Raw genomic sequence first — 72089 nt, 5'->3', positions numbered from 1 at the left:
CCTCTTTGTTCTACCGCAAAAGGCACAGGGAAGCCATTCAAAGGAGCTCTGCCTCAGAGGAGAAGCTGGTTTCCCTGAAGTATCTCTGCTCTGGGGCTTCGGAGTATGACAAAACTGGCCACAAGTCACCTGCTGCCACCCACCTCCATATTCTCCATCCATTCCCAGAATCCCCCTTGCTATCAAATCGAAGGGCAAGGCCTGCAGGCTTGGCCAAGTCAGTTAAGTAGGGGAAAAAATTATTTCTCAGTTTCTTCACCAAACTGAGATAATAAAATGTCCTTGATGTGATGGAAGTCCTCTCAAGTAGTATAATTAAATGTCAGTCTTCGGGATTGTTCTAGAATACTCTGGAGAAACAAATGAATCAGAGCTCCGTGTGTCAAGTGTATCACTTGATCCTTTCCAAGGATGTTCCCAGGGAAACACAGCAGGCTTGCTGTCTAAGAATCCTGAATCCAGGATGGGATCTGAGTTACTCCCTCTTCCTTTCTTTGCTTCTCTCTTCTCACTTCCACCAAAATGGTCTGCCAACATCCTTCCCTTCTGCTCAGTCACATGTACCTCTCTGTGTGTACACACGTGTGCAAATGTAGGCAGTTCTGTTGTGGATGAGCCTCGTGCTGTGTGTCTTTTGATGCTAATTCTGCTCTCCTGGGAGGGGTTACGGACAAGGAGTGAGTCACATGTACTCAGGTGACTTCTTATGAACCCATCCCCTAACGAACAAAGGAGCCAATCACTGGGTGAGTAGGAGGGACTTCCGGGTTAGACGGGGAGGAAGAGAGGAAGCAGGAGAGAGTTAGGTCCTTTTAGATGGGGATAGCGTGAGGACAAGATAGCGTAATTACCAGTGTTTCCTGGTTTCAATGGCGGATCCATCAGGATTCACCTCCGGAGGATTTAGATTTAATAAGGCTTGCAAGATTAGGATTCTAGCTGTTGCAGACAGAGATTGAGCTACCATTGTTTTTTAAATAAATAAATAATAACAGGTTGGCCATTGCCTGCCAGTGCATGGCTAGCCAGGTCACTGGGGCAGAGGTGCAAGGGCAGGAATGTGCCAGTTTTAATATTTTAAACTTTAATATTAATATTTTAATATTTCCCGCAACACAGTACTTCTTAGGACATTCCATTATCCTGTTACCATCCCACTTTGAGACTAGACAAGCTAGTGTGCTCGTCGGCTTTTTCTACTTTCCTCCACATGTCTTCCTTTGCACCTTCCTCCAGAAGGGCCCTAGCAGATCTGAGCATGGCAAACAAATCACCCACCTGTGTGTGTGTGTGTGTGTGTGTGTGTGTGTGTGTGTGTGTGTGTGTGTGTTTGTATGTGTGTGCCTTTTACCTTCCTCTCCCATTCCCAGAGGTAATTCCTTACTAAATAGGAATTCCATTCCTAAAGCTAGCCACCAAGGTCTAGTCCCTTATTTGGCCCCTTCCTCCCCCTGAGGCTGACCACCAAGGTCCAGCTATCAAAGTATTGATGTCTAGCTATCAAAATCTCCCTTTTGGAGCTACCCTAATTAACACACCAATAAAAATTAACCAACTCATCCTAATATAAGGCAGAAGCTGATGGGGTAGTCTACTTTTCAGTCTCAAAATCTAGGGCCTTTTTGGTGTACCCATTTCACGGACCTGCCTTGTGGAGACTCTCTGATGGCACAAGCCAATGGCTGTGAATGTTCCCATACTGACACTTTGAATGTTAGAGATTTTGTTCACCATGGATTTTAGAAACTAAGTTTTACTTAAATGATTTACATTAAAATATTAGTTGATTCCTGAATTGATTTGGCACCCCAGACTGTATCTCCTTTGTCTCTTTGTCTCAGTCTACCGGTCCTACAGCAAGAAGTTACTGAGAGGTCAGCCTGTGCAAGCTGACCACAGTGCTCCCAGCTGCCTGCCTTCTCTGACTCTTGTGCTCACTGTTCTGTTCCCCCAGGTCTTCCAGGAAGCCTGACTGATCAGAATGGCCCAGGGAGAACAGGTGAGTACCCAAGTGGGTACAGGGACAAGACACCCTTGCTTGCTTTTTTGCCAGAGGGGTCAATGATGCTGCAGTAGACTGGCTCTTGCCCTACTGCTTTGAGTGAATTAACATAGCGAAGCTCTTTTCTGGGAAGGGGACTCTTCAGGACCTAACTTCCATGGATCCCCCTCATCAGCCTTTAGGGAAACAGAAGGAACATTTTGATCAAGGTTTTTCTTAGAAAAGCCCTCCGTGGACCTGTTATGGGAAATGAAGCTGGTTTTGTTTTCTTTGATTAATCACAGTGCCCTGTTTCCAAAAGCAAGTGTGGCCTTGCGTCCTCCTAGGCACAGCCTGTGCTGTGAAGGAGAGGGCTTGAAGCTGTCCCCAGGACCCACACAGCCTTGTCTTCTTCATCCTGTACGTTCTGTAGAGTTCAGGTTACTCCCTTTTTCCTTTGTGATTTCTGCCAGTAGGAGCAGATCTTTAAAGATTTCTTTACAGTTCCTTGAAAGCTGGAGTGGAGAAGCCAGCCATGAATTATATAACAACAAAGCCATTTTTTAAAGCAACAGCGGCTTCCTATATAGGCAAGGGGTATTTCCCAGCCAGTTTCTAAGTATAAAGAAAAGCCTATGAATTTTGTGAAGAAAAATCAAGGAGATTCTACTTATGGTCCCACCCCTACTGTCCTCTCTCACTACTTTGCTCAGAAAAAGATAATTCCTAGGATGATGGTGGGGTGTGTGTGTGTGTGTGTGTATGGGGAGGGCGGGATGGGGATGGGGAGTGTGGGTGCAAGTGGTTATGATAACTTGACCAAAACAACTACTACAGCAATAAAAAACCTCCCAAAGCCTTTTTGAAGAAAGACCGGGGGTGGGGTGGGAATTTTGTTCTCTATCTTCAGGTGGACACAGAGCCATTATTCTTGTTCAAAGTCACAATAAAAGCAGAGAAGAGGGGGAGAAAGCTGTCTAAAGTATGTCTTTGTTTTCACTTAAGAGTCAGGGAGTTTTATAAATAGCCAGCCTGGCTTTTTCTTTCAGGGGAGCCCTGTGCTTCAATTTAAGCACAGAAGCCTCGGCTGCTTTCCTTTCTTTGCCTGTAGACTAAACATCCCTCCAAAGTGCAGCCCCCTCTCTAGCATCACCCAGGGCCCTGCTCCTTGACTCTAGATAGTGATTTTTCAATGAAGGGCAATTTTGCCTTCTAAGGGGACATTCTGCAACATCTGGTGTGTGTGTGTGTGTGTGTGTGTGTCTGTCTGTCTGTCTGTCTGTCTGTCTGTGTCCTGTCTCCAAAAGCAAACATGGATTGTCAGAAGGAGCATAGCTTATGCAGTGAAGGACAGTGCTTGAAGCACAGTCCCCAGTATCCTCTCAGCCCTGTCATCAGAGACTGGCTCTTCAGCCTGCACCTTCCAGGTAGTTCAGCTTACTCTTTTTTTCTTTGTGTTTTTCTGCCAGTAGGAACATGCTGCCAGCATGTTAGTAGAAGTAGACTAGGGATGCTTACATATGACTCCCCCCCCCCCAACACACAAATGGATTGCTGAAAATGCATGTACTGCTGACCCTGAGAAGCCTCCGTCCACACCATGCCAGGAAATCAAGTGGAAACTCTCAGCTTTGAGGATTGCTAAGAATCAGGCTGCCTTGCAGCAGGCTTGGCTTCTCTCCAACGGCTGCTGTGAGAGAGTCAAAGCTGCTGTAGGAAATGCCCTCTGGCTGTGGTCAAGGGTCCCCCGTGGAGTTGACTGTGGGGACACACAGCAAGCACATCGTCTGGACCTGGTGTTTTATAATTTATAGTCACAGGGCGCCTGTCTCCATTTAGCAGCAAGCCACCTGGCAACTGTCCTGCCAGGGAGGAAGCAGTTATGCAGAGGCCTACAGCCCCAGTCAGCTGACAGCCCGTGGTATATGGAGATGGGAGTGCTCAGAGGCACCTGGGAATAGATGGCGCTGAGCACGAGGTACCCCTTCAGACCCATTCGTCAGCAGCAGGCCCTGCCAGAGGATGGCCTATTGAACATTTCCAGGAATAGCACCGGGAGCCTGTCAACTGCTTTCTTGGAAATACACTCAATAAGGATGGCTGTCCTCCAGCCGGCAGAGCAGAAAGCCTGGCCTGGACCAGAAATGGCAGCGCCTGGAGGCAGCCTTCCTTAGGACCTTGAGAATGGGGCATCTGTTCTTTTGGGCTGCTTGTGGGACTTCCATCAGTTGCTGGAGTCACTCAGGGTGGAAAGGGATGTTGAGATGGCCTGCAGAGGCTCCGGGTCCAGCTTCCTTCAGACAGCTTGGTGTCCTTCACACGCATAAAAATATCAACAGGCAGGAAGGTGACAGGTTAGATGACAAGGTCTTGTCAGCAGTGAGATTCCACATCGCCTGGCAGTGAACATCTACACACCTTCTCTTATAAATTTCACCCCTAAGGACACCCAAAGGAGCTCCAGAAAGGGGAGTTCTTTCTTTAAAGCCCCCATCTTCCAGTCATTCTGAGAATATATCCAATATATAGCAAAAATGAAAGAAAAAGCTTATAATTTAATTGGTTCATTCCTACCGTATGCAAATTAACCTTTTCTTCCAGGGAGGCCTGATATGTCTGTTGGCATCTGGCTAACCTGGAACCTCCCTTGACCTTTGGTTCAGGAAGGGCACATGTGGTGTGGTTGGACTCAAAGAGCTCCTACAGACCCAGGCATGGGTGTCATGCATGAACAAGAGACCCCAAACTCTCTGGAACATTCAGGAAATATTGTTCAATCCTATTTTTTTTCAATCCTATCTTTTGAATTGTGAGAGAATTATAAAGTTTATCATAGAGCATTTTAACTTGAAGGGCTACAAGAAAACATTTGATGCCTACACAGAGCCACCATGAGCTGGAGATCACGGTGCCAGATACCAAAATTGGTGACTTGTTTTAGATAAACAAGAAATTGCTTTTTGACACATGTCCCAAATATTTGCCCTTTAGTCCAAACTCTGATGAACTGGGCATTGTTCGTTTTGTTAAATCTAAGCCATCCATTTGGGGCGGAAGAGTGGGCTACTTATTAAGTTATGATGGGAAACATAAAGAAAAAAGTTAATAGAAAAACATTTCAGGCAATCAAGGAGGAAGGAGAAGGGTATTGAGAGAGAGGGAAAAAGAGAGAGAGCCCGGAAAGAAACAGAGACAGGCAGAGTGAGAGAAATAGAGCACTGAGGAGAGAGAGATGGGGAGGAGAGTCTCTGTGGAGGATATGAAGGGTCTGGGAAATGATGTCTGCACAGGGTACCATCTCCCTGGGATGTGCTGATGGGTTGGCTAGCCCCTGCTCCTGCATCTTCTGATGCACTTGTCTGGCAAAACTCACAGTGGCTGCCAGAGAGACATGAGTCTCCAAGCTGCAACTGCACCATTTATATCCATATTACCACAGCTTGGGTTGTTCAAGAGACTGACCTCTTGAAGTAGAGTCCTACAAATCAGACCAGGCCTGAATGGCACCCCTGAACCCTATAAAAAGTGAGTTCCCCTACTACACAGAGACTCATAAGCAGAACCCCTCTCTGTCTGAGCTGGTCTCTGTTTTACCCATAGGGAAAGGGACTTTGAGTGGCAGTTCCCTTCTTAGCCCTGATCTGTATTTCTCTACTAAAGCCTACCTATTCTTAAATCACTGGAGTCGTTTCTACGGTGGCCCCATTTAAGAGTTCCCAGATATTTGTCTGAGTCATCTGCTGGGTGGAGCTTCTCAAAGGACATCTTGCTCCTGTCTGCAAGCATAACAGAGTATCCTTAATAGGCTTAGGGGTTAGTGCTTGCCCCTGGGACAGGTCTCAAGTAGGGCTGGTTATTGGTTGGCCGTTCCCTCAGGCTCTCCTCCATCCCCCATGCCTGTATTACATGTAAACAGGATTCATTTTAGGTAGAAATTTTTGTGGGTGGGTTGATGTCCCTATCTCTCCAAAGGGGTTCCTGTCTGGCTACAGAAGATGGCCTTTTCCGGTTCACCAATGTTGTGAGTCACAGCTAAGGTCACCCTCACAGCTTCTTGGGCACATCCCTTATCCCAGGTCTCTGTCTTGTCTTGGAGATGCCCTGCACCTCCTCACTCTGGTCAGTTGCAGATTTCCATTCATTTTCATGGCCATCTCTCCTGTCCTTCCCCACACATGATCCTGAATCCCCCATTCCCCTCCATGTATCCCTCCCTCCATCTTCATCTTTTTTGTGGGGGGGGGGTTTCGAGACAGGGTTTCTCTATATAGCCCTGGCTGACCTGTAACTCACTTTGTAGACCAGGCTGGCCTCAAACTCAGAAATCCTCCTGCCTCCATCTTCATCTTATGACTATTTTATACAGATACCCACAGCCAAACAGTGGACGGAGCTTGGGGACTCTTATGGAAGAATAACAAGAAGGATTGCAGACCTTGCAGGGGATAGGAATTCCACGGGAAGACCAACCTGGACCCTTGGGGCTGTTGGAGTCTGAGCCATCAACCAAAGAACATAAATAGGCTGGACCTAGGCCTCCCCACACATATGTGCAGCTTGGTGTGCAGCTTGGTCTTCATGTGAGTCCAAACAACTGGAGAGGGTGCTATCCCAAAATCTGTTGCTTGTACATAGGCTGTTTTCTACTAGCTAGGCTGCCTTTTCTGGCTTCAGTGAGAGAGGAAGTGCCTAGCCTTGCAGAGACTTGAAGTGCCAGGGTAAGGGGGATAATCCAGGGGGTAACATCTGCTCAGAGGAGAAGGGGAGGAGGGAAGAGGGAAGGATTGTGGGAGGGTGTGGAGGGGCAGTGAGTAGGATGTAAAGTGAATAAGTAAAAAAAAAAAAAATTAAATTAAAAAAATATCCAGATAAAAGCCAGTGTGATCTTTAAATTCCTCTTGCCAAATAATACTCTTTGACAGGGTGAGACCAAATATTTTAGACCCAATCCAATAGCAGAACAAGGCACCCCTCTCCACTCTCCCCCTGCCTGCCTCCATTCCCACATGGTGTGGTCATTAGTAGCTCTTCGGTTTTCAAAGGATTGGAATCTGCACAGTAAAATGGACTCCGTTGCCACAGCCTCGTGGAAACGTTCTTGCTGTTGAAGATGATTCAGAATCACTTCGCTAGCTGCTTTGGCTTCAGGGCTGTCATCTTGAGGAGCAGAAGCCCTGGCATCCAACACTAGAGGCTTCTTGAGTTGCGAGCGCCCTTCTCTTTTACCCACAGATGGAGGTCAGGGTGGCCTAACCCCGAGGAAGGCTTGGCAGCTTTCTGAGGGTGGAGATGAGAACTGGGCCTTCTGACAAAAAAACGCCTGCACAGGCTGGGCCTGCCAGCTGCTGTGTCCTGGGACGAGGCTGCCTTTGCTTAACCCCTGCCATTTGGATGGCAAATATCCCCCTCCCAGGTCCCTGAGGACTCACCCTTAAAGGAGATTGCAGGACCTTCAGTCTCTCTCTCTGTCTCTCTGTCTCTGTCTCTCCCTCCCTCCCTCCTCTCTTTCTCCCTCTTTCCTTTCCCCTCCTTCTCCCTCCCTTTCTCTCCCTCCCTCCCCATCCCATGCTCCCCCATGTGTGTGTGTGTGTGTGTGAGAGAGAGAGAGAGAGGAGAGAGAGAGAGAGAGAGAGAGAGAGAGAGAGAGCCTACACTTTCACTAAGTATTATTTCTCTCATACCATCCACTCTTTTCTTTTGTTTAGAGACAGAATCTTTCCTGGTCTGGAACTGGACAAGAAGGCTAAGCAAGTTGGCTAACAAGCCTAGGGTAGTGCTTGTTTCTGCTCCCCAGCCCTGCAAATACAACTATTTGCCATCACGTCCAGCTCGTTAAAAAGTAGATTCTGACATCAAACTCTGGTTTGCAAGGCAAGCAATTTGTCATCTGAGCTGGCTGTTTAATCCCCACCTTTTCTTCCTTTGCTTCTTAGCCATGGGATGAATAGTTTGCTCTGCTACCCACACACCTCCAAGGCAAACCAGAAACCAGATCCAGGCCCTAACAGCAATGGGTCTCTCTGATAATGGGTTGAAACTATGAGCCATACCAAACCTCTTCATTTTACGAGTCATTTGTTACATCGACAGAACTATGTCATGTTAGACCAGGAAGCAGGCCCTTCCTCAAATCCCAGGAGAGAGCAGAAGAGACACAGAAAAAATTTCACTATGCAAATACCCTACTTCAGACACTGAGGAAGCTCAGACCAGTCACATACAACACTATCAGGAAACAGCCAACATTTACTGAGAAACCGCTTAGCCCGTGCATAAACAGTTTCCCAATCAGTCTTTAACACTTCCCACAGAGAATGGATAGTATCACTATTTGTTAGCACTATTAAGAATTCTAGCAACATTAGTATTACTAGAGATACTAATTGTCACATAATTTCAGAGACGCAGAAGTAATGATTTAAGAGATTAAGCTGTTGCCTGTTAAGTCAGTTGATAAGCGAATGTGACAGTTGAGATTCATTTCCAGCCTTCCTTACCTCCAGACACCTTCTGTGCCCTTTGTGTCACAGTGCAGGTCCTAAAGCCCAGGTGCACAGCTCGCCACGTACAGGGTCCTGGGAGAGTGACTTCACTCCCCTGTGTCTTTTCACCATGTGTAGAGAGTGGGTAGGAGCAGTGTCTCGATCAGAGTAGTATAGGATCAGTGAGTTTTTATTAGGGAGACTTATCATCATTACCAAAGGAGCTGACTGGGCATGCCAGCTCTCAGCGTTGTCTGGAGGATACAGAGGGCGCAGCGTCTTCCCTTCTCTTCATCCTTCCTATTCCCTAGTGAGTAGTTATTTGGCTCTGAGGTAGACCCTCCAAGACGGTCACCTCTAGATCAGAAGGGCTGTATATGGAGCCCTGATCATGGGAGAATATGTTCTTCCTTTGTGTCTATTGAGGTTCTGCCCAGGGAAATATGTCCTACAATAATAATAACAACAACAGCTACAGTTGCTAGCATCTCCTAAGGAAGGCATCCTGGGTCAAGCTTGGATCTGGTGCTTTCCATATTTTGGTTTATCTGATCCTCGAGCAATCTCAGGAGGTAGCTGATGCAACCATCCATTACAGACAGCTAAGGAACTCAGGCACAGGGGCGCAAACTTACTTGTTCAAGGGCCAAAGGTGGCTTTGCTGAAGTTCAGAACACAACAGTGTCACAACATGGATTTGTGGAGAAGTTAAGTCCAGTTCTTCCTCCCAGTCCCAAGCTCCCAGAACTAAGACTCGGATTCAAAATATATTTACAAATATCTTGGCCATATAGCCAGATTCTACGATGACTAAGATCATAACTAAAATAACCCAATTATTTTAACCTATATTCTGCACATTGCTGGTTACCTGTGCTCTATCCCAGAATTCTCTCTGCCTCCCGGATCTCCCACCTCCTATTTCCTGCTTAAGCCATGGACCATAGGCTTTGTAATTGACAGGTGATGCATCCATATAACATACAAGATATTCTCTACATATTGTATACTCTGCCTTCTAGCTGGATACTCTGTGTTCATTTCACAATCTCTGTGGTTTCTGTGTGGGTCATTGCCTGGGCAGTATTCGTATATACTTCCTCTCATGACCAAGGTGCTAGTACCTCATTAAATGTATCAAGTACTTTCTGTGAAAGAATTACTCAGGAGACTGAATTTCTCCAAGCTTATTCTCTATGTCTGCTTATTGGTAACGAATCTCGTCTGGGTCCGTCCGTTGGTGAGATAAACATGGTGCAGTAACAAATACATGCCCAGAGTTAAGTGTTCTACTACAGCGAAGATCTCATCCAGTAGAAACCACAGGAAACTTCCTTCCAGGTACCCAGGGGTCCTGGCTGTTTCCACCTTGTGCCTCATCACCACGTTTCCATGGCTACAGTCAAATGAGATGAGCAAAGTGGAGAGGATGCTCCTACTAACTTCCCTGGCCTACATTATATACACCTTCAATTTCCTCAGTCCACTGACCAGCAGAGCGGTGTGACCCCAACCAAAGCAGGTAAGAAAATGAGGGAACAAATCATAGCCCCAGGTTAAAAGCAAATGTTAGAAACGTTGTTAACCCAGTGAAAGAACCCCTTTCTGGTTAATTATGGTTACTTATCTATTTGATCAAGGCATGGTTAATCTGCATTCAGGAAATATTTTCCTAATGTTTCTGCTCCCACAGGCATCCCCCCCCCTGCCCCCGCAACCCGGGGATAGCAGTGACTAAAAAGAAAACAGCACCACTTCATGAAGTGGCATTCTGTTAACAAGTAGGGAAGAAGTATAATTACCATAGAAAGAATCAAGGACAAGCTGGATTGTGAGCTAATAGGTAAAATGGTAGACAATAAAACAGTGAAAGGGAATCAGTATGTCTGTGAGTCTGTGTGTGTAACTGTATGTTTGCATTTGTGTGAGTGAGTATGTGAGTGTGTAAATGTGTGTGCAAATGGTTGTGAGTGTGAATAAAAGAAGGAGTATTACTGTGTAAATGTGTCAGGGTGTAGTGTTTGTGCAAGCATGTGGAAGTGTGTATAACTGTGGTGTGTGCACATGTGTGTAAGGCTGTATAAGTATGTCTAATATGCATATAAAAGTATGTATATATAATATTTGTATAAGAGTGTGTAAGCCTGTAAAAGTATGTATGTCTGTGCATGTATGTGTGTGTTACTCCGTGTACTCATGAGTGTAAAAATGTATAAGTATGCATGAATGTGTGCATGCATGTTTATTGTATAAGTTTGTGTATGTTTGTAAGAGTATGTGAATATGTAACAAGTGTATTTGTATGTGTGTGTAATATTCAAGTGTATGTGTGTAAGTGTGAATGTGTATGTGTGTAGAACTGCATAAGTATTTGTGTGTGAGTATATGTATGTAAATGCATGTTTATGTGTGTGTTGGTACATGTATCTAAATGTGTCTGAATGTGTAAGCAACTTAAGTCTGTGTGTGTGTGAGTTGTGTGTGAGTTGTGCGAGTTGTGTGTGAATTGTGTGTGTATGAGTTGTGTGTGTATGTATGAGTATATGTGTGTGTGTGTGAAGAAGTTTTAAACAGGATGGCTAGAGCAGGCCTTTCTGGGAAAGTATTATTGAATAAAGGCCCAAAGAATACAAAGAACACAGCAGAGCTGGAACAAACACCATCTGTGAGGAGTGTGGAGGTCCTGGGGCAGCATAGCGTCTCCCATATTGAGGACATTAGAGAGACTTCAGAGCAAGGTAGTCAGGGCCACAGTTGGCAGGATGATGGGGCCCTGTAAGAACCTCTGCCTTCCCATCCTAGTCTCACTCTTATCTGAAGGGGGGACTGAAAACCTGAAGTTCTAGAAGGATCCGGGATCTGCAGTCTACATGCCTATGTCTCCACCAAAGTCACATGTCGACACCTAGCCTAGTCTGCCAGGATATATCTGACTGAGTCCTCATCAACTTGTCTTCACTAAATATTCATTGAAGGTGGTAAGTCCTTTGGGACATGATAGCTCAAAGAGTAGAGTCATTCTGAGCAGAAGCAGTGCCATAGAAGAAATCCCAGAGAGGTTTGGTGAGACGGTTCAGTGGCTGAGAGTACTTATTGTTCTTGGAGAGGACCTGAGTTCAGCATCCACATCAGACATCTAGTACTCCAGATACCCCTGACCTCCTGGGGTATAGACACAACTCCTCCTCTATAGACACAACTCAAAATAAGAAAAAGAAATCTTAAAAAAAAAAAAAGGGAGGAAGAAACAAAGGAAGGAAGAAAAGAAGGAAGGGAGGCAAGGAGGGAGGGAGGGAGAAAGGGAGGAAGGGAGGAAGGGAGGAAGGGAGGGAGGAAGGGAGGAAGGAAGGAAGGAAGGAAGGAAGGAAGGAAGGAAGGAAGGAAGGGAGGGAGGGAGGGAGGGAGGGAGGGAGGGAGGAAGGAAGGAAGGAAGGAAGGAAGGAAGGAAGGAAGGAAGGAAGGAAGGAAAGAAGGAAAGAAGGAAGGAAGGAAGGAAGGAAGGAAGGAAGGAAAGAAGGAAAGAAGGAAGGAAGGAAGGAAGGAAGGAAGGAAGGAAGGAAGGAAGGAAGGAAGGGAGGGAGGGAGGGAGGGAGGGAGGAAGGAAGGAAGGAAGGAAAGAAGGAAGGAAGGAAGGAAGGAAGGAAGGAAGGAAGGAAGGAAGGAAGGAAGGAAGGAAAAAGGAAGGAAGGAAGGAAGGAAGGGAGGGAGGGAGGGAGGAAGGGAGGAAGGGAGGAAGGAAGGGTGGGTTCCAGAGAGCATATTGGCCCTTCTACCTGATGAGCATGAAGAGAGAACAACAATCTATGGCTAGAAAGAGAGCAGTCTCCAGACATAGGATCTTCCTTGACCTTGGCCTTTCCAGCCTTCAGACCTGTGAGTGTTTGGTGTTTAAACCACCAAGGGAGGGAGTTCTGTTACAGAGGGAGAGAGACATCAGGTGACACTGACTCGGGGACCCCATCACTCTGGGATACAAGCTCCATCTTTTCAATGAGATTCTCTTGTCTTAGATGCTGGGTCTCAACCCCAGGGCCTTGCATGTGCTAAGCAAGTGCCATGCCTCTCAGGTCCTCCTCCAGTTCCCTCTTCTTCTTAGGCCTTCCCCCTTCCCTAGAAGAACCTACTCTAATTCCTGTGCATCCTAGCTACATAATTTGCAAGGCCGAAAGCAAAACCACAGGCTTGGCATTTGAGCTGTCCTTGCTCAAAACTCAGAGCAGGAATGAGCATTTACTAAACTGTAAAGACTGTCGTTGCAAAATATTTTACTATTAAAAGTTAATAAGAATAAAATATTAGATCACTACAAATATTTTGAATGGAAAGAAGTAGCTTGAGGTCATAATTTTGTGTAATAAACAATACTTTACATTGTTGTTTTGATGTGAGAGGTCAACTGATGTCTTTTGGGCTTGTTTTCTTGCTTATTCATTTAAATGGTCATTTGTGCTTTTAGCAAATGAATTTTCAAGTGATGTTATTGAAAGCAATGCCAATTGCTTTTGGCAAAGGGAAAATCACATACTTTGAGATACATTTAACTTTGATAATAAAATCCAACGAAGTTGTTGCTGGAACAGGTATCATGATCCCATAGGCTGATGATGTTGGTGTAGATTTTTGGAAAATTACTTAAAATATGAATTTTAGTAAATCTAGAGATGATGACACTGATGAAACTATGTTCTGAAAGATTTATTTCCTCTTACAATTCAACTTCAAATATTTCGGTATGAACTAGCAGGTTTTCTGATAGATTCTAAGACTTGTGTGACTTGGGGGGTCTTCATAGTTTTCATACAACTTCGGGTGTCTTTTTATATTCTCAGTGGCCATATCTTCAGGCATAAGGAAAATCAATTTGTAGGTTATTTTAGTTGATAACTTCCAGTTCCTTTGAAACACTACATTGAGTTATTTTCGTTTTGTCAAACAGAACTACCTTCACATTTGAATTCTAAGGCGGTAGAAATGTGGTTTGTATTGTGCCATATTTTTCAAAACCAGAGTTTCTCAACAGTTGAAAATAGCTGAGATAATCTCACGATGCAGCTCTGACTATTTGAAGACTCATGATCCTCCTGCCTCAGCTCAGCGAGTCCTGGGGTTATCACAACACCCCTAATGTCCATTACTGGAATGTTCTTCTGTGCACCCTTATAATAATTTATTGAGCAACTTTTTACCCGGGCATCAGCTATCACTGCCCATATTGACTGGAGAGGTAGCATTTGTCCAGATGCCACAGGGAAAGTCGTGGGATGCTCTGACAAGCTGTGTCCACCACATGCCTCAGGCTGCTCTCGGGGGATCCCCTCCTCTCTCCCACAGCTGTTGCCGCTGACCCTGCAACATGCTCCTCTTGTGCTACACATCACCTCAGCCCCGTGCTTCCCCTTGTCAATCTTCCAGGTCCCCAGTGCTGGGGCTTACATGTGGGTACTAAGTCATGAGCCAGCTATCACTCACTGGCCACTGGTATACTTACAAGCTGAGCTTGCTTGTGGATGGTAGCTTTCCATTGCTATAAAAGGATGTCTGTGATGGTTAATTTATCAAGAGAGGAGATTTGGAGTTTCTTCCTCATGGCTGGTTGCCACCATTACTTTGGACCAGTGGCAAGACAGCAGGTAATAGGGGAAGCATGTGCCAAGAGTAAATATATTCTAGCATATGTATCCACAGAACAGCATGCATTACAGTCAAAGTAAGTCAATGTAACCAACCTCTCATTGTATGGGTTATGTGACAAGAATAACAGATTGCTCTCTTAACAGATTTCTAGGGTAGACTCCAATATCATCCACTACAGTCTCCACATTGGGTCACCAGGCTCATTCACCCCAAACAGAGCTCATTTACCCCATAACAGTGCAATGTCATACAGCTTGGCCAGTCTCTCCTCATCCCCCTATTCCCCTGTTCCCCTGCCTCACTGTGTTTGTTTTCTCCCTTGCCTGTGTTGTAATAAAATTTTATTGAAACATCATTGTTCGCTTGTTGCATTCTGTCTGTCTGGGGCTGCTATGCATCACAGCAGTAGGGCTGAACAGCCCAATAAGGAATGTTTGGTTCACATCACTTGCTGTGCAGGACTTTATATAACAGGTTCGCTGACATCTCTACTAGACTATAAACCCCACAAAGGCAGGGATCACATCTGTCTAGTTCACGCTTGTGTTCTCTTCTCCAGGCCTAGTGCCTACAAGGCATGTAGAGTGTGCTTAGTCAAGCTTTGTTGAAGAAAAAAAAAAGGAACATTAACTATGTAACCACACTAATATTTTTGAAGTAATTTATCTTCTTAAAAGAGTCACATAAATCTTACATTTGCTACACTTTAAAATGTCTGTATAAGAAGGATGCTAAGGATGCTTAGGATGACCTACTGTGAAACTGACTCTAGGAAAGTGGCAGGTGTTTGTCTTTTGTCTTCACAAGTCCTCTGGCACATTGTCCCTGCACCAGTCTGAAGAGGTTGGGCATTGAACACATAAAAATCACACCACTCAATATTTACTGAGCAGACCTGGGGCCCGAGGTAAGGACAAGGTGACAATGGTTCCACCATGACTAACCCATCAGAACAAACAGGGATGGAAAGCCACAGGGAAACAGACTCGGGGTCTGAAATGTTTGCTGGTACAGATCCAGAACTATCTGAGAAAAGGTGTCAAGTGCAAGGGAATGGTCCTGGAGGGAGTGCTGTGGGTGTTCAGAGCCCGGACATACTCCTTGTGGCTATAGAGGGAGAAAAGACTTCAGCCCAGACCCTGTCTGGTCTCAAGTCCAAGATGAGGCTTGGAAAGCTTGTGTTCTGTAAAAGGGGTGTTATCAGCCCTGCTTTACAGAATTTTTATTATGGAGAGCTGATAAGACCTGAAGAATGGATTAAGAGGCTAGCAAAGGATTAGGAGGAATTAAAGAATTACAATAGTGTGATCCAAGGCACAAATACTTAACACTTGGGAAAGAACGGATTTGGGAGAGATTACGAATCATCTGTAGACGATGGTGTCAGGAACTCTCCAAGTGTGATAGCGGGACACTTGAACAGGCTGGGTGGGTGGGGTTGGGCCTGGTTTTCAGCACAAAAATGCATATGTCCAGAAAGCTAGTCAAGAAAATCATCCCAACCAGTAACATACTCAGGTCTTATGGTAAACTGGAACCCTATTCTGGTCATCTGAATAGGGACCAGACTTGGGCTTCTGCCATATTGGATGCATTCCTTGTGGGATAGCTGGTGCAGTGAGACCAACAGCAACACCTGAGGCAGAGTGGTAAGGCTACCATCTCTAGATGTTGCTAAGCAACCAGTAGGTTTCATAGCTGGTCTGGTGAAATCACTGAGAGATGGGGTTTTCAGGGAGCTAGGCATGAAACTAAACATGAAGACTTCAGGCTGAGGAAGCCTTGGGAAGATCTTACACTCTTATACATTCCATGTAAGGTTATTTGTTATATGAGATCAACAATCTGCAAGGATTTTTAAGGCAAAGAAGCCAGAGATTATTTATGACCAATTTTCTCAACAAGTTCTGGAAAGCTGATTCACAGAATCACTGATGTTATTTCTTTTATTGCTGTCTTTTATGGGGACTTTACTCATTTCTTAGAGGAACAACCGTAGAGGAACAATTGGCATGAAAGAGGGTTGCTTGTGGTGAGGTTGGTGTTTCTTGCCTGCCTTGAGAGTTCTATTGCTGAGGAAAACAAACAGAACAGCCCAACCCTCCATGACGTGACTCTTTCCAGAACCTTCCATGGACATCACATGTTGTAGATTTGCAGGGGCCTGGAGCTTGCAACACAGATTCCAGGGATGAGTTGATACAGCTCAGTTGTGGAATCCTCTTTGTGTAAGAGAGAGAGGTAAAGAGAGGGAGAGAGAGAGGGAGGGAGGGAGGGAGAGAGAGAGAGAGAGAGAGAGAGAGAGAGAGAGAGAGAGAGAGAGAGAGAGAGAGAGAGAGAGAGAGAGAGAGAGCTTTTTGTTTTCTTGGGTTTTTGTTGTTGTTGTTGTTTTTTAAGCTGATACTTGGAAACATCTTCTGATGGAGCAGAAGGCTAAGGGACTCACTGATACTGCTCTTCAAGTCTCTGCTGAGGACAAACAGGACATCTCTCTGCAGCTCTACCCAAGAGAGAACATTTATATATTTCTTTATTTAACCATTAAAGAAGTGCCCCAACACTCAATGAGTCTCTTTCTTATATGTATTTAAATTAAAAGTAATGAAGTTGACTTTAGTAAATGAGAGAGGTATCCCATATCCTGTTCTCTGACAGTGCTCATATATGACATAAAGTGCATTTTTAAAAATGATTTATTTTTACTTTATGTACATTGGTGCTTTGCCTACATGTATTTCTGTGTGAGTGAGTGTATCAGATCCTCTGAATCTGGAGTTACAGAAAGTTGTGAGCTGCCATGTGGGTGCTGAGAATTGAACCCAGGTCCTCTGGGATAGCAGTCAATGCTCTTAACTACTTACTCATCTCTCTAGCCTCTGTAATGGTCTTCTGACAGCCCTGGGCTCCCATGCAGACCCACTGGATTGGAATGCTGACTGCAGCTCCTGGCATCTGTGTGATCTGGCAAGCTTCCTATATTTTATAGGCTTCCATTTTCTCATCTGAGAGATGAAGATAATAATAGTATCTATTTAAAGATTAAATGAGAATATCTACGGAGTGGCTAGCTCAATGCCCAGCATCCACTGCACCAGCTGTAACTGTTAGAATTATTTATTACTGAAATCAGGGAGCTGGAGTTTTGAGAGATGGCACAGCAGCTAGGAGCACATGCTGCTCTCAAAGACCTGGATTTGACTCCTAGCACCCACGTGGTGGCTCTCGACCATCTGTAACTCCAATTTTAGATGATCTAATGGCCTCTTCTGACCTCCTTGAGCACTGCATGCATGTTGCATGCTTACATTCATATAGGCAAAACACTCAAACGCATAAAGTTAAAGCAATCTAAAATGAGGGAGTTTGGGGATGCTAGTTGGATGAGAGATCCTAGTGTTGTGATAAAGCCCCTCCTCTGCACTGTGAAGAAGTTTCTGGAGACAGTTGAGATGTTTACTCAGCAATGTGAATAGACTTAATTCTACTCAAAGGTGGTTTTAAATGCTAAGTTGTATGTTCTGCATATATTATAAGATGAGTTAATAAATTAAAATTGAAGTTATTTTTAAAGGAAAAAGAAATCTCTAAGAGATTTCTATTCTCCATGAAGTTTAGCCTTCCTAAGACTTTTGTGAATTGCTTTGGGATGTCATCATTTCGACTGTAAATGAAGGTCCTTCAAGGTCCATGTGTAAACAGTTGGGTTGTCAGTCTGTGGTACCAATGGGAGGGGGCAGAAAGGTTTGGAAGAGAGGCTGGGTGGAAGGAAGGAGGTAAGCCACTGGGTTGGGAGTGTGTCCTTTAAGGGGATTTTGAGACCCTGCCTTTCCCTTCCTCTCATTCCCTACCCACCCTGGAGTGAGTACCTCCTCCAGCATGTGGTCCTGTAATGATGCGCTCCTGCACAGTGATAGGATGAGGCAAGCCCCCTGAATGCTCTGAAAGGAAGATCCAAACTAAACCTTTCTTCCTTGTAAATTGTTCGACTCGGGCATTTTCTTATGACAGTAGAAAGCTGACCAGCTGCTGGGTGAAGCCGCTCAGATGACTGTTATGCTAATGTCCTGTTTGCCGGTGTAGTAGAATATTATTAATAGTGTCAGGAATAGTCTATCTCTCATATCGTGGGACTGGAGTTCCACTAGTCATTGGTTGGTCGTTTCTTCATTTTCTGCTCCCTCTTTACCCCTGTACTTTTGTTTTGTTTGTTTGTTTATTTTTGGTTTTTGGTTTTTGGTTTGTTTTTGTTTTTTTTTTTTTTTTGAGACAGGGTTTCTCTGTATAGCTTTGGCTGTCCTGGAACTCACTCTGTAGACCAGGCTGGCCTCGAACTCAGAAATCTGCCTGCATCTGCCTCCCATGTGCTAGGATTAAAGGTGTGTGCCACCACTGCCCAGCTTACCCCTGTATTTCTTGTAGGCAGGAAAAATTGTTAGTTGAAGGTTTTGTGGCTAGGTTGGTGCCCCCCCCCATCCCTCCATCCCTGGTTACCCATGTCCAATATCCCCTATTGCTAAGAGTCTTAGCTAGATTCACCCTCATAGATTCCTGTGAGTTTCTGTTGTTCTAAGGGTCTAGCTTGTCTCAGGAATAACCCCCATTCCTGTTCTTTCTCCTACATCCTCCCCACACTTGATCCCTCTTACCCTTCTCTACCCCCTTTCCCATCCAGTTCCCTCCCTCTGTTCATCCTAGATGTCTATTTTATTTCTCATTTTCAGTGAGATCCAAGCATCCTCCCTTGGACCTTCCTTGATACTTAGCTTCTTTGGATCTGTGGATTGTACGATGGTTATCCTGTACCTTATGGCTAATGTCCACTTATAAGTAAGTACATATCACGATTGTCTTTCTGGGTCTGGGTTGTCTTACTCAGGATGATATTATCAAGTTCCATCCATTTGCTGCAAATTTCATGATGTCATTGTTTTTAATAGCTGAGTAATATTCCATTGTGTAAATGTTCCATATTTTCTTCATCCATTCTTCAGTGGAGGGATATCTAGGTTGTTTCCAGATTCTGGCTATGAAAAATAAAGTTGTTGTGAACATAGTTGAGCAAGTGTCCTTTTGGTACAATCTTTTGGGTATATGCTCAAGAGTGGTATAGCTGAGACTTGAGGTAAAACTATTCCATGTTTCTGAGAAACCACCAAATTGATTTCCAAAGCAGAGACACACAGCCAAACATTATGCTGAGCTCAGGGACTCTTGTGGAAGAGGACGAAGAAGGATCTAAAAAGTCAGAGAGGTCAAGGGCACCACAAGAAAACCTACAGAATCAACTACCTTTGGGCCCACAGGGGCTCACAGAGACTGAACCACCAAGCAGAGAGCACACATGGGACAGACCTTATACATATGAACAGCTTGGTCCTCATGTGGGACCTCAAACAGCAGGAGTAGGGGCTGTCTGTGACTCTGTTGCCTGCCTTTGGATCCCTTTCCCCTAACTGGATGGCCTTGTCTAACCTCAGTAGAAGAAGATGCTCTCAGTACCACTACAACTTGATATACCAAGACAGGTTGCTATCCATGGGAGGCCTCCACTTCTCTGAGGTGAAAAGGGCATAGGGGGAGGGGAGATGAAAGGAGAGGAGGAAGTGGAAGCTCCATCCAGGATGTAAAGTAAATAATTAAGGAAGAAAAAGAATTTTCCAAAGCAAGATACAGCTTAATAAAAATAATTTTAGCATATACATATATTAAATACATGTATGCACTTATATATTTATATATAAATTTTATATATAATAATATATAAAATTATATATACATATATGTATGTGTATATATATATATATATATATATATATATATATATATATATAATGTGTCAACAGGGGAGGGAAGGAAAGGATTTGCAGGAGGAGAGGAGAATGGGGAAGGGAGGGAGGACTCAGGGATAGAGGACGCCTGTTGACCTTTGCTTTCTGTTGATACAGTTGCTGGTGCCTCTAGATGAAAACTGACCCAGCTCTGTCCACCTTTTCCTTCTAGAGTTATAGCACATGCCAGGAATGGCAACTGAGAACTTGAGTTTCAAGGATGAGACTGAATTCTCTAAGTATGGTTTTTTTTCTCCTTTTAATGACTTTTCTTCTCGTGCCCTTCCTCTTCTCTGAGCCCACTCTCTATCACAAAAAGAAAGTGCTTCCTCAGTGGTGGTCAAAGAAATTTCCATTAAAAATAGGAACATCTTTTCTCATGGCTGCCTCCAATTTGCTGGTCCTTGAATGTGTTCCTGGAGAGAAACCGAAGGCCTAAGATGAGCCTTACTCAAGCCTGCCCCTTTGTGTGAAAGGGCTTCTAACATTGGGTATGTCCCACATTCCTTACATTGCCCTAGATCCCCTCAAGGATAGGAGAGGGCCTTGACATTCAGAGAGTCTAATACCACACATCTGATGTATCCTCAGGGAGATCAGAATTGGGAAAGAACATGATCAGAATGGGTTGCCAATAAGCCATCTTTTCAGCAAGCCATTGAAAAAGTGTGCTTCATCTACTAGTGAAACAGAGAAAACATGGACATCAAAATAAATAGTGATGGCTTGGGTTAGGGATTCACTTTACTTGAAGAGTGTTTACCTATCACACACAAATCTCCATGTTCTAGGCCCACTACCACAAATATTGGGTGTGGTGGTGCATGTCTATAATCCTAGCATTTGGGAAGCAGAGGTAGGAGGATCAGAAGATCAAAATCATCTCTAGCTATGTAGTGAGCTGAAGGAAAGCCTGGGATACATGAGACTGTCTCAAAAAATTTAAATAAATAAAGAGATAACGACAGAAGCACAATATAATCCACTGAATATAAAGCAGGAAGTCACGAGTCCACATAGCTAAATGACTGAGTAGAAAGTTCACATAAAAAGTTCACATATATTTATATACTTTAAGCTACCTCCCCCATATACTTAGTATTTACAAAAAACAACCACAACTCTGGCAGATGCATCCTTCTGCAAGAGATTAAAAGAACATGGCCAGCTGAACTCATGGTTCATCTGACAGGATGCAGCAAGAGGACCCCTAGCATGACCCTGGTGCCATTCCCTGCTGACAATGAATGACCTGACTGTAGTTATATGAAACACAGAAAGTCTCAAATGGAGGATCATTCTACAACATAAATGACCTTCAAAGGAGTCAGGATCATAAAAGACAAAGAAAGACCTAGAAAATTTGAAAATGAGAGAGGAAAAAGACAGAAAACCAATCATAAACAACTTCATTCCAAATTCTTTTAACTATGAAGGATGGACATTATCGGGACAACTGGTATACCTCATATGGGGTCCAAAGTGTAGACAGTGGAGATATATGCAGGATGGCACACTCATCTGTAGGACTCACACAATGAAATGTTCAGGGTGACTGGACGTCACAGCAGCAACTTCATATCTAATAATTTAAGAAAAAATTCTGTTGGCTGAGCTTTCTGATTTTTAATAAGGAAGGAAGGTAGGGATAGAGGGAGAGGAGGAAGGAAGGATGGAAAAAGGGAATAGAAGAAAGAACTATCACAATGAGCTTCATTCAGATGGTCCTAGCTTCAAGCCTTGGGTTCTTCTTGAACTTGAGAAGCCTCTTTAAAGATTCCTGTAGGAATATGTATCCAGTTACTTTTTACATTACTGTGATGAAACATCTTTGTCAGTAACTTACGGGGAGAGGTTTACTCTGGTACATAGTTAGGAAGTGCAGTCCATCATGGCAGAGAGGACATAGAAATTGAGGTGGCTATGTCTGTTTTGGTGGTACCGGTTTTATACCTGTTGGTCAACCAGGAAGCAGAGAGCTTGAATCAGAAACAGTATTTTCAAGACTACCCTAAGTGACATATCTCTGTAATTAGACATTTACACAGTTTCCCAATAGTTCAAATCTTAGTATGATCTGAGTGGAAACCAGTGGGAGCAGAAGGGAAAAGAAGAGGAGAGAGGAGAGGAAGAAGTGTGAGCATCACATAAATGTATTTAATCTGACTACTAGAGTAGAAGGATCCATGATCGTTGATAGCAAATATAAGTGTGTGCACATACTCCTGTGTATAGAAACTTATTGAAATGGTAATCACATCATATGTACACTTTATAACCTTATCTACTTAATATTTTCTAAACATCCCCCCCCACTTTAGAAACAGGGTCTGATCGTGTAGTCCTAAGTGGCTTAGAACTATGGTAGAATTTGTCTATGTAGACCAAGCTGGCCTTGAACTAACAAAGACCCACCTGTCTCTGCCACCCACATGTTACTAAAGGATGTGGCACCAGACCCGGTGACACAGTATTCCAGAGGTTAGTTAATAAATAGCCATTGGTGGTGAATCACACTAATTTATTTAACCACCCCCAGCCATGGTTTGGTTTAACATTCCTGTTATGCCATCTAGCCTTAGAAATTGGCATATATTAGCTTCACTATGAGAGCAAAAAGGGAAAACCATGTACACGTTTCACCATTTCCACTTGCCTATGGACAGATTGGGCTAAGCAGAGGACGTTTTGGGAAATAGTAAATATCATCTTCTTGAACTGATGAACTAAACTCTTTTCTTTTCTTCCTTTCTTCCTTTCTTCCTATTTGTTCGACGGTAGATGACTCTACTGGAGATTGAATTTAGGGCATCATGCATGCAAGAAAAAGACTCTACACTGACCTGTGGCCCCAGCCCTCAAATTCACTGAGTTCAAACCCCAATTCTCTTCTTCCCAGAAATCTAGGACCTGGTACCTAATATCTGAATGCCTCGGTTTCCTCCTATGTAAGATGGTGTGCCCATTCACAGAGTCACTGAAAGACTGACAAGTTGTAAAGAGCTCATACAAGGCGAGTGTTTATCGGTGTTGGCCATTACTAGCATTATGAAAAAAATATAAGAGGCATCTTTTGAGATCCAAAGAAAAAGACAGGAAGTAGGTCAGCCCCATCCCTGGGCTGGGCAAGTTCCCTCTCCTGGTGACAGAAGTGATATTGATGGAAAAAACATCTTGTAAGGTCTGGAGCTGATGTATTCTCTTTATGACATTTTAATCTCTGAGTAATAGATTCCATCGCCTACGGAGCCAGGCCATTTCCATTTATTGACTTTTCCTCTTCTCTCTCAGACATGGAGTCTACCTCCTGTTGACTCCATTCTCCCTCCAGCCACCAGGAACTGTTTCTGGACAATGCTCACCACCATGCCAGCCAGGTCTAAAACAGGCAAGGGGTCCTAAGGCCCACCAAGGCACCCCATATTCCTTAAAGAGATGCTGAGGAGGCCTTAATCCCCCATCTATCCTTACATTTTCTCCCAGTGATATGCTGGGTATGACTTTGAGATCGATGTGTTGGTGGCAATACTTTATAATACTATTCAAGGCACAGTGCTGTGATTATGAGCATAACCTGGTGTTTCAGAGCATGGGACCCCCTGACATGCTCACAGACTGCATTGTGTATGTTTAGGTGGTATTTTACTTAATTGAGCTGGGGAAAGGAACTTGAGTAGAAGAACAGGGCATGAACAATGTCTTAGTTTAAGTGATATTGATGGAAAAAAAAAACATTTTGCAAGGTCTGGAGCTGACGTAAACTCTTTACGACATTTTAATCTCTGAGTAATAGATTCCTAGTAGTAGTTATTGCTTCAGTGAGACACCACAAGCAAAGCAAGTTAGAGAGGAAAGGATGTATTTGACTTACACTTCCACATCCATAATCCATAAGGGAAGGAAGTCAGGATAGGAACTCAAACAGGGCAGCCACCTAGCATATAGAAGCCATAGAGGAGTGCTCCTTACTGGTTTGCTCAGCCTGCTATCTTATAAAACCTAGGACCTCCAACCAAGGGATGGCCCCAGACACAACAGACAGGGCCCTCCCCCATTAATCACTTATTAAGAAAATGCCCTACAGGCTTGTTGACAGCCTAATTACGTTGTAGCAGCACTTTCTTCATTGAGATTCCTCCCTCTCAAATGACTTCAGCTTGTGTCAAGTTGACATGAAACTATCCACCACAGACGCCACCTATGACACACACTTGCTGGGAATCTCACGGTCTGACTCAAGGCAGGCTGAGTGAGGGTGTGGGCAGCCCTCCTTCAGAATGAGGATAATTATTCCCTGGTCCCAGTATACCCCATTAAGAAATTCCAATTGATCTCACTCTCCTCTCACATCTTGGTTCTTTGTATTTGTCTGCTCTGAACCTCTTGTGTTCACTTTTCAGACCTATGGTCGGACATGGCAGAACAACACAGAAAAGCAGAGAGGGTCTCCATCCAAGGATGCAGTATGTAGATGATGGGGCGGGCACCACACTCGTGGCCATTTTTTTTTTTTTAACCTCCAGCTGAGAGCATTGATTGGACCATTAGCCAAGGAGCTGTGGAATTTCACAGGGTCTGCCCACCCTGGTTCAGGCCTGGTTTAGTCACCATAAGCTTCACATGGCAGAGAAAAATAAACTCACCTCAAAGTTTGATTCAGTCCTGGGAAAACTGCCGCCAGCACACCTTTGGTGTCAAGGTCGCTCCTTATCTTATCAGTAAAAAATCCCATAAAACTGCTACGGGAACTTCGGCTCCCTGCCCTCCTAACCTGGAGGTGTAGCTTTCTTCATGCTTTGAGAATAAAGATAAAATGAATTATTAATTTTCCAGGGCAGCAGCGGGTGATGCTTGGTCAAGGAGTGAAGAAGACGAGCAGTCAAACTTCTGTACAGACGGCAGGGAAAAGTCATAGAAGCAGGCGGACTGGAGGAAGCCAGAGGTGGGGAGTTTCCAGAACGGCTCCAGCTCCAACTTCTTCCTGGAGTCACAGCCAGAGAAGTCATGCCGTGTGGAAGCCTGCTGGTTTCTAGAACTCCATAGAACATCTACCTCTGTCCGGGTGATTTCTGGTAATCGGCAAAGCCTGGAAGTTTTGAATCATCTCCATCAGAAACAGACACGCTATCTTCTTTTCAGTACTGGGGACCAAACCAAGGACCCTGTACAAGCTAGGCAAATAATCGCTCGATGCAGCACACCCTCAGATCCCTGCCCCTCAACTGGCTTTTCTCCCTACTATTAAAATTTTCCAATCAAAATCATTTTCCCACAACTAAAGAATTATCACTTAATACATATACATGGAAAAATAAGAAATTAAGATTAACTTGCAATTATTAAAACAGAACAAGGCACCAGCCAGCCTTATTTCTGTCTGAGCTGGTTCCCTTTTTCTAGAAACCATTTCTGTAAATTATAAAGTTTGAAATTCCATAATGGTTACGTTCTCATTGATTTAAAAAATGCTGTACAATGCTTTTGTGGTTTACTATATTTATTCTCTACACACTGGCCTACTATTAAAGCGACTTTCACTCACTCTTTCCTCTGAGCGCCCCCTGCTTCCCAGGATCTATCATTAGCTTCCACGAGGGGCTTTTATAATTTAAAACCTACCGTGGCGTTTCTATTAATCTTCCTATGTAATATCTTCTGAAACAAGATTTTGATAACTTATCAATGAAAATTCAATATTGAGTTGGGAGAGCAGGGTGAGACAACGCATGTGCTGCCACAAACCTATAATCCCATGGCTCGTGAGGCCGAGGCTGCAGAATGAGGGCTAGAAGCTATCCTAGGTTACGTAATAAGTTCCAGGGCGGCCTGGGTTACATAGTGAGACTCTCTCCAAAACACGGCAAACAAAATATATGCACAAAGAAGAAAAACAAACAACCAAACAACACACACACCAAGTTATAACCTGCAATTTAGATATGAAGGTCACAATGAAATGGCTAGAAAGAGTTGTTTTTTTTTTTTTCCAGTAATAACACAATCTCAGGGGTCACAGTATGAGCGAGCAAATGTCCTGTAACAAAGTTATCTTCATGCGTAGGCATCCACTAAAGGAACTTCTGAACTTTCTCTGATTGGTCTGACAGGCATGCAAAGAGCGATTCTGTAGTCTCTGAAATAGTTTGCATTATAGCTGAATATGAAAGAAAAATGATTAATCTACTCCTTAAATTTTTTTATTGTATTTATTTATTGATGGGGGCATGCCAAGGTGCACACTCCAAGGTCAAAGGACAGCGTATAAGAGCTGGTTCTCTTCTTTGACCCTGTGGGTCCTGGAGATTAAACTCAGGTCACTTGGATTGCATGCTAAGTGCCTTTATCCACTAAGCCTTCTCACCAGTCCAAGAGTAATTAGTGATCAAATGTTATGAACTTATACTAAGTTACCATTATGTTATGAAGTTTATAGATTTCCTATTATTGTTGTTATTATATACATATATGTGTATATAATGTGTGTAATAAAATGTCAAATGTAAATGTATGTATTATGTACAGGATACTTTGGGAATGATCATGTGAAAGATATTTAAGTTTCCAAAAGCACACATTTTCCCAAGGATACTTTTCAGCCACGTTCATGACCCATCTTTGCCACTCAGTTTCGAGAATCTCAGAGAGCTTGGCCACGCCCCTGCTGACTGCTACTGCTCTGTCTCTGCCTGGCGGGTGGACATGCTCCTTGGGGTATCTTAAATGAAACTGTTCCCTACAGGTTCAGGTATTTGACTATCTGATTCCCAGTTGGTGGAGCTATTTGGATAAGTTTAGGAGGTGTGGCTTTGCTGGAGGAAGTGTGTCACGAGAGAGGAGGGCTTGGGGTAGGGGTTGAGGTTTCAAAAGCCATGTGTCATTCACAGGTCACCCTGCTTAGTGCCTGTGGTTCAAGATGTGAGCCCTTAGCTTCGGTTCTGGATGCCGAATTTGCAGCTTCCAGCCACGTAAGGCTCACACCATGACAGACTCTTTCCCCTCTGGAACATGAGCTAAATAAATCTTTTCTTCCATAAGTTGCGTTCTCATCATGCCTGATTACAAGAATAGGAAAGAAACTAACCCCTCTACTTCCTGAGGCCCTTCCTGTACACAGATCTCCTCTCTGAGACATTAATAGTCTTACTGCCTCCCTAGATCCTGGACGAGAAATGTGGTCTCCCCTTTCTTGCATCCTACAAATGCACAGGTCCTCACGATATCCTTCCTTATTTTACCCCTCAACTTTACATAGATCACATGGTACAGAATGCCCCAGGATATTCAGCTAAGGCTTAAGCATAGTTCAGATATTTTCCTTGAATGCTAGGGATGTGGCTCAGTTGATAAAGTGCTTGCCTGGCATGCACAAACCTGGGTTTGATACACAACAGTATATAAACATGATGATACATATCTGAGTTCTTCTCTGCCAACTGTTTGTATGAAGTCTTACTCACCACCCCATTCTCTTGCCTTGGTACTGGCTGCTGGGTGTCAGAGCCACCTGCACTTACAGCTCAAAGCTAGAACGCTGACCACAGAGTACTCAGTACCCAGGGGTCACACTTACCAGCAAGGAAGAAGTTCCTTGACTTGACTGCCACACATGTTTTGTCTAGCAGATCAGAAGGACCCCCAGGAGTGGATGAATCTCCCACCATATCCTCAGCTGATGGTATTCCCCCATCACAGAATAAAAGAAAGAAAGAAAAAAAAACAAATTAAAGGAGCTTTCTTCTTCCTGGTGGTGTTTTCCAAATCTATCGTTCAAGCTGTGAATGTATGCTGTCACTAGTGTGTCTCAAGGGCCGAACCTTTGAAAGCAGTCAGTAGACACTGCTACACTGCTACTTACTCTTTTCAGCTGTTCAACCCCGCTGCCCAGACAACATTACAATGACCTCATGTGAACAGTGGAAGGGCCACGAGATGAAGGGAAAGGATTCCAGCTATAGGTTCAGAGCATCTGTGCTTTTAAAACTGTAGCCCCTCCTGGCTCTGCTCCTAGAGATCTCGATAGCGCCTTGTGAATGTGGTGAAATCTACAGATGTGTGTGGGGGGGGAGGGGTTCAAAAGGCAGAGCATAACTTTTCCGGAGTTAAAGGTCTGGGCTCCTCCTGCTCTGAAGGTGGGGTGCATCTTAAGGGAGATGAGAATTAGACATAAAGGGTTAGTGTTTACTCACGACCCATGAGCTTGGGAATATAAAGGGGCTACTGCCTTAACACTCCAACATGGGGGCGCAGGAGCATGAAGGGTTATGTAAGGAGAGAAGAAGGCGTGGGCTAGGATCTAAGTCCTCTTCTCTGAAACAGTGCACTGAGTGTGTAACCCCGGGGGCAGCTCTTGCAATTCTCCTTTTGAATTGTTGTGCTTTGTGTTACTTAAGACATAGACCCAAACAATATGTTTCTATGAATCTGAAGAAAAACATAACTGTTAACATCTTATTCATCTTCGTGGAACTTTTCCTCAGAACTTAGAATGCTCTGGGAAAAGGAAGGGGATGTGAAGGAACAGGGAGACGAGAAGGAGGAGGAGGGAGAAGCAAAGGAAACTCCAAAGCCCCTCATCAGGCTTGCTCTGCTTGCAGCCCCACGGAGAGGAGCAGCTGTGCTAAGAGGCTCGTGTGTGTGTGTGTGTGTGTGTGTGTGTGTATGAGCGTGTATGTGTGTGTAAGTGTTTGTGAATATGTGTGAGAGTGTGTGCATGTGTAAGTGTGTATGTGTATGTATATGTGTGTGAGTGTGCATATGTGAGTATGCATGTTTGTGTGTCTATGTGTGAGTGTGTGTTTGTGTGTCTGTGTGTGAGTGTGTAGATGTGTGTGAGTGTGTGTTTGTGTGTCTGTGTGTGAGTGTGTAGATGTGTGTGAGTGTGTGTTTGTGTGTATGTGTGTGAGTGTGTGTATGTGGGCATATATATGTGTGTGTGTATATGTGTAAATCTGTGTGTGAGTGTGTAGATGTGTGTGAGTGTGTGTGAGTGTGTGTGTGTGTGTGTCTGTGTGTGAGTGTGTAGATGTGTGTGAGTGTGTGTTTGTGTGTATGTGTGTGAGTGTGTAGATGTGTGTGAGTGTGTGTTTGTGTGTATGTGTGTAAGTGTGTGTATGTGGGCATATATATGTGTGTGTATATGTGTAAATCTGTGTGTGAGTGTGTAGATGTGTATGAGTGTGTGTGAGTGTGTGTGTGTGAGAGTTTCTTCCTTCCTCCTCAGTTCTGCAGCCCAGACTTTTGCCCATCTGGATGCAAACCCTGAAGCTTCCTAGCCTCCAGACTTGACCTGAACCCAGACCAAAGAAGAATCCCATTGTCTTATATCTGCTCTCACACTCATGTTGGGGATGCATGACGAGGACTTTCCCTTGAGGGTGATGAGCTCCTGGAGAGAAACACACTTCCGAAAAGCAACGTCGGCATGATTTATGCAACAGCCCACTGCGGGCTTCTTTTACTTCTCTCCAACTCTGAAACACAGGCTAGAGGTTACTGCTTATCTTCCATCCCAGAAGGAGACTCTGATCAGAGGAGAGCTTGGTATTATGCCAGGATCTGAATTGGAAACCACAGCCTTGAGACGATGCCAACTGGGCCAATTAAGAAGGTGTTGACGACGCTTCCCAGGAACGGGTTTCTAGATATTTTAACTTTGATGGAAAAGTTTAAGCTTCTAAAAATCCCCAAGAACCTCATATTTTCCAGGGACTAGTGCCTGGACTCTTAAAGGCTTCCAAGAAAACAGGATTCTCAGAAGCCCTTTCGACCTTCAAGCTCACTGGTCCAATCAAGAAGTATATGGAAAAACAAAAGCAAAGAAAACCAGGCCTTCTCATACACCCTGAGAGACTTAGATGAGTTAAGTGTTTGAAGAAAAAGCTTGCTGCCAATTAGGACAGTGTACTGGCTTTGAGAAGTGAGCCTCGTCTTGTTCTCCCCACTTTTGGCTGCCAGGTATGGCAAGGTTGGTCAGCAACAATGTCAGCATAAGGGGCCAAGATTAGCACTGCCTCCCCCTGGAATGTTCTCAGAATCCTGGCACGCTTACTAACCTTCTTCAAAACTGGCATACACTGGTAATTACAATCTAAAATGCAAATGCCCATAAACTCTGTGATCTTACTGCAAACCCTGCAATGTGGCTCTCCCGTCTGTCTTGGAGATGAGAAAGCTAAGACTCTGAGGAATCAAGAAATTCATGGTAAGTTCAGTTGCACCAAGAAGTTCATGGGAAGTATGAATCAGACAGACTTGAACTTGGGTATCCTTATCAACACTTGGGAGTTCCTAAGAACAGGTGAAGGTGAGGTCATGACCAGCATTAATCCTTCAGCTACTGGGCTCCAGTATTGATGGAATCCTGCAATAGAGCTCCTCCTCTAGGGGGAGGGAATTCCAACAAATAGCTCCTGACAAATGGCAAAGGAAATGGTGAAAAATAGCAAAGACATTTAATCAGTATATCTATGACAGTGAGACAAAGGAGACCTGCATCCTTATCTCTGTTCCTAGGAATGCTCATTTAACCTCTCAGGTTATAACGGAAAGGGACAAAGGGTGGTGCAAATAATTACACATAATATGTCTTAGTCAAATGGTGGTTCCAGGGCTGGAGAGATGGCTCAGTGGTTAAGAGCCCCAGCTGCTCTTCCAGAGGTCCTGAGTTCAATTCCCAGACCACATGGTGGCTCACAACCATCTGTGCTGGGATCCGATGCCCTCTTCTGGTGTGTCTGAAGACAGCTACTCTGTACTCATACACATGAAATAAATAAATCTTTAAAGAAAAATCGTGGTCCCACTGATTATGAATCTCAGCATTGGTTAGACAGGGCCTTGTTGCAAGAAGAAAAGCATTGATTCCTGACTGGTAGATTTGACTCTGGTCACAAGGTCTACTTAATTAAATCTGAGGTGACTGCTGAAGAGAAGGATTCAAAGTAAAGGTGGCCTATGCAAAATGGGTCCAGAGATGGCAAGGTTTCATACTTTTACTTATCCATTGGGCGTTTGAGGCCAGGCAGGGAAAAAGCATCAATGCTCTTAGCAAAGGTAGCCTCTAAGCCACCGTTTCTCAACCAGTGCGTTGAGACCCCTGGGGGAGTTGAATGACCTTTTCACAGGAGTCACCTAAGACCATTGGAAAACACAGAGATTTACATTAAGATTCATAACAGTAGCAAAATTACAGTTATGGAGGAGCAGAAGGAAATAATTTCATGGCTGGGGGTCACCACAACATGAGGAACTCTGGTAAAAGTCACAACATTAGGAAGGCTGAGAACCACTGGGTTAAGTCCTTGTCCCCCTGCAGAGGTCTGGGACAGCAGGAAGAAAACAGGTGAGGCCTTGAGAAAGTAGCTTTTTATCAACCCATGAATCAAGGCAGCCCTGACACAAGACGGCTGAAGACTGGAGATAAGTCCCAGTCGCGAGTCGATGAAGGGAGGAGTCAGCTCTGCTTCAAGGCAGCGTGAAACTGTTAGAGGAGGAGAATCCATTAGGTCTTCAGGACAACAATGAGCAAGCGAGTGTTGGGTAGAAGGAAGGGTGGGAGACATGATTACTGTAGCAGACCGAAGGGTGAGGTGCAGGGCCGGGAAGTGGGAGGGGAGAGACATAATAAATGGGAACAGAAAGGCACCCAGAAAATGGGCACCTGAAATACATCTTAACCGGGAAGCTGGATAAAGCCATATATGCTTTGGATATATAAATACTGAATGGGTTTTAAAATCCTAAAGTATAAACAATCTATCTTTCAAATAAAAATGTTAAGCAGGCATCATGTTGCAGCAGACACTTTCCGCACACACACACCGAGGTAAACCGCATATGCCCTAGCTTTCCTGCCCACTGGGACAGAGTCACATTGGCACTTCCTGGCCACTCCATGCTGGCCTTGAATTACAGCTACATTTTATCTTCCAACAATGTTGCAAGAATTGGACCTTTAAAAAAAAATGCTACACTGCGTATTCAAGTGCCTGACTTCTGCCTACATGTTCTCTGGAGCCTTTCTTGGGTTTGGATGTTGGTTCTTTTTCTTGGAGACATGCTATGAAATCTCTGAGAATTAAATCATCACTGAGAATCAGGGCACACAGTTCCACTGTCTCTGATACTGCCCTACACCTGGATTCCCAATAGCCTAGGATGAACGCATTCGGATACCCACATCTGCAGGACGGGCACCTGCAGTCAATAGGGAACCATAAAATGTTGCCATTCCCCTGGGGGGGGGGTTCTGTACTCCAGCTGAGAGAGTTTCTTTAGGTCTTCATTCATGTCCCACGTAAGACCAAATTATCCTGATCTCCTGTTAATGCAGACTTAATATGAACCGTGCAGTTACAGCAATAAGGGCAAGCAACTAGAAATCACACTTAAGCCGTGCAAAATGTCCTATTCACCACACAAATATCTGGTGAATTTTATTCTTCACTAATTTGATTGCTTTTGAAGGAGGACCTCCAAAGTGTTTTAGCTAGTTCATAATACACGTGGGACACATTTTGGGGGTAAAAGGGAATCTGATCATGTGCCTATTTGAGTGTGTGTGAGAGAGTGTGTGAGTATGTATGTGTGTGTTTGTGTGTATGAGTGAGTATGTATATGTAAGTGTATGAGTGTATATATGTGTGAGAGAGTGTGTGTGTCTGTGTGTGTGTGTCTGTGTGTGGGAGAGAATGTTTGAGAATATATGTGCGTATCTGTGCTTGCACAAGAATTCTTCTCATTTTTAACGGTAGTGACCTGGGTTTCTTTCAAAGAGGAAACTTAATACACTGGAAGAAGCCCTTGGCTGAGTACCCTAAGGTTTGAACTCTAGTCTCAACTATGGGCATCAGAAGCAACCTTGCTCCTACGTAGAACATCTCTTCTCATAGTCGACCTTTAGCTACCTTATCTTGAGGGCTTAATGATCTCTCAGAGGTGGGGGGGGGTCTCATTTTCTGTGCTTAAAGCGCATTTTCAGTTAATACTGTAGCACAGTTGATAACGTACCTTAGGCACATTTCTGACTACAATATAACTGTATCTCCCAATTACTATAAGGTCACCTCCAGTTATGGATCCATACCTGGTAAACGACTGCTCTCATCTTCTCCTAAATAACCCAGGACGGGAGGTTTCCCTCAGTAATCTGTCATTATCCCTATTCCCTTGTCACACCTATGTCCTAGAGATGGCACTGGTGTCAAGTCTGTGTCTGTATCCTTTAATGTCCCATCTGATATACAAGCCTGGATGATTTAATGAGAGCTCAAATACAACCCAAACTGGTTTTAAAATAAGTTGGGCAGGAAGAAATTAAAGTAGTTCTCATGTGACTTCGGTTATTTCCTTCAAGGGTGACATGTCCTAAAGAAGTCAGCCTGATGGTTCTCCTGGTCCCTGACTTTTCTCTCTTCCTCTTATCCCTCCATCTTCCGACATAACATCATGATGTGAAGTAGCCAAGAGAACTCCCAACAGGAGCTAGACCAAGGCCACTCGATCTTGGACTAACACTGGGGGGGGGGGCAAACAAACCTCCCTTTTTAAAAAACAAACAAACAAGGAGCTTCTGATATTTTGTTGTAGCAACTAAAAATGCTCTAATATTTGTAGAGTGCTTACTTAACGGAGTCTTAAGACTATATTGGTTGAAGAAAGGACTCCTTATTGAAGAGAACATGGTCTGAGGAGCCCCTCTGTAAGGCCCTGGGGTCTGCAGCCTATAAAGGAGTTGCTAGAGGACTGAACGGAACAGCTCAGGCCGAGTATGAGAGGCCTCGAGAGAAGATCCGTTCCTTCCTGTCTCTAACACTTACAGGGTTTTAGAAGGCGGCATTTAAAGTTCTTTTGTAGTAGGAAGCAATGGTTTTTAAGTACTTAAAGATGATTGCTGTGGAGGGCACTGAGGCATCGACTCTGTTGTGTTCCTGTAAATCACTTTTCATTTCCTCTAATAGCCTTTCCAAGCATCTGCTGGGTTGTTGTTCTAGGCCGAGAAAATGACAAACAAGTCTGGTGAGTGTTTAATACAGATTCAGACCCTTTGTCAAAGAACAGTTAGGATCAAAGCTTTCCAGAGGCAAGCCGCTAGGAGATCAAAGGATATCTTTATCTTGTGCCTTATGGGGTGTGACTTTAAACACCAGAAATTAGACCTTTGGAGTCCATGTATTTACCATGAAAATGTGTCTTATTTCTAGGGAAACAAGGTCCTCGGCGCCCCGTCCACATTTTTCCCAGGAAATGGGTAGGTGGAACAGGCCTGTGATCTTCCTTTTCTTCTCTAATGAGAATCGTGCTTCAGAGAAGTGCGTTTATGCTGTTCCAGATGTGTGCTAAAACACTCCAGACACAGAAGTGGGTGGGCCAGGCCCCTGCCTTCCCGGAGACCGCGTGGAAGGAAGTCAGGCAGTTATGGAAGGTCCCTTGATCTGTACGGATTGATACTAAGCGAGGGGGCACTGACTTGGGCTCAACATACAGCAAGACCTGTGGGAATGAGCATCATGGGACAAGGTGTTAGTGGGTGAGGTGGGGCAGTGGGGCGGTGTGTACGACCCCTAGAGGACAGGAGTGGTGCTACAATGAAGTTAGAGTACAGAATGCAGAGCCATACTGTCAAGATGTCAAGGACCCAGAGGGACTCTGCAGTTACACAGGCCTCGTAAGCTGTGTCAGAACTTACTTAAGGAGAATGGGGAAGACTCTTGGTAAGAGATTAAGATGTAGAGACTCTACACTTGTGTAGGAGGAGCCAGTAACAGCCTCTTGCTAGCGCTCAGGGATTGAGTTCCTCACCAGGTTTTGAGAGAGTTGCCTAGAGCAGGCAGTTTAGCGAGCTGTGCCCACGTGAGTGTATTGTTGAAACTACTTGCTACATAGTGTCAACAGGATGTCTCTGCTGGGAGCCTGGTCTTTGGGGGAGACTAGGTCAATCCTCCCGCCCCCCCTCCGCTCCCCCCCCGCCCCCCCCTCCCGCCCATATCTGGTGAAATCACCAGCTCAGGGTGAAGGGCAACCTGGATGCTGACTTCTTCCCATCTTAGAATGTTTTCATCCCGTCTTGATTGAGAGTCTACTACAAGTCCTATTTTTTTTTTTTTTTATCTTTTCCTGCTGTTGGGGGTTGAACCTGACCGCTGAGCTACATTCTGGGTGCAGCAACCAGAAATCTTCAAAGTTAACGTAGAATATTTTTCTTTCCTTCTTCTAACCGTTCTTGCTCCTCTTCACTCCCATTGAGGTTGGATTAAAAGCAAGGGCTGACAGTAACTGCACCGTACATGCGCAGTTGTCTCACAAGACTATTGTTGAAGAAGAGGCTTAACGTTAAGTGTGTGGATTCACTGGGGTTTAACTGGCACGGTTGCTTTGTAGTGGTGGTTTTGTATGTATAGATTTCAACCAAGTTTCTGTAAGGATCAGAGTTAGAGCATAAAGTGGGAGACAATCTGTGTCCCGTGTTACAAAAAAGAAAAGAAAAGGAAGGAAAAGAAAAGAAAAAGAAAAAGAAAAAACCCAGACTCTTAAGAATGATTCAACACACCCACTGAAGGCAAATGTTAGTGACTTACTGGAAGACGTTACGCATGAATGAATTACCACAGCTCACATCACATCTGTAGGCATAATGTCTAGCCAGACTAAAAATGTCAAGATACAAGCCTAGCCTAATCCACCAGCCTCAGGCCCAAGTAAGAGACACTATCCCAAAAATCAAGATGGAGAGTGATTGAGGAATGATCTCTGGCACACACACACACACACACACACACACACACACACACACGCATTTGTGCTTGCTGCAGGTCCTTCGAGCCGGATGAGACACGAACGACATGGACACCAAATCGGGTTCACGCAGCAGCTTTACTTTGGGCTTTTTCTTTTACAGCTCTCTTCCCCAGCAGCTTCTTCTTAGGGCAAGGGCTAAACTATTCCTATTACAACAGCTTCTCTTACTCTACTTCTACTCACGGCAAGGGCTAAAACAACTCCTCTTACAATATCTTCTCTTCTACTACTTCTATTCACCGCAGGGGCTAAAACTACTCTCTTCACTACTTGCGCTGACTCACCTCCTTCGAGCTCCACCCCACCTCATCCAATCAGAATTCACACACGCTCTAGGCACATAAGCTGACAGGTCCCGATCAGGAGGAACAGTCCAGCCTGGCAGGCAGCCCACGCATGCAGCCTCACTGCGCATGCTCGGGCAAGGCAGTGAACACTTGGGTTTCATGGGGCCTGCGGCTGCACCCGCTTCCCACATGCGCTTGTAAAGATGTCTGTCTCCTCACTGAACCCAGAAGGGTGATTCTAACTCTCCATAATCTCATATTAATGGAGAAGGAGACAACTTAAATCTGCACCAGAACCAGGCATAATAATGTTCATACTTGCAAACCCAGCAGTTCCGGGCCAGCCTGGCTACATCCAGTGTGAGACTGGACTGGATAGTAACACAAACTAGTTATACAAGAGGAAGGAGTTGAGAAAATTCCCCCATAAGATCAGGCTGGAGGCAAGCCTGTAGAGTGGTTTCTTAATTAGTGATTGATGTGGGAGGGCTCAGTCCATATGGGTGGAGCCATCCCTGGGCTGGTGGTCCTGGGTTCTGTAAGAAAACAGGCTGAGCAAGCCATGGGGACCAAGCCAGGAAGCAGCACTCCTCCACAGCCTCTGCATCAGTTCCTGCCTCCAGGTTCCTGCCCTGTTTGAGTTCTTGTCCTGACTTTTTTTGATGATGAGTAGCAGTAAGGAAGTCTAAGTTAAATAAACCCTTTCCTCCCCACTTTGCTTTTTGGTCATGTTGTTTCTTTGCAGCCATAGTAACCCTGACCAAGGCAGGAATCTGCACCAGGGTAGTGGGGTATTGCTGTGACAGACTGACCATGTGGTTTGGGGGAGGATTGTGGAAAGACTTTGGAACTTGGTGCAAGGAAAGCCATTGAGTGCTCAATGCTTGGTGAGCTGTTCTGTAGGAGCTTAGAAGATAAGAATGCTGAAGACAACGCAGAAGATGAACGAACGCCTGAAGTTTCAGGTGGGAGTTTAAAGACTCTATTGGGGGAGGAGAGCATGTGTTATTTTGAATTAAGATTCCATGGTTCCGGTTAGCTGAGACTGAAGAATCATCTGTGATCAACAAAGTGCCAGAAGTACTAAAGAAGAGACCAGCATCACTGAGGTGAAGTCTTCTTGCAAGTGTTACCTGAGAGCACACAGAAGCTGCCTTCCAGTGGAGGGTAAAGTTGTGCCTCCTTTTGCCAACTGATCTTGGTAGTGTCAGAGTCTCCCCAGATGGGACTGGTTTTGAAGACATGAAGGAGTCATGGAAGAGAAGCTGAGGCTTGGCACTGGGTGACAGGGCTGGAGTCCCTGAAGAGAGGCCAGGAGAGGCTGTTGGTGAAAGGGCAGCCCAGTTGCAGCAAGAGACTCTAGCAGTTTGGGAGATGGCAGTGCCATGGGATGACTATCATGAAGAGCAGCATCAGTGGAGTGGAGCCTAGAAGGCAAACTGTGTGTCTGTAGAGGGTAGAGCTGAAGAAGTGTTCCAGGTCCTTCCGGAGGAGCCCAGAGATGGTGAGTGAATCCCAGACATTGGACATTGTGTTATTTACACTGCTGCAGTTTGGTTTTGCTCTGTTCAGATTGTGACTGTGCCCTGGTTCTTCCCTCTTGAAGAAAGTATTTAACTTAATTTTGATATTTTTTTAAAGGAACCCGAAAAGTTAAAAGACTGCATTTTTAAAAGATTTTGGATGTTTTAAAGAGATTGGATGTTTTCAAGAGACTGAACTTCTAATGTGTTTAATGTGTAAGGACCATGGGTCTTTTCAATTTTGTTTGTTTTATATTGTTATATGAATATTAGAGTACCAGTTGGGGAATACATGAGAAAGGAAAGGTTCTTATTAAAAAGTTATATGAAAGTTATGTGTTTGTGTATCAAGTTGACCAGGGGTCAGTCGTACTGGTTAGTTCTATGTCAAGTGAACACAAACTAGAGTCATCAGAGAGGAGAGAGCCTCAACTGAGAAAATGCCTCCATGAGATCAGGCTGTAGACAAGACTGTAGGGAATTTTCTTAATTAATTATCAATGGAGGTGGAGCCAGTCCATTGTGGATGGCACCATCTCTGGGCTGGTGGTCCAAAGTGCTATAAGAACTCAGGCTAAGCAAGCCATAGGAAGCGAGCCAGTAAGCAGCACCTCTCCATGGCCTCTGCATCAGCTCCTGCCTCCAGGTCCCTACCCTGTTTGAGTCCCTGTCCTGACTTCTTCAATGATGAACAACCGTTTGGAAGAGCAAGACAAACAAACCCTTTCCTCCCCTGCTTGCTTTTTGATCATGGGTTTTTCATCACAGCAATAGTGACCCTAAGATAGACACTCAAAACCAAACCAAAACAACAACAACAAAAACCAACCTGCACAAAACTTCTCCCTATTCAGAGTCCCCTAAGTGGGCCTCTCTCCTATCTTTGTTTTAAAGAACATGGTATTTAAGTCTAAAGTCCAAGTGGCTGTTTTGACATTTGCTCAGTCTTAACGATAGTTCCTATCATCCCACATATGGAAGAGGTGTGCTTCATTCATTTTTTTTTTCTTGCTAACACAACTTTTTAATTACAGGGTTTTGCTCTCCTATCCCTTCTAGGAAGAAGAAAATGTAAGGGAATTTTATTTTTTTCTCCACTCTCTTGTAGTTTGGATCTTAAATGTCCCCCTAAAGACCTTGAGTTTAAGGCTTGTTCCTCATCCACTACTGGGAAATAGATGGTAGAGGTGTGGCCTGGTGGGAGGAAAGTTAGGTCATCAGGAGTATGTCCTTGCTGGAAATAGGGACCTAGGCCATTTGTATCATTCTCTTCTATTCCTACGGCTAAGAGGAGAAAGGATTTGCTCTATGACATGACTCAGCTTGAAGCTCATTAAGCCTTTCCGAAGGCCTAAAGCTATTTGGTGACTACTGCCGGACAGATCTGGCTTAACATTCAAAAGAACCCCTCTGTCCTTTTAACAGTGTGTGTGTGTGTGTGTGTGTGTGTGTGTGTGTGTGTGTATGTGTGTGTGTGTGTGTGTGTGTGTATGTGTTACTTTCTCTACAGGAATGGAGAGCTAACACACTCCACCAATCATGGTCAGAGTCAAGCCCTGCATAGGGTCTGTCCCAGCAGAACAATAATTGAGGTGTTCAGCTAGTTGGAAGAGGGCTGACATCACTGAGAAGGGCTTGTTGCCTGCTGTGCATAGAAACTGGTGTTCTCTGCCCCGGGGCTTTGCAAAAAGAAAAGGTTTAATTTCTACAGCCTGCTGGCAACAGGCTGCAAACTCAGATCTGCATCCACAATCTGTGTGGGGATGGGGGTTGAAATTTGCCAGAGGTCAGAGTAAAAAGAGGTAACAATGCTTGTTGGATGAATGACAAGCTTGCAGCCCATCCTTTCTGGAAGGGTGTATGAAGCTGAGCTCTGCACCTGGGGCTTTTGAACATATAAAATCATTAACCACACACCACCTGATTTCTCATATCTATTCCTAAAAAACATCTGGTCCCAAACTATCCACACCACTAGCAAAAGGCCTGAAGGCTTTGCCTGGAAAACCACTTAAAGTTAAGGAATTTATTTTGCTCTGTGTCTAGGCCTCAGCTATTTTCGCCCATGGTGCTCAGCCTTGATGGCTGTCCCCCCTGGGGACTAGCATCTCTCCACTGGCAGCTGGGCAGCATGCGGGTGTGTGCGGTGTGTGTGTGGGGGTATTGTCCCTCCCTGCCTGCCTCCGGCCTTCATCTCTTCCTGCCTCAGAGCCCTTTCATGGTTCGTTCTTCTTTAAATATGGCCCTTTCATTGCACAATGAGCCAGAGTGGATGTCTTTGTCTTCAAAGACTCAGCATTAGGACTGTGAGGGGCTTCAAACAGGATTCTGTTCTTTTTTTTTTAAAGATGGGGGGAAAACCATTCATTCCCTTTTTATAAATTATGAAGAAGATAGAAGAAGATAGTTGGCGAATTATGTTTGAAATGTATGTTGTTGAGATCATCAGCTGGAAGGCCGTGATGATGGGTGACTATGGAGTAAAGTGCAGCTACTCTCACGGTTCGCCTCTCTATTGCTCTAAGTGCTAGGCATAGCAGGATTCCTTTAGAGCTTATCACATTTCAGGACTGTACATGGGAAAAGGACCTCTCCTCTTAATCATCACCAATGTCATTTTCTTTCTTTCTTTCTTTAAAAATTTATTTCATTTATATGAGTACACTGTACCTGTCTTTCAACACACTAGAAGAGGGCATCAGATCCCATTACAGATGGTTGTGAACCACCACGTGGTTGCTGGGAATTGAACTCAGAACCTCTGGAAGAGCATTCAGCCAGTTCTCCTAACTGCCAAGCCATCTCTCCAGCCCACCAAAGTCGTTTTCAAGCTCTACCAAGGGAGTTTTGTTTAGGCAAATGTAGTTAAAGTGATTCCTTTACCTGTCTAAAGGTGATCAGGGTTATGTAGGTAAATGGCCAGCCTCCCAAGGGTAAATGGTCACAGTAGAAGACAAAACAAGCCTCACTTGACTGATTGCTTGGAGGAGAGCATCCAAAGAGGATTGGAAATTCAATTCCCAAGCTCTGTAAAAGAAAGACTCACAGACATTAATCAATAGGCAATAGTAAGGAAGGAGAGGATACACAATGAGTGTCACAGTGAGCCCAGTGGACAGCTTCATTATTGAAGAAAATTTGCATTGGGCACGTAGCAAATAGAGGCACAAAGACACCAAGACATAAGAGAATGCAGTGGTTTTATAGGCAGGGAAAGAGAAGATCCCAGTTCAAAAATGCTGAGGTTGCCTGGAATCTTCAGGATTGGATCCCTGAAAGGAGAAAGACGCCAAATTATGAGTTGAGGTCTCCTTGAGTAACTGGCTGGGACCTAAAGTACATATGTTAGGGCAAGATGCCCAGAGATCTGACGTGGCGACTGCTGGAGTGAGATGAACCATGAGTCCAGAAACATTTCAGTTCTGACAGAACACAAAGATCTTACCTAAAACAAACAAATAAAACTTCAATACATGGCAATGAGCAGAGATTCTATAGGCCCAAATGTGAGGAGTTAGCAGTGCCTGCGTCCAGATACAAACTTTTATCTAGCACCCTGTCATAACTATATTAATTATTCATTATTGTTGTTGAGCTCTTACTGGCTATATATATATATATATATATACACTACTGAATATATATACTACTCTATGTGTGTATATATATATATACTACTGTGTGTATGTGTGTATATATATATATACATATATATATATATATTAGTATATGTACTACTATATATACTACCGTAGAAAGTGCTCATCAATATCTGTTATACATGAATGAATGAATGAGCTAAATGATTTTGTACATTAGGAAATTAAAGTCAAAACCATTGGCTTTTGCATTCTGCAGAATGGATACACAAAGTTGGCCTTAAGTAATAGCTCCCCTCCAGAGACCCTAACCATGGAATCACCTAGAGATTGAAAACTATTATTTTACATGTAATTATAAACCAAATGGTATTTAATTTATCTTTCTTCCTGGCTGGGGTGCTACACATTATAAAAATTTCCAGAAAAGGAATGGCGGGCAGGAGCAAAGTTTCCTTTGATGTCGTAATGGCTGATGTTGACTGTCAACTTGAGGGGATGCGGAGTAACCACAGGAACACCTGCTACATCTGTGTCCATTCCTGTGTGCAACAACCCCAGGAATAGCTGCTAGGTCTGTCTGTGTGGAAGCAGCTAGATGGAGTTCATTGGAGTAAGAAGAACCACCCTAAACTTGGATGGCACCACTGCAGAGCTAAGGGTCCTGAATTGAGTAAGAAAGAGAGAGTGTCTTCATTGGGCTGTGGACCTGGCTCGGTGGGTAAGAAGACATACTGCTCTTGTAGGTCCTAGAATTAGAATTGGGCTGCTCACAACCACCTGTGAGTCCAGCTGCAAGGAATCCAAGTCCTCTGATCCCTCTCCCCCTCCCCTCCTCTCCCCCTCCCTCCTTCTTCCCCCTCCCCCTTCTCTCTGTCTCTGTCTCTGTCTCTCTCCTCTCTGTCTCTCTCCTCTCTCTCTCTCTCTCTCTCTCTCTCTCTCTCTCTCTCTCTCTCTCTCACACACACACACACACACACATAAACACGGGGGGGTTCTCAATTAAAAGTAAAATCCTTTTTAAAAAGAGGAGAGACTGAAGTTTCTACTCTCTGATTTTAGATGCAGTGTGACCAGCTGACACAAAGCTCCTACTTAAACAGTGAGCCAGAATCAACTTTTCCTTCCTTTGGTCGTTGGCTTTCATCTGGCATTCCAGCCCAGCAACAATCAAAGGAATTAATGCAAATATTACCTTTCAAACATCTGAGATCTACTTCTCAACCCTGCCTTCCCAGAAGTCAATGGCCCACAAGAGTGAGTCTGTCTTCTTGTGGGGAATAAGTAAGGGAAGCTGGCCCTTCAGAGATTGTGCCTTCGTATGCACCTGTAATGTTGCAAAAAGTAATCACCGTTGCTTAAAAAAACCTCCACTGTTTGCTAAGTACTATGGTAAGTTCTTGGCTTTCGATTCATTTACTCCTCACTGCAGCCTTTAAAGTACTGATATTCCTCTCTCTCGTGGGATGCAAAGATCAGGGTTAAGTTACTTGCTTGAGTCACATACTGAACATGATACAAGCAGGACTCTACCCTAAACCTCTCCTCTGGGACTCTTCAACCCAGGGACCTCATGAGAGCAGTTCTTTTCTGACACATAAGACGATTGCTTCTCATTTTAAATTTTTTGAAAGTACTCTATGTCTTGGATAGCTTTAGTTTTTTGTTTTCTTTTAAAGTTTATTTAATTTTTATGTTATAAAAAATGAAAAAAAATAGGGGGTTGGAGAGATGGCTCATGAATTAAGACCACTTATTACTTTTCTAGAAGACCTGAGTTTGGTTCCCAGCACCCAAGTCAGGGCAGCTCACAACTGCTTATGACTCCAGCTCCAGAGGATCTGACATCTCTGGCCTCCCCAGGCATCCAAATTTATGTCCATATGCCTACATGTACATACATCACATAATCTAAAATAATAAAAACAAATTCTTAAGAGTAAATGATTAAATCTACCCCACCCCCACCCCAAATATTTCCTCTCAATTTGCTTTGTTTTTTTTCAACCACCAAATCTACTGTGTTTTATGTCTTCTGTGTTTTATGGGCATGAGTGTGGGGCCATCTACTGGAGCATAGATAGTTGCTCAGAGGCCACATCTCTGAAGCAAACTGACTCTCCTGCCTCTAGCAGTCATGGATTCCAATAGCTCCTCACCTAAGGGTGGAACTTGGTGACTCTCTCCACCATTTGTACTGCGATCTTGTCTGGCTTGATTTGAATGGGTCTCGTGCACGCATGCTGTCATAGCTGCTGGGAGTCCATGTGCATAACTGACCTGTCATGTCTCCCAAATTCTGTTTCACTGCAGTCACCAACTGTCTCTGGCTCTTACAGTCTCTCCACCCACCCTTCCTCAATGATCCCTGAGCCTCACGGAGAGGGGAGCAGTATTAATATCTTGTTTAGGTTTGATGACTTTAATCATGCATATTTTTATTAATACCACTAAGGGCTTTCTCCCTTTTGAAACACGGTCCTTCTGCCATGAAATTGAGAAGAGTGAGTCTGCATAATAGTTTTACTGGAGGCCTTGCAAATTGTGGGATTTAGGTAGGATGCAGAACTTAAGACCCACGTCACTGTAGACTACATGATGTCATAAACTGGAAGACATAAACTCATACATTTATAGATTAAGCCTTCTCATGGTTTTCTCCCTCAATTTGGGACCTTAAAAATTCACAACCCGTAGTGAGCATCCATCATCAGTAGATGACCTAGAGAATGCTCAAAATGCTACTTCTGCCTCTGTTTCCGGGGGTAGGGCGAGGTAATTTTACCTTTCTGAGTTTCCCCAGCCTCTTGGGTGGTGCATCCTGAGGCTCCAGATGTCTTGGCTTCAAGGACATTTGGTCTTCACTATCAACCCATCCCCCAAATTATATAAACCTGAACCATGCTGGCTGACCTCTTGATATCACAACTCAACCACAGCTGGAGACTACAAAACATTTTGCAGTTATTCTTATTAGTGTATGACATAATAGACACGTCCTATCTCAGCTACTTGAATGGGGAATAGAGTTCTTCCTTGTTCTGGCTGTTGGCTGAACAATGCTTTTTTGCTGTAATCTTTTGATTTTTTGATAGAGATATGCTGGCAGTCAGTATGTTCATATTTTTTCAATGGAAGTCAAGATTGATCATTTAGTGCTCCCCAAATATGGGTTGTTCTGTACTCAGCTGGAATTGCCATAAGAGTTTATTTAATTTCTGCAGAATTCAGATATTGTTCAACTCTAGCCACAGCCAAGGTTCTGGCTTCCACTTTAGTTACTCTCTGACTGTCCCCTTTGGAGACCCCTGGCTGCCCTTCCCATTCATCTATAAAGACTGACTGCCAAAACTTTAGGGATTCTTTTTTCAATTTCTCTAGGCTGTTAATCTATTATGTGGTCCATCTCATTGCCCCTCTTTAACCCGATGGTGGTCATTTCTAAAGCTGTGTCTTACTGGAAGCTTTTAGGGCTTCTCATTTGATAGAGAAGTTTCAGGCTTGGTACTGTAGTCTTTCCCTCATAAATCCCCCTGATCTATTTCCCTTTGTCTCAATGACCTTCTCAGCTGACATCACCTTTGGGCTGGTTGCCTTGAGAAAATGGGAGAGGTTGGGTATGACAGCACTAAGCAAGCATCCTTAAGGCATGGTGAGTTCTAAAGTAACTGAATCTCAAGGCTGGGTGGGTACCTGGAGATTGGTTAGTCCTAGATCCCTCCCCACACAAGAATTTGTTCTTGAATATTCACAGGCCCTCTCCTCTGCTAGAATCCTTCCAAGCAGAGATCATTAGTTGGCTGAGCCAACTGTTCTCTTATTTCAAGTTCTAATTGCTGGAGTTATTCAACTGAACCCTGCCTTCTTCCCATTAGTTCTAGGTGTACTGTTGGGAGCAATACAAGTTAAGTGTTGATTTCTTAGAAGACCATAGTAACTGCTCTTGTATGTTGGGGTCTCTACTGACTGACTTACGCTTAGTCGGGGTTCTTGTAGTTGTAAGCAATAAAGAAGCAACTCTGGCTAACTATCTCAGCTTTCTTTGGCCAAATAAGAACGACTCCAAAACTTGGTGCCTCAAAGAAATACTCACTGCCTCACAGATGGTCTGGGCCAGACATCCAGCAGCAACTTACTAGGTGATTCTGGGCCAGGGTGTCTCATAAGGTTTCAGCCAAAAATGTCCTGCTACAGTCATCTGAAGCATTGACTGAGAGTGTGGCTCCCCTTCTGAGCTCTCTACCATCACTAATAGCAGTAGGTCTCATTGTCTCTTCAGCCATTGGCCAGAGCCATCCTTTTTCACTTTGGTATATCTCCAACACGGCAACGAGCCTGGTACAGACTATAAGAAGGACAGGCAAGACAGTCCTTGTATGACTTAATCTCTGAACTCAGTAATAAGGCTTTCCCCCTCCCTCCCTCCCTCCCTCTCTCCCTCTCTCTCTCTCTCTCTCTCTCTCTCTCTCTCACACACACACACACACACACACTTCCATTATTTCTTTTTCCAGTGTTGAGGATTGAACATGAATGTTAGTCTCTCTCTCTCTCTCTCTCTCTTACACACACACACACTTTCATTATTTCTTTTTCCAGTGTTGAGGATTGAACATGAATGTTAGTCTCATGAATATTAAAAAGGTACTCTACCATTGAATTAACATATACCTTACTTTTTATATTTAGTTTATAGTAAGTATACGGTCTCTGGACCAGAGCCACAATGATTATTTGGTTAGAGACTATTTCAGTAGCTGTTTCTTGTGTCTCATTGATGCCTAGGAAGGACATGGGCCAAGACAGGTTGATCTTGTGCAGGCAGAAGAGTCTGTTCTACAAGATGGGGATTATCTTACATCTGGAACATTTATTCCAGTACCTATCACAGAAAGGAGACAGGACCTACAACGTAAAGTAATAGTCTCTAGGGGGAAATAGGAAGTACTTTGTCCAGGGATATGAGTATATGGCCTTGGGGAAGGTAAGATAGATTTTATAATAGATGTCAATTGCTCTAGCTGGGCAGGTGACTGTGCACAACTTTAATCTCAGCACTCAGAAGGCAGAGGCACATGGATCTATGAGTCTGAGGCCAGCCTGGCCTACAGAGCGAGTTCTAGGACAGCCAAGGCTATACAGAGATACCCTGTCTCAAAAAACCCAAAACAAAATGCAACCAAACAACAAAAAAAGAAATCAAGGTCTCCCCTAAGGGGTGCTTAAAGCTCAATGGGATTTGAGGAACAAATTATTTTCTATATTGGAAGTCTGATCCTCCTGCCCCTACTTCCAAAGTGCTGGGATCACAGGCTCCCACTAAAATGCCCAGTCTGATCAGGGCTGGGATTAGACCCAGAGCTTCATGCATTCAAGGACAGCCCTCTGCTGACTCAGCTGCTTCGAGACTGATATGCGGTATTTAGAGAGTGTGTCAGTTCCCACTGCTCAGAAAGAAAGCTCTGCTTTGTAGAAACATGGGGATAGTCATAGTGTTTTATAGTCCCCACCCCTGTTCTTTCTTCTTTCTGTTTACTAGAAGTAAGGCGCTAGGTCAGCCCACATTCAAGGCAAGGTGATTCTGTTTCTACCTCATAAAGCCCAACAAAACTAAAAAAGTTTTACAATAAAAAAATAAAAATAAAAAGTAGATATTTTAAGCCATCACATGCTACAAAAACAAACAAAACACCAAAAAATTACCACACACAAACAACCCATCCCTTACCATTTGAATATGTAAATGTATGCAATCCCCCTTCTCCAGGTTCCCGCATGTCATCTTATCTTACAAAATAGCCATCTGCACGAAGACCAGGTGACCATGGGGTATTTTGTGGTAGCTCCTTAAATACACATCTACTTAAACATCCATCAACTAGAGTAAAAGCTGTCTTCTTCCCTCCCCCAACACACACAGCGAGACAGGCATGGGCTAGCCAAAATAGTTGTTTCTGTTCCCAAAGCAGGAAAACAAGAAGCTGGTCCTTAGCAACGTTGAGTTCCAACTGGCAAGCGTTAGAGCTTTGCAGTCCAATTGGGGAATGTTAGAAATGGACTGGGGCTCATGGTGAAGGATTCGTCTCTATAACTCTTCCTCAGGGTTCTTAGTTCTTAGTTCTTCCTTTTAAAGACGTCCTCCCAGACCTGGACTCAATTGGTCACATTTCAGTGTGTACAAAGCCAAACCAAGCCCAGCCAAGACATCACAGAGTGGAGAAAGGTTTGTTAACCAGCAGCCGGCAAGAAACACAGAGGGTATATCTAAGTTCTGCCTTTCTGGGACAAAGGCAGGTTGGAGAGATCCCTCAAGGGAGGCTATAGGTATTCAAAGAGCTTTCATCCTATTTCTGAGTATGCTTACTTTAAGGTTAGTTTAAAAGACTGCAGACCTTTTGGGGCATGCTTATCTCATGGAACACATGCTTAGAGGATTAACATGTGTCTCGGAATACTCCTGGGCATTGCACCATAAATTCTCAGCTGTAAATAAAGAAATGACACCATGATAGTTAATAATTGGCTGGACATGGAGGTGGGTAAGAGATGGCTTTCAAGGAGGCTAAAAAATAGCCCAAGATAACGTGTCTCTGATCTATGACATTGAACTCTTTGGAAGCACAGAGTTTAGTCCCTTGGCCTTGTAGACTCTTCAACAAATGTTCAGCCTCCTTTTTCCTGGGAACTTAAGTTTATAATAGTTAAAATTTATCCAGCACACATTTCTTCCCATGTTCTTTGAGTCGGGAACGTTAGAGCCGACTAAACTTTAGAACCACTTTAGGCGTTTCTGACTCAGATCATTCTCTCTGAAGTTATAGTGAAGATGTTGGCAGAAAAGATGTGGGCTCAGGACCCCCAAGACCAAGTTCTCAGCATGAAGGAGATTTATTTGCTCCAAAAGGACAGAAGGCAGGGAATAAGAGAGAAAGTCAGGAGATGGGGGATGAGGAAGAAAGGGAAGGGGGCAAGGGGGAAGCGGGAAAGATATTTGCCCCAGAGGGACAAAGGACTACCTCTGGATAAAGAGGAGACAGACGTGGCACACAGGCAAATGGCGGTTTATATAGGTTAAGAGGAAATTCCATGTTAGGATGAGGTGTTTAATTTTAATTGGGCATGTTAATTAGGTGAGCCAAAGGGGGCTTTTGATTGCTAGACTTCAATACTTCTATAGCTGGACCTCAACAGTCACCCTCAGGAGGAGGAAGTGGTCCAATAAGGGACTAGAACTAGATGGCTAGCCTTAGGAATGTAATCTAACAGTGTTTAGCAAGGGAATGGGGAAGGGCAAAGCCCGTTGGAGCCAGACTGACCATGCTCAGGCTAGTCCAGAGTCTCTTCAGACACTTACAGAAAATGACTCTGGGTTTGGAACCCTAACCTCACAGATGAAATTCAGGTCTGGGAGGAGTCTGGCCCTCCAAGTGGGGAAGTCCTGCCCTTCAAAGGCAAGGGGAGCTCCTGGGGCTAGGACTGTGGTTGGAGCCAGCAGGTTGCATGTGCTGTGGCACATGAATGGCTATGTCTGTAACAGAACATTAGGCTTGAGGCTGGGAAGGAGTAGGCGCCCACTAACAGCTCCATAGCTATGAGGGATTAATCTACCACATCATACAGCATTTAAATCTCTCATCAGCTACTGACCTTTCTGGCTACGTAGTGTTTCACTGAAGTCCCTCTGACTGTGTGGTATTTAATGCCTCCAGCACATTCCATCCAGTTCAGAGAACAGAAGGGTTATTAAATACACCTAGAAACGCTGCCCAAGGCTCTTGTTTGTGGGCTGAATCAAACGAAAGGAAATTGTCACCACAAGAACTTGGGTGAAAATTGAGTGCTGTCTCTGAGGTTCGTGAGAATACATCTACTTGAATCCTCTCCCTGTCTAGCCCTAGATCCTTCAGATGTGGACATGGGTGTTCACACATCCAGCACAGTTAACATCATTTGCTCTAAGGGTTGCCAAAACGCTGATAATATCTCTTTCATTCAGAGATGTTTTCTATTAGAATAGCCCTGGACCGAGCTTTAGGCTTGAATACATATGACCTCATTCCTCTTCAAGATAATTTCTGGGAACCTCAGGCAAGACTGTTAGCTTTGTTTACAGTAAGGACATCCTAATGCCTGCATCCTTGGCATCCAGACATTAACCTTATCTGTTGTAATCCCGTTTGGTGCCCCTGGGACCCACACTGTAATTTCATGTAAGTTTCCTTAGTAAGCCTTTAAGGATAATAGCTTTAAAACCCAATGGAAATTGCTTCTAAGGCAATTTTAAGACAATAAAGTAGGGCTTGCTTTTTGAGATGCCCATACTCATGTTCTAGGGTGTGTCTTCTTAACCCTCATATTTAAAAATCTATTCTAGGCTGGAGAACAGCTCATTGTTCAAGAGCACTTTCTGCTCTATCAGAGGTTGTAGGTTGGAGTCCAAGCCCTCACACGATGACTCACAATCAATTCCAGGGGATCTGATGCCCCCAGTTGGTGTTCTCATATCCCAGATACACATGTGGTACATAGATATAAATGAAAGCCTAACACCCGTAGACATGAAATAAAAATAAAACCTCCCAAAATCTATACAAAAAAAGAAATCATTCCATAAACTAGAACTCTGCTTCATACTGGCTGGTCCTGAAATTCCCTTCTCTATCAAATTCAAGGATCTTGTTTGAATTGAGGTCCCTAAACGATGAAGAAAACTCCTCGGACTGCTAAGGGTGATGGCACTGAGCTCCCTCCTCACCAGAACTGACATCTTTGAATGTGCCAAGTCACAGGCAGAAAACGCTCCTTTATCCTACCCACAACCTTTCCGTAGATCCACGCGAGTGTTCTGTGTGACCCTGTGCACTCTCCATTCCAGGCCTTTCTCAGCTTTCCTAGTAAAGCTCCTTTCACATCCACTGTTCCCTTACAACTTGCAATTATGTCTTGTTCCTTCACCAGAATAACAACTTCTCAAAAAAAAAAAAAAATAACAACTTCTCTGGGGAAATCTGTTGCCTGTTATGTATGTAATAGAGCCCAATGCTTGGCCAATGTGTTGGCTAGTTTGTTTTGGTTTGTTTGGTTTGGTTTGGTTTTGTTCAACTTGACACAAGCTAGAGTCATCCGAAAGGAGGGAACCTCAATTGAAAAAAAAAAATACCCCTATGAGATCCACCTGTAGAACATTTTCTTAATTAGTGATTGATTGGGGAAGGTCCAGCCCATTGTGGGTAGTGCTATCACTGGGCTGGTGGTCCTGGGTTCTATAAGAATGCAGGTTGAGCAAGCCATGATGAGCTAGCCAGCATCAACCCTTCAAAGGCCTCTGTGTGAAGCTCCTACCTGCAGGTAAGTGCCCTTCTTCAGTTCCTGCTCTGTTTGAGCTCCCATCCCGACTTCCTTCAGAGATGCACCATGATGTGGAAGTGTGAGCCAAGTAAACCCTTTCCTCCTGCACTTCCTTCTGGTCATTGTCTTTCAGCACAGCAACAGTAACACGGACTGGGACAGGATTGTGGGGTATTGCTGCGGCAGACCTGACCATGTTTTGGAGAGGATTGTGGAAGGACTTTTGGAACTTTGGGCTGGAAAAGCTATTGGCTGTTCAAAGCTTAGTGAGCCACTCTATGGGAGCTTGAAAAACTAAGAGTGGTGAGAGAAATGTGGGCGATGGAGGCCTAGTTTGTGAATATCCAAAGGGAAGTTTGGGTAGTAAAGACTCTATCACAGCTGTTGCGTATTTTGTGTTGAGACTGTGATTCTAGTCAGCTGGGGCTGAAGAATCAGCTGTGATTAACAAGAGACTGGAACCAATCAAATGAAACCTTTGTTTACTGGGACAATGGATAACTGGTCAGCTGGAGCTAAGCAATTAGCAGTGATTAAGAGCAGATCACTGAGGTGACATCTGGAAAGTGTTTTCTCAGAGTCCACAGTCAGAAGCTGTGTTCCAGAGGTGGTCAAGCTTGGACCTCATGCTGGCAGCTGGACTTGACAGTACTGGTTTGAAGGTGTGAAGGGCTCATAAAAAGCAGCTGAGGCTTGGCACAGAGAGAGGCCAGGAGAGGCCACTGGAGAAAGTACAGACTCAGCACAGTTGAAGGCCCAGGTTTGAAGAGGTCAAGGGGAGAAGTTGAGGCTTGGCACTGTGAAGAGAGTCTTCTCTCTGTTGGTGTGCTTCACCACAGCAATAGTAACCCTGACTAGAACAGCCGATAAATGCCAGCCTTTTGACAATTAATTAATTCACATTTGCATAATGTGCAAAAAAGCTATTTCTTAGGAAATAGGATACCCTTCTAGGATTAAATTCATCACTGTGAGGAAAACAACGGTACCATCGTGACTGAGTCTTCTTTCTGTCCCCATGAAGTTTGATGGTGTTAAGATTTTTCCTCTGTGAACAACGTTCAAATGTCTGAAGACCTGTGAACAATTCTTAGGGCAAAGACATCACCTGGGATTGCTGAATTCATTCACACAAAAAAAGTCAAGAGCCAAGATTTGGGTCTGAGGTAAGTTTAGAAATAACAGCTGTGGCCAGGGCTGCGTGAGTCATTAGTGTGCTGAGCACACGTGGCAAAAGGCTAAGTCGAGATGATCCTACTTCAAGATCCTGAATTGTATTAGGTCATCAAAGACTCCATAGGAACTCTGCACTTGCCTTACATCAGTTAATTCATTCAAGAATCAGAGGAGGGTGTACTGAGATCCCTGCCCCACTTAACTGGGGAGATAATGTGGGTTGGCAATCGGGATATTCAAAGGACATCTGTCTGATTGGCTCTAGACCTTACGGGGAATTTTCTGGGGGAGGGGGAAATTCCCAGTGTTGTTCTTTTCCTCCTGTTTCATGGTCCAAGCTGACTCAAGATTGTGTCTCACCCTTTTTTTTTTTACCACAGCCTCTTAGCTTTCAGCGAGATATTCAGCTCACAGGGATACACCTGATTCTTCTGTGAAGTCTATTTCATAACCTCTCATGCCCTCCTACCTTCTTTCCTCCGTATTACTGCATGTTCCATTCGGACTTCTGAAGCATGTTTTTATACACCATCTTGACTCACAAGGATTATCATTCCCCCTGGCATTCAAGGTGTCTGTTCCCAGGGCTGTCTTTCAACATTGTTGTCCTTGGGCAATGCAACGAATTTCTGAGTCTCTTTGTTCTGATGTCTATGCTTTCTTAATGAGATCATTTAAAAAGATCACACAAGAATGTCTGTCAGTCTTAACAGGCTAGGCTGACCTGTTACCACAAACCCCTTAAGACTACACAGCTTCTCTTTCCTTGGTGCTGTGTGCTCACAACAAAGTCCCGAGCTTCACGCTCACCAACAGGTCAGTGGAGCAGCCTTTAGCAGGACTGCATAGCACATGTGGACCAAGGACAGTTGTAGAATTGCCTTTATGTAAAAACCAGTTCCTGTAGGGTATGTGTTTAGATCCCAACCATGCTGAATCATAAAATCTTTAAGTCTCCTAGTTTCATCAACTGGATGGGTCACTATATAAGTTTACTGGAGAAATCATGACAAATAATCATAAACTTGACTACTTAAAATAACATAAATGCTCACAATTTCTGGAGGTCAGAAGTATAGGGTTAAGATGCTGGCAGGCCCTCCATGGCTCTAAAAGAGACTCTGAGCTTTGCTTCTTACAGCATCTAGCGGCTATGACATTCCTTGACTATTGGTCCCATTGTTCCAACCTCTGACTTATATTTGTCAGTGAAGTATTTCGGGCAGATCTGGATAATCCAGGATGACCTCATCTCAAGATCGTTCATTACAGCTTTAAAGCCCTTTCTTTGAAATAATATCATAGCCATAGGTTCTAGGAAATAGGACACAAGAATATCTTTGGAGATCAGCATTTAACCTACTGCAGTTACCAGGTGAGTAGTCATCAGATATTATTTAAAATGAGATATTTATATTTATATATTTATATTTATATTGGCCTTTTTCTTTTAGTGACCAAAGACTGAATTGACATCCAAATATTAAGGAGCACACAGCTGCCAAATTTCCCAGTGGCGTGCTGGTTCACACATGTACCAAGATTGACATGTTGGTTTGCACGTGTGCACATATATGTAGGACTGACACATTGGCTCACACATGTATACAAGTATGAAGGATTGATATGTTGGTTCACACATGTGTTATGTGTATAGGATTGATACCATTTTCCCCCCTGAGGTTACTTTCAGACTATCAATGTCTCTATCATACAAATGAACACTAAAGTATGAAAACTCGGATTTTTTCACATCTGACCAAAAAGGAAGAAGGGGAACTTTTCCATGTAACTCTGGACTAAGGCTTTCTAGGAAATTCTCTGGGGCAGTCTGTACCCAAAAGACAAAGTCATTATGAGAGATGTTCCCTAAGAGTCGTTTTAATTCCTAAGAAGTCTTGCCCATGATTAATTATGTTTTAGAATAAGTTATACTTGCTTCTGTGCTTTGGGGAAGAATTAGATGTAATTGGGTGTCTAGGAGGGAAATGTCAACCTAGCCTTGTCCGCTCTTGTTTTGTTCTCCCTGGCTCTTGATAAAAGTTAATGAGGCACACTTTTCCTGTTAGCACATGTCCCTGCTCTTGGTGTAGAAATACATTGATGCTCGATGCCCCTTTTCTGTCTTGTGATGAAGGCCGGGCGACAAGAAAGAGCGGTAATTTGTTGTCATGGAAATGAGTTAACACAAAGCATCGGGTTTGAACTTTGCCTGGAAATCCCTAGGAAAGGTGAGGGAGAAGGATAATACAGCTATACCATCAAGAAGCCACTGTCCTCAGAGAGACAGGGGTAAGGTGCTGGGTGGGCTTTTCTATGCTTCTTCACACTTGAATATTCTGAGCCTACACTGATCATGAAGAAGTGGCCAAGTCCCTGTGAGCTTTTCCCTCCCCTGAGTGCACTGTTCAGTAGGTTTAGCATCCAGGTTCTGCATTTCTTGGATAAATATGACTCCAACCTTAATAAAAAGCCTTAACCTGGAGGCATTTTTAGCAGCTCACTTTACTTTCCACAGTTACATTAGCTGCAGCTTCTAATGATGTCTTGAATGCCTTTTCGATGGCCCTAAATGACAGAGCTGTTCCCCTTGACCATATCTGGATTATTGATCCTGACTGTCCCTCCCCCTCCAGTCTTTAGATCTCATTTAATCTGGCTAGTTATGGTAAGTCATCCTTGCAGCCATGATTAATTGATCCAAAGGTGAACTCATGAGGATTACCAAACCGATCACGGTTATGTCTCAGAACCTTTCAGATGGGAACTAAAAAAAAAGGTAATTTCATTTTGGTGGGGTAGGCTGACCTCTGGATATGGTCATGTGGATCATGTCTTCAAAGAAATCCTGTTAAGAGAATAAATGTCATAGAACAGCAGAAAAATGGTGTAAAGAGGAGGGGGTGTTGAGATGGCACAGGAGAGGGACACATACTGTCAAACCTGGTGTCTTGAGTGCTATCCCTTAAACCCACAAAGCAGGAGAGGAAGTTTTCCTCTGACATCCACACATATAAAGTAGATTGTACCACTCCAAAAATGGTTTAATTATAAAGATGGAAAGTTGCCTACTGGCCACAACCAAGTCCTGAGCTGACTTGTCTCCATGGTCCAATTTCACTTTCCCACAGTCCTGAGATCCACCTCCAACAGCCTCCCATTGCTAGACTCCACTGTTGATGGATGGGCTTCTTGAGTCTTAACTGATGGGTTCTCTCACCTTTGCTGGCTGGGACTAGAGCACTCTCAGTCAAGTTGTTAGCATCTTAGGAAACTAGGGTTTTGTGTGACCAAAGGAAGGAGTCACAAAGCCCTTAGGATACCCTTGTGTTAACATGAGGAGGCAGCTCAGTGCTACAGTGCTTGCCCAGCATGTGTAAAGCCTTGAGGCTAATTCCCAGCAAAAGACACACACACACACATACACACAGAGAGAGAGAGAGAGAGAAAGGGAGACAGAGACAGAGACAGACATCCATCCTTATCAGGCCAAAGCTGGTTATTACACTCATGCTGGTAAAAAGGTTGAAGCAGGAAGATTAAGAGTTCAAGTTCAGCCTGGGATCCATAGCAATATGTTGTGAGCATGTTATTGCAGAAACATAGATGACATTGTGTCTCTCCACAATGTCAGAATGTATTGAGTAAAAATAGATTCACAAACTATATCACTTTTGCTGTTTGCAATTTGCCAAATAACTCCCAGGTTCACTTGGTAGCTGGCCATTGGCTGTCACAGGTTCTTACATCCTGCTCTTTATTATTATACTCTATGATCACACATTATTCTTTATATAAGTATGTGTGTATGTTTGTGTTTGCATGTGTGTATGCATGCATGTATGTGTATGCATATGTGTGTTTGTTTGTGTGTGTGTGTGTGTATGTGTGTGTGTGGGGGGGGAGTTAAGGAAGTTGTTGAGTTCATAAAGGTTGTCCTGAAATTGAGACAGAGAGCTAATACAGGCACAAGAGAACGTCTGTAGCAGGCCATATAAGAAGTCTTAGGAACATCAGGCCTGAGAGTTGTTCAAGCATAGGTGGTAGATGCCATTTTAAGGGTCTACGCACATTTGGTGAAAACCAAAATTTAGTTCTTTGATTCTTCTGGTTACTTGTCTGAGGAAGATGGAGTCAAGGAGCCGAGCCCCCTGCTGGATTTGCTGTGAGGGCTTTAATGGAAAACAACAGAATGATCTGGAAAGTTCTTGGAACTGGCTGGGCCGGAAAGGGGGAGGGGTGGATCCGACAGCCAATCATGGAAATGGGGGAGGACACGAACGTTGGTAGTGCTTGTTAGAAATCTACTCAGTGGAAAAGTGAGCTTAGTAGATTTATAACATCTGTCCTATAGCATGGGTACAACTAGAATTCCCATTCTGTCTGAAAGAATGTCCTTGCATGGTGTTACATCTTACTGCGCTGATAGAACCTTCCAGGCAGTCTAGGTCTATTTGACCTAACATCACATTCAGAAATCTTCAGTTAGATCTTAGCCTCCTCTGGGAAACAATGTACTGATCCACAGGCCTTCAAATGCTCATGTCCTTCTGAAGGTGCTTTCTGCATACAGCGGGCAAACTGATATCCTCACCAGCCTCTTGAATGTGATTAACGGGAGCCTGACTTGGAGATAGATAAATTGCTGGCATGCTGACAAGGTCAGGTTTTGACTTTGTCTAATCATCAGAACACTGGGGTTATAAATTTGTAAGATAATAAATAACACCAAGACTGCATCGTTAGCTAAGCCAGCCAGCCAATATTTTTGTAGCAGGGTATGCTGACATAGCTATCTGACTGAGAAGGCGTACTGAACTTTTCTCTCAGACACATTCTCAAGTACAGGAGCTAGCTTGTTTGCAGTCATCTGTCTGTCTGTCTTTTAAGAATCTTTCTTCCATTCTCTCTTTCTTTTTAGACAGAGCCTCGCTATTCAGCACCCATGGGCCTGAATCTCACTTTATAGTCCAGACTGGCCGTTAATTCATTGAGATCTACCTCCCTCTGACTCCCAAATGCTGGGATTGAAAGTGTACAGCATCGTGCTTTGTTACATTTTGAACCTGAATACAACCTTTTTGGGGGAAAATCATTATAGCAAGGTGAAAACAGAGACCTGGGTGCGAGGTTGGAGATGATACCAAAAGTGTCACTGGACTGGCGAGATGGCTCATCGGCTGAGAACACTGACTGCTCTTCCAGAGGTCCTGAGTTCAGTTCCTAGTAACCACATGGTGGCTCATAGCCATCTGTAATGAAATCTGGCGCCCTCTTCTGGTGGGTCTGAAGAGAGCGACAGTGTACTCACATATTAATTTTTTTTTTAAAGTGTTGATGGAATGAATGTGAGGGCCCTGAAAAAAATCATACCTCATAGGCTGCCACTCACAGGAGAGAAGTATGTGCTGTGGAGCTCAACACTAGATTTCCATAGAGGCCATACTCTGTCCTAAGCAGGGATTGAGCCCAGTAAGAATGAGACAGCCTATCCTAGGAGACAGAGGACTCCTCTGATGTCTGCCTTTGGCCTGAGACTTCCCATCAGTCTTGGCAAACCTCTTCTGGATTGTACAGTAGTCTATAATGCTCCTGTCTGGTGTTTATTCCCAATTGGCTTCTTGGGGTTGCTGTTTGACTGTGCTTACTTATTAAATTTTGCCCTGACATCTGTTTTTCAAATGCCCCAGATGAGCACCATGAACAAGATCTGCTGAAATCCCAACACAACAGAGAAGTAGACTCAAGGTGGGATTCTAGAAAACCAGAGAGCTGATAGTTACCCAGGCATGATCAGTGAAGGAGTGGGATGCAGGGTTTCCCCACGTTAGACAAGGAGCAATAGCGGGGAACATTTTCTAGAATCCAGAGGCTTGGGGAATGGATTGCTTTATAGGAGTTAGAGAGTTTCCATAAGGATTGTAGTGAAGTGGAAACGTAAGAGTTCTTTGGAAAGTCGGTTGGATGGTGTTTTGCTGGGGCACACATGTGAAGGAATGTTTAGCTGAAGTGGACACATGAAAAAGAATGTTCTGCTAAAGCAAGAAGATGAAAGGACATATGATGAAGGATGCTTCACTAGCGATGCATGTATTGGTCCACCTTACTTTGTGTGGTTGAGCTGTATTGTCAAGACTCCATAGAGAGAAACATGCCAAAAAAACTTCGGGTGGTGTGCTGCAGTTTCTTGCCAATTCCAAGGACTTGGGCTGATTGGCAGAGTGGTGTCAGCTGAGACAGATGCACATGCTAAGGCGAGACCTGTGGAGGACACATGATATTTGAAGGGAGTATAAAAAGGACTCAATGGACAGTGATGGAGGCTAAGCTAGGCCTGCTTATAGAGCTAGCTGTGCAACGCTTGTTGGTCTAGTGTCTTCACTGATCTCCACTTTGCTGAGAGAGGCACAGCCAAGAACTTCTGCCATCCCTCCTACTGACTTGTGCCAAGGCTGAGGCCTAGCTGTCTATGCTAGGTCATGCCGCCGCTGCTGATTCCTGTTTACTAACTTGAACTTTACTGAACTGGTCTGCTGGTGTCTCAGTTAAAGTGCTTGTGAGTGGACCAAGCTGCTGCAGCTAACCTGTGAACAGAACTGTCAATTTCTAGATGACACAGATGGGAGTTGCTCCAAAGAACCCCTCTAAACAGGTCCACTTCCTTTGTATCCTTTCTTTTCCACTGCCTATAGTGGGCTGAAAGGGAGGTTAAAGCATTTAATAACCATCATTAAAAATAGACTTTGAAAAAATTAGAGTTATACGGTAACCATCGGCAGGTTTCCAGGTAACAGGAACTCAGCACTCTAAATTCACGTCTGCCCCCACCCAATCCAAAGCTTACTGGTGTTGAATTCAATTGGAAACCGAGGGGTTTGTGGGCATGTTGAAAGCTTATGTGTGTCCCACACAGGGAGGATGAGAGTGGCAGGACAGGCTATCTGGAAAGCCCAGAGATGTCTCCAGACAAAAGCCAGAAACCAGCTTTGGTGTGGTGGCAGGGAGCCTTCCCTCTAGGTTTGCCAGAAGCAACAATCCTAAAAGAAAATAGCAAGTCAGCAAACCAAAGAGCAGTTTCCTTCCAAGGATCTGCTTCAGGCCCGAAGCATGTCAGCCACGGTTACACTGAGCCCTCTGCATCTCTTAGCCTCAAACTCCCCCAAGTGGCAGCTTCATCCTCCAGCTAGTCCACCAGATCCCTTCTGAGTGCTGTACTTAGAGTCGGAGTAGTCAGAGACAGGACAGTCATCTGTCCTGTCAGGCTTCACTCAGGAGGAAGAAAACCTCTCCAAAACATCTTGGAAGATTCTTATTAACAGCCATGGTTGTGCAAAGAGAATTCTGAACAAACCCTGGGTTCTGCTGGAAAGGGAGGAGCCTGCTACCCATTCCTCCCTTTCTTTCTTGGCAGAGTCTTTCTATGCAGTCCAGGCTGGCTCTGAGTGTACCCTTCCTTCCCTTGCTCCTGCATTCTCTGTGCTGGTTTAGAGGCATATGCACCCCACCCCACCCACTTCATTTAACTGCACCATTACAAACTGAGTTATCTCCCTGATGCATACGTCGGATTACTACATCATTCTTCTCTGCGTAGAACCCTGCCACCCTGTCATACAGTACCATTGTTCTAGAACCCCAGTGAAACACCCCAGTCTCCCTCCTCTGCCGACTCCCTATCTGTCTTTATAAGAGGCAGTCACGCCCTTCCCACTGCCGTTCACTTTGTGGGTTCTTTCATGACCTTGGTACAGAGAGCCCTGCATCATTGGCCTTTCTCAGCTTGTTGTAGGAAATACCACATGCATGTGGCATCCCGGGAGCCTTCCCATGGCCTGCTGTGTGCTCCATGACAGCTTGTGTTTGTCTGTAGGGCTTCTGTGTATCCCAATAACCTGTCTTCTAAATAGTCTCTCGTGGTTTCTAGGATGGAAGGAGGAGCCTGTACTTATCGAAGGCATGGCTGAAGCCTGGGTCAGCACTCAGCTTCTAGCAATCGGGCAGCCTGGGATGGACTCTTCTTAGCTTTGTTGTTGTTCTCTAGTGGCCCTAGGCAAGTTATTTAACTCCCCTGTGTATCTGTGTCCCCACCTGTCAATAGGAACCTAATATTACAAGCTAATGGGATTTATGATGAACATCAAGCAAGGTGACTTATGTAGAGTACTTAGCAGAGCGCCTGCTACAGGGTCATTGCACAGTGAGTATTTGCAGACTGAATGGTGATGAGATAAAATATGTTTAAACAGAAATGAGTCTTTTCCACTATTCTGGAGTGCCACATTATACCCTAATATACTTGCCCGGATAGAGGTCTGTCAAGGCCAATCTTTTCTATGTGACTGGGAAGGGGAAAATGTAGCTGTCTGCTGATCTCCTAGCACCGTTACCAACTGTGATGCTGCTCAGATCTGCCACTACAGATTGAGCCTCTCAACTGTGCCAGCAATTAACCAATACTTACTAAGCAGAAAGGCAGGTTTGAGAGCAAGGGACCCGCTTCCTGCCACACACACTTCATTCAGTCTCGTCCATTAGTCAGCATATAAACAGCAAATACATTAGCCTTCAAGAGAGAGCTTTCCATGGAACCTCGGAGGATAGGTGGCACTTACTCAAGAGGAATAGGAAGAAAGATTACCCAGATAATGGGAAGAAAAGAGAAGAGGGAGCTCAATCAATAGAGGGGGGCAGTGTGGGCACATCGGTGAGTGGCAGCAGAGTCTTGCGAGAAGGAAGTCTTGGATAGCTTCCTTTAAAAACAAATGTGAACTACCTTAAATTAGTGTTTTGTCACAGAAGTATAGAACCAGGAAGGAATTTTAAATCCTCTTGTTTGAAGAAACTGGAGCTCAGAAAGGGATTTTTGACCAAAGTCACCTCATTGGCTAACACCCCCAGATTCTCTTGCCTTAGGCTGTACATTTCCTTTACCTGTACTAAAGCAGCTCTTGAAGAGTTTAGACAATACGGCTTCTTAAAGAGACACCGAGGTAGCTTATTAGGAAAGTTTCGTCATGGGTGGGGAGGAGAGAGAATAATGGGTGTGGAGAACAGGGACTGAGAAGGGAGGAGGTCGCTGGGAGGAAAGTCGTCAGCCTCTTCCAATGCTCCCTTCCTTCTGTAGAGAGCCTAAGCCATATATTCATATTGAGGGATGAATGACGACAAGCCATTCTCAAATGGTGTCTGCTAGGAAGGGTGTGTGGTCATAAGAACAAGCTTATGAAGACCTCTCTCCAATCCCATCTGCCTCAGCGTCATGCCATAACCTTCAGGAAAACTCCCTTGCCAAGGGAACCACCCAGAACATTCTAAAGGGACGATTCTTAAGATATTTAGGGACAGGTGCCACACCACGACCCTCGTCTCATGATTCAGTTATTCAGGCTAAACGTAGTTCATTCTTTCTGCTGCTCCCACCCAGTTTACCCTTGTTGTCCTGTTCTGGATGAGTGGCCATCTGTCCCTGTCTATTTCAAAGCACCATGAATGGTACATTTGAGACCAGTTGTGCAGGAAGCTTGGGACAGTCCCCTCCCACTCACCCACCCCCATGGCTCACGGGGAGTTTCTATTAACAGAGTCTGAGTAACAGGGTCTCTTCCGCAGTTCATAGGCAAGCAGCTACCAATGGACACTGAGCTGCACAGAAGTTTGCGCTGAGGAGGGCTATGCCCAGTCATCAACCCACACTTCCAGTTACACCGGAAAAGAACAGACAGATATGGGAGAAAACGTAGCAGTTGCTGTCACATTCCAAGCCAGCTCCCCACGCATGCTCATAAGGACACTTCCGTTCTCCCAGATCTGAAACCACAGAGTCATGTCTGCATATCCTATTTCTTTTATACTTATACCATTGTGTTGCTTTTATTCTTTCTATCAAATCCATCCCTTCCCATTTCCTCCTGTTTCCACACTCGCTACCATCTGAATAATTGCTCACATTGATGTCTTCCTTCGGCTGCTTCACAGGGTGGATCCAGAACTCTGCATTGGCCTTGAACATACCTTTCTGTCGCCCATTTGGGGCTGGGCTAGGGATATAATCTGTGTCCTGACTGTGTTGCTCCTCAGAAGAAAGAAGGAACTTCCAAGTCTACCTTTGTGACCTTTTATTTTCACTGGCTTCAGCTCGGCCCTGCTGTCTGTCACTTCTCCACTGTTTGCGTCGCATCCTGTATCTATAAGACTATATTTTTGACATTTAGAAGAATGTAAGCATCTTTTTTTCCCCTGATATTTTTTTGGTTTTGTTGGCTGCTGCTGCTGCTGCTGCTTCATTGTCTTCTTCTTCTTCTTCTTCTTCTTCTTCTTCTTCTTCTTCTTCTTCTTCTTCTTCTTCTTCTTCTTCTTCTTCTTCTTTTCTTCTTTTTTGATAAGGTCTCCTGTTGTCCAGGCTGCCTTAAAGTTATGATGCAACAAACTTAGGCTTATTCTCCTGCCTCTACTTCCCTAATACTGTGAACAGGTCTGCACCACCACCATGCCCAGTTTAGAGAATCTGGGAAGCAAACCCAGGGGGTCTGAACACGTAGGCAGTTCTACTCTGCCAATTGAGCTATATCCACAGCCCTCTATAAAAGACTTTCACTTATTTCTTTGAAACATTCCGTCTGCTTCTAATCCATTCCACACAGAGTCTAACTGGTCCCTTTAAAAATAATTTCATTTTCAGAGACTCTCCTTCCTAAAAATCTCTAGATATTAAAGCATTCATTTCATCAGGGAAGATGAAGTCATCTTAACTTGCTCAAAGCTGATCTTCCTAATTGATCAAGACATTCTTTTCTTCTCTACTTACTAGAAGAGTCATTAGAATCCTTCTCCTGCCCTCACCACCAACTTCCCGAGACTGGTGTAGGAAGGTCTTCTTCAGCCTGCAAAAATTACTGGTAAGGGTTGGGCTTTGATGGTCCTCTCTCTCAGTGTTCTTGTGTAGTGTACCATATCTTGTTGGTCCATACATGCAGGCCCTGTTTCCCGAAATGGACTGTGAGTTCTGTTTATGCTTTGATTTTCGTGTGTGTGTGTGAGTTTCTTAAATGACTGGATTCTGCTCCCAGAGTTGAGGCAGACACGGTTTGCAGGCGTCCTCAGGTCAGAGAGGAGATGCTGTAGGCTGGGGTTGTACTGGAAGGGAAGGAGAGCGAGGCACGGAGGTGAAGCAAGGTCCAGGGAGCAAGGCAAGGTCATGAATACACAAGCAGAGCCCAGGATGGAGAAGTGTGGGAAGGCATTGGGATGCAGGCTGCAAGTTAGAATAGGGCAGACTGGTCAGAGCTGTGGTTGAGGAAATGCTCCTGGGAACTGTCAGGCTTGCTTCTGTGCAGGATCAGCCATTAAAACAGAACTATGTGTGTAATCAGCATTAATGCATAGAGAGGCAAAAGCATAAATCAAAGAAAGGCTGCCTAATCCCGTGTTGAAATATCATATTAACAAGAAATTTCTATGGCTTCCTCAGTCTCCTACAACCAGTTTTATATTAAAAATACCAGCTTGTCAACTTTCCCTTAAACTATTGGGGTCTCTTGAGACATCTTTAATGTCGTACTTAAGCCAGTGTGGAAAAGCCCGCCTTTGCTACACATACTGGTAAGACAGCCTGGCTTACAAATGTAGCACATGGAAACACAAAGATACCACTTGGGGACTTGTGCAGATTAGATCCACAGGAAACCTTGCTTTTCCCCCCTCCGCCCCCACCGAGTCTGAGGGACAAGCCTTCTTGCCACAGCTGCATGAAATTAACATCCGGCTCCTGCCAAGAAAGCAGGTGACAAGCTCAATGGGTCTCCTTGGGTTCGATTTTTGCCATGGCAGGAACGTGGACATTCTGACTAGGCATTTGTCTGTGGAGCTAGAAGGATGGTAAATGGGCAAGGAGGGGAGGGGAGTCAGGAAGCAGAAAGCAGCATGTGGGAGAAAAAAAAAAAAAAAAAAAAAAAACCAAAGCAAAATCCAGGTGATAGGAACAAGGGCGGCTTGCATTCGCCCAAGCGCGTGGAAACAGGCTGACTCATGCAAACCCAGGAAAGAGCGGAGAATTTTTGCACGCATGGTGTGAATCCTCTAAGGAAGAAGGCAAGCCACCAACTCCAATTAACCTTGCACATTATAAGCAAATCTGAGTATTTTGATCAGGAGCTTCTGAAATTGATCTGTATTGCCCCATGCCCTGATAACTGGTAAACTGCATCAGAAGTGAGACACCTGGGGGTTAGGGGCAGAAAGCCCCTTCCTTTATGGGGTACAGTTGCACCCATGTGGTTTCCCTGTTGGGAGCTGTGGGTATTCTAGACTGGGCTGAAGGGATCTGTACCACCCACGCTGCCACCCCGCGTGCCTGTTTTCAGGGCTTTACACTGAGAGGGATATTCATAGTTCTTTGTATTCGAGAATAGACAATCCTACTGGCTTGCAGAGTTTCAAGTGCCAGGGTGGCCAACTGCTGCTTGTTAATTGTTCAGGCTGGGAGTGGGCATCTGTTGGGTTTTTAGAAATTCAGGCTGGGTGCCACATTCCATTACTAATAGTGCCCAGTTTCTGGTTCTGTGAGGCATGAGACTCATCCCTCTCCTTGAAGACAATCTGATAATAACCTCACCAAGTCCCCTCCTTTTCCTCAGACAAGGAGTAGGTCTGAGAATCACAGCACCCGTGAGTGCCTCCCCTGTGTTTCCGGTCCTGCTTATTTGCATTTTGATTTTGATCTTTGGTTTTCTGAGACAGGGACTCTATGCACCCAAGGCTGGCCTAGAACTCAGTATGTATCCAGGCTGGCCTCCAACTCAGATCTTTTCCTGCCTCAGCCTCCAAACGCCAGGATGACAGAAGTGCACTGTCACACCAGGTTCATGTGTAGTATGACCAAAAGGGCAAAGATACTGAACACCAGGAAATGCATCTCACCCACCATGGTGTCCCAGCAAATAAAGATGGGTGTTTTTACAATACCGAGATCCTTAAGGTCGCTTGGGGTCAGGCTGGGTTTTCCAGCCATCCGTGTGTTTGACCTCTTGAGTTTATTTTCGTAGCTTTCCTACATACTTTCAAACGGCCTTTCAAAAACAGCTGACGTTGCCAGGAGTGTGCTTGCTACCCGTGACCAAAGCACTTTATTTCATGCAGATTCATATCTATTAAAGTCTCTTTGATAGATATTCAAAATAAACAGTGACTGTTGTGAGCCCAGTCGGTTGGGCTCACAATACATGAATGTTGGTTTATAAAACTCTCATGTCTTTTCCAAGGCTCATTACTTAACTCCATATCTTGTCTTCCTCATCTTCTCCTGCCTTGAAGTCCGTCTTATGATTAATTTGTTGTTCATTTTAACTCTGTTCTCAAATAGCCCCTATGTATAATAAATGGGTGATGTATTATTTACAGCCCTGATTACCCCAAATATAATTCACTCTGTCAAGTCTAAAAACGGGATGCCAAGTTTTTAGTTGTGTTGTTTTTGGTTATGCATGTTATATGTGTATTTGTCTAACAGTTATTAAAGAACAAAGGTAATAATTTGAGAAGAACAAAAATACAGTAAAATATCAAAAGTAATGGGGTAGAGGATTAGGTCATACGCAGAGCCTTTAGGCAAATGGAGCTCCCTTACAAAACAGATTGTACTTGATTCTTCTGCTCTGTCTACACAGAAGATTACAGCAAAAAGGGGAGGCGTGTCCTCACATTCAATCTGCTGAGGCCTTTATCCACCTTGACCTCGGGCCTCCCCACCTCCAGAACTCTGAGACGTAACACTCTGATGCATAGCATTCACCTAGCCTCTAGGGTATTTTATTTTTAATTTATTTTAATTTATGTCTATGTGTGTGCCTGCTTGTCTGTATGTGTACCACATGTGTTTTAGTACCTGTGTAAGCCAGAAGAGGGTGTTAGACCCTCTGGAGCTGGAGTTACAAATGGTTATGAGCCACCTAGAAGGGGTGCTGGGAACTGAGCCCAGGTCCTCTGCAAGGGCAGCAGGCACTCACACTCTTAACTGCGGGGCCATCTCAGCAGCCTCCAACAGGTGGACTAAAAACCAGGGATGCAGGGGAAAGGCATGTGGACTCAGGAAGGAACAAAGGTAACTGAACCTATGGAGCTTTAGCTAAGTAATAGGCCATGTTCTGTTTCCTACATTTAATTAATTCAGTCTTAACAGTTTGACTAGGTATATGTCATTAACACAAGTAACACCCATAATTAATGAAACAGATGGCTTACACTTAGTCAACTCAAAGCAGGGTTATTAAAGTTTTATTTGAACTGACACTTCCACGCCATCAAAGCAACAATTAAAAGCACGTGTGAGCAAAGACTGCTCTGATGGTTTCCCTTTGATGAAATAAATATCTAAAATGAAGCCTTGTCTTGTACCCAGAAATTCATCTGAAATTTTGTGTCAACTCCTACAATTTGAAAAATGCTGCTGCCTTTGTGCTTTGCCCCATAATTAAAAAAAAAAAAAAAAAAAAAACAACTATAAGATAGAAGCAAAAAGAAAATTTGTCTACATCCTTATTTTTATTCCTAGTTGTGTAAGCTGAAAACATAGTGCGATTCTCTGAATATATTATATGGAATGTTGGAGTGATGTTTTATAGCTTGAAAAAAGGGCAGTGAGCGCATTCACAAAGGCATCCAATAGCCATGGGCGGTCACAACCTTCACCTTGTTTTAATTTTGTAAAGAAATGTGAAGATTTAAAAAAATTGTTTATGTGGCCGGGTGTGGTGGCGCACGCCTTTAATCCCAGCACTCAGGAGGCAGAGGCAGGCGGATTTCTGAGTTCAAGGCCAGCCTGGTCTACAAAGTGAGCTCCAGGACAGCCAGAGCTATAAAGAGAAACCCTGTCTCGAAAAACAAAAAAACAAAAAAAAACCAAAAAAATTGTTTATGTGGTGTGTGTGTATGTATAAGTGCATGTACCTACAGAGACCAAAAGAGGGTGGTGGCCATCTCAAGACTGGAGTTACAGGTGGTTGTGAGCTTGGAACAGAACTTCGGTCCTTTGCAAGAACAGCGCCTGCTCTTAACTACTGAGCTATCTCACCAGTTCTCAGACATAGCATTTTTAAAAAGCATATTTTTAAAAAAATATTTTAAAAACATACAGACTGTTCTCAAACTCATGAACCTCCTGCCTCTATCTCTTCCACATACCCTACTGGCCTACTGGCATACTTCATCACAGTCAGAAAAAAAAAAAAAAAAAAAAAAACCTTAAAGGAGATCCTGTTCATAATCTAGAGGATTATTTCTTGAATTATTTCCTCATTCTTCTCCTTCCATAATATCTCAAAGCCCACGCCCCTCCAAGACCATTTTCCTCTACGGACTGTGCTCAGCTACCCGCCAAATTCTTGGATGCCCACAAACCCTTTTAAATCTTCTTCATATCCCCCACCCCATTTTTTCATCATTTTAAGTTTCTTTCAAGAAATCTCTGGCACATTTCTCATTCTAGACAGCTAGCTGTAGTCAGTGGGACCATGACATGACTATCAAATTAAGTAGAGATAATGTCGATAAACTTTGAAGTTTTCATGGCAGTTACATGTTGGAAAAAGAGGCAAATTAGTTATTGATATACAAATTCTACTTGGAATCTTTATTTGAAAAAGATGTATGAAGGCCACTTTTATTGATAAAAACAGGCTGCTTTTGAAGATTCACCATCGCATTAGCATAAGAAAAGCTCTGAGAAGTGATTGAGAAACAAAGAATTTTATTTCATTCTATCTAATATTTTTCCCAAATGGATCTCAGAATGAATTCTTTTGATCATCTCCTATCCTCTCACATACAAAAGCACCCACGAAACACAATTTGAGCAATAAAATGGCCGTAAATAGTAAAAGACATAACAAAAGTAATTGGAGGCTATCATATACACAAGTGTGGATGGATGGTTTCCTGGGGACAGTAGTTGTCTGAATGAGGTCTGCATTTTCCATATGCCATGTAGAGTATTACCATTTCCCACCTTGCCTTATGAGCCACTGTCAACATGTATGGTTCACATTTAAACAGGCTACATCCAACTGCTTTGGATAGCACTTCTCCTTGGATGGGTTTTCCTAAGGTGTTTTGTGTTGCTATCTCCCAGGTATCTTGACTTGCTTTAAACATTAGCCAGTGCCCTGAACTAATATGGCCATTAACTTATTCACTGTTCTGTAAGAACATGATGAAAAGGATGTGACTGGGGTAAATGGACTTGTCCTTAGCTATTGTATGTGACCAAGCACTCAGATGATGTGGTGGTTTGAATATGCTTGGTCCACGGAGTGGCACTATTAGGAGGTGTGGTCTTGTTGAAGGAAGTGTGTCACCGTTGGGATTGGTTTTGAGACCTTCCTCCTAGCTTCCTGGAAGTCAGTCGTCTCCTGTTTGCCTTTGGAACAAGATGCAGAACTCTCAGCTCCTCCCACACCATGCCTGCCTGGACACTGCCATGTTTTCTGCCATGATGATAATGGACTGAACCTCTGAAAATGTAAACCAGCTCCAGTGAATTTAATTGATGCTTGATCATGGTGTCTCTTCACAGCAATGGAAACCCTAACTAAGACATGTGGTAATTCTGGGGAAGACTCTGAGACATATATATATGAGCTATATATATATGTTCATGTAACATCCAAAACCTCACAGGGATTCATGGTTAGGAGGCAACAAAGAATGAATAATTTATACAGTTCAAGGTGTCAGCCAGACCTGATAATATTTGGGAGTTTTCTAGAAGGTTCCTCACCAACAGAAAGATAGCATAAAAAAAGATTTTAGGCAAAAAATGAAACAGATTATTGGCGTCTAATTTACTTCGAACTATTGGTATTTGGATCGATACTGGATGTGAAGATTCAAGTCTATTCTTTGAGTTTGGAATTTTATCACCTCTTGGCCTTTTGGCTAAGATCAAGTGCAAAGTTTGAAAATTATGATTTGTCCAAAATTTATCTCAACATAAACTAGCATTTCTACCTAAAGACATTCAACTTATAGGAAAAAAAAAGTATGTGCCTAAAAATAAATTTCAGGTTTCTATGTTATATCCAAAGGTGGTAATCATTATCCATTAAACATTTCCAATTCTCTATCTGAATGAAGCTAGGATTGCGTGCTCCTCCCACTTTATGGCAACTGAAGACATGTGACCAGCTTTGGCTACGGAAGTATGAAAGGAAAAACCACATGGCTTCCAGGCAAAAATCCTAAGGACAGATACATAATTATCCATAGAGTGAGCAAAAAATTAAAAATTACTCTTTCATGTCATCTAGGGTTGGGAGTGCTTGTTATTACAGTTTTCGCTAACTTATTCTGATTGGTTTACCACAGCAGAACATTAATAGTCCATGAACATCATACGGTAGAAAGTTTAGACAAAAAGAAAAGATACAAATGGCATATTAAATGTGCATTTCAAAATATTGTTCAATCATTGGCAAATATATGTGAAATTGTGTTATTGAGGGGTATACTGAGCCTTAAGAACCTTAAAACTGGAGGAAAATACTTTTAAAACAGAATATTTAGTATGGGTATTGTGATAGTTTGTATATGCTTGGCCCAGAGAGCAGCACTATTAGTAGGTGTGGCCTTGTTGGAGTAGGTGTGTCACTCTGGGCATGAACTTTGAGAACCTTGTCCTAGCTGCCTGGAAGTCAATATTCTGCTAGCAGCCTTCAGATGAAGATGTAGAACTCTTAGCTTCTCCCACACCATGCCTGCCTGGATGCTGCCATGTTCCTGCCTTGATGATACTGGACTGAACCTCTGAACCTATAAGCCAGCCCCAATTAAATGATGTCCATTATAAGAGTTGCCTTGGTCATGGTGTCTGTTCATAGCAGTAAAACCCTAACTAAGACAAGTATATTGATAGATGGATGGCTATGTGAAATGTGACATATTTATTCCACAGAATATTGCTCAGTCTTAAGAATAAGGGACACATTGACATATGTTGCAGCATATGAAGATATTTTGCTATGTGAAATAAGTCAGTTGCAAAAAATGTAAATATCATGTAGTGGAGTTAACTTAGAATAGTCAAAATTGTAGAGACAGAAGACAGACCTGTAGATGTCAGAACCTGGGAGAGAGGGAATGTGGAGTGTTTACTGGGTATAAAACTTCAGCTTCACAAGATCATAAGGAAATATGGAGACATTCTGCGCATGTGCTCAGAGCTGACGACTCAGCAGACTGTATGTGTGTATGAGACCATAAAAAGTATAGAATATGAGGTGATGAGTTTGAGAGGGATGGGAATATGGGAGGAACTGAGGGGACAAATGAGGCAGATACTGTGATCATATACAGAGTATACGATTGTGAAGGTGTGGAGATGAACACTGGCCACAACTGCTCAGTGTATGAAACTGTATACCATACAGGAACTACCACTGTTCCATTCAAATCGGTAAGATGGTAAACTTTATGTTATGTGCATTTTGCTGAGGTTTAAAAAAATAGGGCAATGTTTTTGTGGGAAGAGACCAAATACTCTATTTTTCCCTTTTGGGGGTAATCATGCCCTTTCTGGACTTGAAGAGTACCTCAAATCTCTCCTTTGAGAAATGGAGAAAGCAAGTGATTCCTGGTGTCTAGATGATATTCTCCTTGTCCCCAAGAGGTCACCTGATGGCCAGATAGGAGCTGTCATCCTGCAACCTCTAGCCCTAAGTAGAGCTGTGCTCTAGAAGTTGCAGGGCTTATGTTGCAGTTTGCCGAGATCCACAGTGCAAGTCAGTAAAGAAGTACATGAACAAATCCCATATTTCCCGAGGAAATGCCACATTCAACATCCAGCTTCCTGTGTGTGTGTGTCCTCATCTCTCATGACAAGATGGCACCTGTGATCCCTCTCCTGCTGTCCTTGAAGATAAAGAAGGTGACAGGGAAGGAAAGCTTCGCCACAGGGAGCTCCTCTCTGAGACTACAATCTTCCCAACAGGGTAGGAGGGAGCACAATTATCTGCCAAGGCTGCAATTAGTAGTGTCAGATGTAACCTTTGTTCCGCCGTGAGAGTCCAAGGCACCGGAGTCATCCCCTAAGATCTACTGCTTTGTCTATGCATGACAAAGGTTTTGTCCCTCTGTGGGTGAGCCTGGGCTTACTCCATCACACGCCTGTGTTCCCAAAGGACCCATCTCCTTCCAAGACAGTGATGCCTTGACACAGAAGGAGACACAGGCGTGTGACGCTGTCACCAAAGCATTCCCTTTTGAGCTGCCTCTCGAGGAATTTCCTGCCAGATTCCAATGAGACCACCTCGTCTGGAGTTCATGAGACAAATGTGGGGGGAAATCCACTTACAGCTGAGCTGTGGAGTAAAACCTTCAAAATACGTCAAAATAGTGGAAAACCTTCACCTGTATACCATGCTGTGACAGGAGTACAGTGAGACATTCATGTACACACAGTCAGGTGCATGTAAGTGTGCCAGTTTGACTGGGAAATCTTCATACAGGACAGCATCCATCTCTGCAGGCTAGAATATTTGTGTGTCCGGCCAGGGTGGGTATGCAGAAGTGGAATCTATATTTTAGCAATGCTTTTTTTTTTCCTCCTGCTTCACAGTCAACTGCCATTTTTAAAAGCATCTGTAAGCCAAAGAGGGGGGAGGGGACATATACCACTCACTTGTAAGTGCTCAGAAAAGGAGCTCTGGAGAAACACTGCCCACTTAACTCCTCTTAGCTCTGTGAATGATTACAGGGTTTGGGCTATTTCTGGCCACATCTCCTTGTCTTTGAAAAAAGGGAAGTCGTTAAGCAGAGTGGGCAATTGTACATTTAGTAATTCGCCTTGAGTCAGAAAGTCTAGACACTCCCCTGGGGATATGAAACAGCATGGTGTGTTTCTATGACCTTCAAGACTCTTTTGTAACCCAAAAGGCATTGAGCAACCAGATCTCAAAGTAAGTGGGCTCCTGGTTAGGACATGGGAGGCATAGAGAAAGTGCACTGAGCCAGTAGCTGGACACAGCCAGTCCTGCCCTGAGCAGGGGAAGCCGCCAGAGCTATGGATCAGGCAGGGCTCAGTCCCATTCATATGCCATTGATTTCCTATCACAACAACCTAAGAATTTGACCTGGGTCTCTGTCCCTTCTGCTGAGCAGCACATATTTATTATCGAAGAGCTCATATTTATTGGGTGCTGCCAGGTGCGGGGAACAGTAACCCCTGATTCTCTTGTGCTTCATGGTAGCACTGTGGGCTGACTGGATAGCACTGGTAGGTTTTAGGGATCCTGTGTCTCCGTTGCTTTTTTTTTTGTTTTGTTTTTATTTTGCTGTCTTTTACCATTTGCCATTTCAAGGTGCATCACAGAATTAACAAGGACGGGTATGCATCACGTCAGAGTATACGCTTTCACTTCTTTCGCAATGGCACGTAAGTTAGTGGTACTA

This window comes from Mus caroli, unplaced genomic scaffold (genome assembly GCF_978045245.1).
Source record: "Mus caroli unplaced genomic scaffold, Mus_caroli_1 scaffold_9, whole genome shotgun sequence".
Taxonomy (NCBI): Eukaryota; Metazoa; Chordata; class Mammalia; order Rodentia; family Muridae; genus Mus; species Mus caroli.
The sequence above is the reverse complement of the archived record's forward strand: the minus strand, read 5'-3'. Positions refer to the sequence as shown.